This window comes from Jaculus jaculus, chromosome 8 (genome assembly GCF_020740685.1).
Source record: "Jaculus jaculus isolate mJacJac1 chromosome 8, mJacJac1.mat.Y.cur, whole genome shotgun sequence".
Taxonomy (NCBI): domain Eukaryota; kingdom Metazoa; phylum Chordata; class Mammalia; order Rodentia; family Dipodidae; genus Jaculus; species Jaculus jaculus.
Window position 1 is genome coordinate 70,842,310 of NC_059109.1, and position 70,507 is coordinate 70,912,816.

Sequence of the window (70,507 nt, forward strand, 5' to 3'; positions counted from 1 at the left end):
TGATAACACTTGTGTTTGCAATATAAGTATTATGCCATTAGTCTGGATTTAGACACTAGCATTCAAACTGATTGAGGAACTTATTCATGATTACCAATGCAGCAACTGAATTGGGACTTGAGTCCCAGTTTCATAAATTTTTATTTATTTATTTGAGAGAGAGAATGGGCATACCAGGGCCTCCAGTCACTGCAGAGGAACTCCAAACACATGTCCCACTTTGTGTATCTACCTTATATGGATCCTGGGGAATCGAACCTTGGTCTTTGCAGGCAAGTGCCTTAACCACTAAGCCATTTCTCCTGCCCTTGAATGCCAGTTTCTAAAGTTTCTAACTAACTCAATACACTTTCAGTTTTGTTTTTTGTTGTTGTTGTTTTGAGGTAATGAAGGAGACTCAGGAGATAGCTAGTTTCTTTTAGGCAGTTTCAGTTAGGGACAGGAGCCCAAAGAGAACCAGAAGATGCCACCCAGTCTTGGTAGGAATAGATCCAGATTTGTTCACAATAGCTGCAGTGCCCCCTGTTGCCCATAGTATGGCACACTACCTAGGTGAGCTGGCCTCTGGAGTCTGCCCTTTGAATCTTCCACACCTGAATCTGACCAAAGGGCACATTTTCAATCTGCTGTAAAGGCTTGTCTATGCTGCTTCCACCTCTCTGCCCTCACTCTGCCCTGTGATCTCTGCATGGATGTATGTAAGTCTGGTCACCTCCCCACCCCAGCCTGGCTGGGTGGGGGACTTCTGTTTGCCTTTGCTTCATTCTTTGGGGTAACTTCTCATTTTAATTACATGTATGGTTTTCCTCTAATCTCTGTGTGTAACACGAGTGTATTATATTTACACTCTAGATCTACCATTTGGGTATTTCCTCTAAACTCTGGGCCTGCTACCTGTGTAATTTCTCTAAGCTCAGGGCAACCATGGGTGTAACTCTCTTTATTACCCATTTCTCACTGCCTTGGCACTCTCTCTCTCCTATTCTCAAACCATCACCACTTACTCTTAACTGTCTTCCATGGGGAGGGAGGCTCAGGGCAAATGTTGTGCTTTCCACACGAGTGCATTTTTTTCTAAATCTCCTTACATAAACTCTTAAATTCTCTCTTCCATGTGCCTATGGCTCTGCTCCAGTCTTTCCCTACAGACCTCTATTTCTTTCTTTCTTTTTTTTTTTTTGGTTTTTCAAGGTAGGGTCTCACTCTAGCACAGGCTGACCTGGAATTCACTATGTAGTCTCAGGGTGGCCTTGAACTCATAGTAATCCTCCTACCTCTGCCTCCCAAGTGCTGGGATTAAAGGCGTGCGCCACCACGCCCGGCCTGACCTCTATTTCTTAAATGAACCTCATGAACCCTGCTGTATCTTCCACATGAGTGTGTGTTTCCTATCTTCCATGTACTTGTGACTCTGCTTGCAGACTTTTCCTAGACCCCCAATTTCCCTTAAATAAATTCCATAATTTATAATTTCTCCCTAAATAAACTCAATAATTCATAAATTATCCTTCTTAAGTCTGTTGTTATTAATTACTTTTTTAATTTATTTATTTGAGAGGGAGAGACAGAGAGAGAGAGAGAATGGTTGTGCCAGGGCCTCCAGACACTGTATATGATCTCCAGGACACATGTGCCACCTTGTGCATCTGACTTACATGGTTCCTGTGAAATGAACCTGAGTTCTTTGGCTTTGCAGGCAAACACCTTAACTGCTAAGCCATCTCTTCAGGCCTGTTTTTAATTAATTATTTGTTAAAAATAGGAAAAGGAGGGCTGGAGAGATTTCTTAGTGGTTAAGGCAGTTACCTGCAGAGCCAAAGGACTGAGGTTTGGTTCCTCAGGACCCACATAAGCCAGATGTACAAGGTGGTACAAGCACCTGGAATTCATTTGCAGTAGCTAAAGACCCTGATATGCCCATTTTCTCCCCCAGCCCACTCTGTCTGCTTCTTTTTCTCTCAAATAATACAATTAAATTAATTTAAAAAAATAGAGCAGGGCATGGTGATGTACACCCTTTAATCCCAGCACCCTGGAGACAGAGGTAGGAGGACCACTGTGAGTTTGAGGCCACCCTGAGACTACATAGTGAATTCCAGATCAATCTGGACCAGAGTGAAACCCTACTTCCAAAAACTAAAAAAAAAAAAAAAAAAAGAAAAAGAAAAGAAAGAAAGAAAGAAAGAAAAAAGAATATAGGGTACATAAGTTTGGAAGACCCCTATGGAAACTTCAAATCCTGCATCAGTAAGGTCTTACTCTAAATCTAAGCTGACCTAAATTCACTCTGTAGCCCATGCTGGCTTTGAACTCATGGTGATTATATCTCAGCCTTTCAACTTCTACAAAATAAGAAAAATGGCAAAATAAAATACATACCTTTCAATTACAACTCTTACTCTCATTGCCCCAACCAAAAGACATAGGTTTGCAGTATGGTTTAAAAAGCAGAATACCTCAATTTGTTGCCTCCAAGAACCTCACCTTTCTACAAAGGATGGACACTATCTTAGGGTGAAAAGTTGGAAGACAGTGTTTCAAACAAATGGGCCTTGAAAACAAGCAGTGGTCACTATCCTAATATCAGGGTAGACTTCAGACCAACATTAATTAGGAAAGATAAGGAAGGCCACTTTATATTGATGAAAGAAATACTCCAGCCTGGGCTAGAGTGAGACACTACCTTGGAAAACCAAAAAAAAAAAAAAAAAAAGAAAGAAAAGAAAAAAGAAATACTCCAACAGGAGGACATTACAATCCTAAACATATATGCACCCAACATGGGGGCTCCCAACTTCATCAAACAAACACTATTAGAACTAAGGTCACAGTGGTGGTGGGGGACTTTAACACCCCACTCTCATCAATTGACTAGTCATATCAGCAAAAAAATAAACAGAGGTGCATCTGGATTGATGCATGCGGTCATAGAACAACAATGAGGTCATATAACAAATGGACCTGACACATATCTACAGAACATTTCACCCAAATGCTGCAGAATATACATTCTTTCAGCAGCACATGGAACATTCTCTAAAATAGACCATATATTAGGACACAAAGCAAATCGTAACAAATACAGGAAAACTGAAATAATTCCTTGCATTGTGTCTGATCACAATGGAATTAAACTGCAAATCAATAGCAAGAAAAGCTGTACAGCATACATAAAATCATGGAAACTAAACAATACACTATTAAATGGTGAATGAGTCAATGAAAAAAATCAAGAGGAAAAAAAATTCATAGCATCAAATGATAATGAGAATACAACATACCCAAACTTCTGGGACACAATGAAGGCTGTCCTAAGAGGGAAATGTGTAGCTTTAAGTGCCTATATCAAAAATGTACCATGGTTGCAAGTAAACAACTTAATGCTTCACTTAAGGCCTTGGAAAAAGAAGAACAAGGCAAACCAAAAATTAGCAGATGAGAAGAAATAATAAAGATTAGGGCATAAATTAATGAAATTAATGAATGATAGAAACAAAAAAAAATCCAAAGAATCAATGAAACAAAGAGTTGGTTCTTTGAAAGGATAAACAAGATTGATAACCCCTTAGCAAATCTGACCAAAAGAAAGAGAGAAGAGACACAAATTAATAAAAGTAGAGATGAAAAAGGCATCACATCACAGAGAAATTTAAAAAATCATAGGCACATACTATAAGAACATATATGCCACTGTTTGAAAGTCACAAAAAAATGGATGATTTCCTTCATGAGCCCTAGGGGTGTAATGTCTGCTGTTGTCTGGCTAGATATATATACTATGCTTATCAAACTGTCCAGTAAGCACTTCTGTTAATGTTCACACCCTTATATTAATGCTACTGTCACTTTTGGTAGAGAATCTTCTCTTTTTAGATGGCAGTGACCTTGGAATGACTCAGAAGGCATCATGGTGCTGGAAAGAAGTGACTGGAGGGGCTGGAGAGATGGCTTAGCGGTTAAGCGCTTGCCTATGAAGCCTAAGGACCCCGGTTCGAGGCTTGGTTCCCCAGGTCCCACGTTAGCCAGATGCACAAGGGGGCGCACGCATCTGGAGTTCGTTTGCAGAGGCTGGAAGCCCTGGTGCGCCCATTCTCTCTCTCTCTCCCTCTCTGTCTTTCTCTCTGTGTCTGTCGCTCTCAAATAAATAAATTAAAAAAAAAAAAGAAGTGACTGGAGTTCTCAGTTCTGTAATATCTCTATCACACCTTCCAAAGCTCAGTGTCTAATACAGAATAGGTGGCAGAAAGAATGTAAGAGCCAAAGGAAGGGCAGGACTCCATACAACATGCTCCTTTCAGACACAAGATGGCCTGGATATCCATGGCCTCACAGTGCCTGACACTACCTGCATAAGACCATCATGACATCAAAAGTAAAAGAGAGACTGATTGAGATGGGGAGGGGGTATGAATGGAGTTTCAAAGGGGAAAGTCGGGGGAGGGAGGGTATTACCATTGGGTATTTTTTATAATCATAGAAGTTGTTAATAAAATAAAATATCTAAGAGGATATTAAAAAATGGATGGGGGGCTGGAGAGATGGCTTAGCAGTTAAGATGCTTGCCTACAAAGGCAAAGGATCAAAGTTTGATTCCCCAGGACCCACATAAGCCAGATGCACAAGGGGGTACACGCATCTGGAGTATGTTTGCAGTGGCTGAAGGCCCTGGTGCACCCATTCTCTCTCTCTCTCTCTCTCTCTCTCTGCCTCCCTCATTTATCTGCCTCTTTCTCTCTCTCAAATAAATAAATAAAAGTAAAAATACTTTTTTTAAAAAAAAAATGGATGGTTTCCTTGATTTATAGAACCTATCAAAATTAGATCAAGATGAGATTAACCACTTAAATAGACCTATAACAAGTATAGAGATACAAGCAGTTACTATAAACTCTCCCAACTGGAAAAAGTCCAGGCCCAGATGGATTCACTGGTGGATTTTACTAGACCTTTATGGAATAACTAACACCAATGCTTCTCAATTTTTTCCATAAAATAGAAAAGCAAGGAATCCTAACAAACTCCCTCTATGAAGCCAGCATCATCCTAATATCAAAACCAGACAAATATAGAACAAAAAAAGAAAACTATAGACACATCTTCCTCATGAATATAGATTCAAAAATTCAGAACAAAATATTGGCAAACAGAATATAATATATCAGAAAGATCATTCACCCTGACCAAGCAGGCTTTATCCTAGAGATGCAGGGATGGTTCAACATATGCAAATTAATAAATGTAATACATTATATAAATGGACTGAAGGACAAAAGTCAAATGATCATCTCACTAGATGCAGAAAAAGCAATTGAAAAAATCCAACATCCCTTCATGATAAAAGTCCTACAGAGACTGGGAATAGAAGGAACATATCTCAAAATAATAAAGGCTATTTGTGACAAACCTACAGCCAACATAATACTAAATAGAGAAAAACTTGAAGTTTTTCCACTAAAATTAGGAGCAAGACAAGGGTGATCACTGTCACCACTTTTATTTCACATAGTACTGGAAGTCTTAACCATAGCAATAAGGCAAGAGACACACATAAAAGAGATACAAATTGGAAAAGGAGAGATCAAATTACCACTATTCACAGATAATATGATTCTATACATAAAAGACCCTAAAGACTCTATGAGCAAACTGTTAGAGCTGATAAACACATATAGCCATGTAGCAGGATACAAAATAAACACAGAAATCAGTAGCCTTCCTATATGCTAACAACAAACACACAGAGGATGAAATCAGAGAATTACCCCCATTCACAATTGCATCAATGAATAAATAAATAAAATAAACTACCTTGGAATAAACCTAACCAGGGAAGTGAAGGATCTCTACAATGAAAACTTTAAAACACTCAAGCGAGAAATTGCAGAAGACACTAGGGAATGGAAAGATATCACTTGTTCTTGGATTGGAAGAATCAATATTGTGAAAACAGCAGTCTTACCAAAAGCAATCTACACATTTAATGCAATCCCCATTAAAATTCCAATGGCAGGGCTGGAGAGATGGCTTAGTGGTTGAGCGCTTGCTTGTGAAGCCTAAGAACCCTGGTTCGAGGCTCGATTCCTCAGGACCCACGTTAGCCAGATGCACAAGGGGGCGCACGCATCTGGAGTTCGTTTGCAGTGGCTGGAGGCCCTGGTGCGCCCATTCTCTCTCTCTCTCTCTCTCTACCTATCTATCTGCCTTTCTCTCTCTGTCTGTCACTCAAATAAATTAATAAAAATGAACAAAAAAATTTAAACAATTCCAATGGCTTTCTTCACAGAAACAGAAAAACAATCCAAAAATTAATTTGGAAGCATAAAAAATCCTTGAATCTAAAACAGTTTTGAGCAACAAAAATAAGGACGGCAGTATCACCATACCTTATTTTAACCTATATTACAGAGCCATAGTAGCAAAAGCAAACATGTATATCAATGAACAGAATAGAGGACCCAGATGTAAGTCCAGGTAGCTATAGCCACCTGATCTTTGACAAAAATGCCAAAAATACTCACTGGAGAGAAGACAGCCTCTTCAGCAAATGGTGCTGGAAAAACTGAACTTGTACCTGTAGAAGGATGAAAATAGACATTATCTCTCTCCATGCACAAAAATTAAGTCCAAGTGGATCAAAGACCTTAACATTAAACCTGAAACTTTAAGACTGCTAGAGGAAAAAGTAGGGAAAACCCTTCAACATATTGGTCTTGGCAACGACTTTCTGAATATAACCCCAATTGCATGGAAATAAAACCACAGATAAACCCCTGAGACCTCATGAAATCTCAAAGCTTTTGTACAGCAAAAAACACTGTGAATGGAGCAAAGAGGCAACCTATATAATGGGAGAAAATCGTTGTTGTACATCTGACAGAGGATTAATATTTAGGATATACAAAGAACTCAAAAAACAAAACAATATGAAATCAAACAACCCAATTAAAAATGGACTATGTCACTAAATAGAGAATTCTCAAAAGAAGAAATACAGATGACATATAAACATCTTTTATTTTTTTTTCTTTTTCTTTAATTTTGATTGGCATTTTCCATGATTATAAAAAAATATCCCATGGTAATTCCCTCCCTCCCCACCCCACACTTTCCCCTTTGAAATTCCATTCTCCATCATATTACCTCCCCATCACAATCATTGTACTTACATATGTAAACATCTTTTAAAAAAACATTCTAGGACTGCAGAGATTGCTTAGCAGTTAAACACTTGCCTGTGAAGCCTGAGGACGCCAGTTCAAGGCCTGATTCCCCAGAACCCACGTTAGCCAAATGCACAAGGGGGTGCACATGCCTGGAGTTTGTTTGCAGTGGCTGGAGGCCCTGGCACACCCATTTTCTATCTCCCTCTTTCTTTGTCTACTGCTCTAAGATAAATAAATAAAAATAAACCAAAAAAAAAAAAAAGTTCTACAACGATAGCCATCAGGGAAATGCAGATTAAAACTACATTGCGATTCCATCTCACTCCTGTCAGATTGGCGACCATCATGAAAACAAATGACCATAAATGCTGGCAAGGATGTGGAAAAAGAGGAACCCTTTTACACTGTTGGTAGGAATGCAATCTGGTCCATCCATTGTGGAAATCAGTGTGGAGGTTCTTGAAACAGTTAAAAATAGATTTACCATACGATCCAGCTATACCTCTCCTAGGCATATATCCTAAGACTTGTTTTACTACCTTAGAGATACTTGTTCTACTGTTTATTGCCACTCTACTCACCATAGCTAGAAAATGGAACCGGGCTAGATGTCCCTCAACTGATTTGTGGACAATGAAGGTGTGGCACATTTACACAATGGAGTTCTACTCAGCAGTAAAGGAAAATGAAATTATTAAATTTGCAGGAAAATGGGTGGATCTGGAAAGGATTGTACTTAGTGGGGTAACCCAGCCCTGAAAGACAAATAGCACATGTTATCTCTCATATGTGGATTCTAGCTATTAAGGATTGGACGTCTATGTGATTAGGAATAAAACTCACTAGCAGAGGCCAGTAAGTTACAAAGGGGATATAAAAAGAATAGAAATGGCCTGGTATGGTAGCATATGCCTTTAATCCCTTCACTTGCGAGGCAGAGATTGGAGGATTGCCATGAGTTCAAGGCCACCCTGAGACTACAGAGTGAATTCCAGGTCAGCCTGGGCTAGAGTGAGACCCTATCTCAGAAAGCGCCCCCCCCAAAAAAAAAGGAGAGATAGAAAGGGAGAGAGGGGGACCTTAATAGAATTGTATTGTATATATGTAAGTAGAATAACAGATTAATGAGGATGAAAAGGTCTAAGTGAGGTAAAGGGAAGAGATTGAGTAAAGGAAAGGTGGAGGGATGTCTAATCAAAATCTAAGAGGATATAAATAAGTCATATAAAATATTACTTTTTTGAACAATGGAACACTCAGAGGCCATAGATTATTACTAGAAAATCTTCAGTGCCAGGGATGGGATACCTTCCAGTGAGTTGTTGGTCAGGGAGGTTGCTGATACCCCCAAAATATTAGGCTATTGCCAAGGCCCTTGGTTTTCCCACTAGGAATAGATGGTAAGACCCTATTGATGAAAACTCCACATAAATGGGCTGCAAGGTCACTGAGAAATCATGCTGGAGCTGAGCTGAAAACCTCTTCCATGTAGGCCAGCTGACAGAAAGCTGGAAAAAGCTATGCTGCATGCAGTTCATTGGGAGAGAGAAATCACCAGTGAAAATACCCAACAATGGATATGATATTGCAAGCCTTATAATTGGCCAGCCAGGCCAAATGAGCCAATGGGTGCAATAGTATGTCTGTCATGGTGGAAACCAACTGCCCTCCAGTTGGACTGGAGGCCCGCTCCATGAGGGGAAACACATCCCTGATACTGAAAACTTAAAACAGGGGTAGTCATGAGCCCTAGGGGTATAACATCTGCTGATGTCTGGATAAGTGTATATACTATGCTTATCAAACTGCCCAGGAAGCACTTCTCTTAATAATTATACCCTTATATTAATGCTACTCTCACTTTGGGTAGAGAATTTTCTCTTTTCAGATGGCAGTGACCTTGAGATGACTCAGAAGGTATCATAGTGCTGGAAAGAAGTGACTGGTGTACTGAGTAACATCTCGATCACACCTTCCAAGGCTCAAGTTCTAATGCAGAAGAGGTGGCGGAAAGAATGTAAGAGCCAAAGGAAGAGTAGGACTCCTTACAACGTGCTCCGTCAAGACCTGGATACCCATGACTTCGTAGTGCCTGGCACTACCTACACAAGACCATCATAAGAGGAGGAAAAGATCATGACATCAAAATAAAAGAGAGACTGATTGAGATGGGAAGGGGATATGATGGAGAATGGAATTTCAAAGGGGAAAGTTGGGGGAGGAGGGTATTACCATGGGTATTTTTTATAATCATGGAAAATGTTAATAAAAATTGAGGAAAAAAATTGGGACACTCCAGGTTCGGTGAAAGACTCAGTCTCAGGGAAATGAGGTGGAGGAATTCTAGAGGAGGTGGAAGAGTGACAGAGGAGGAAACCTGACTTCTTTCTCTGGTCTCCAAACATACGTACGGATGTCACATCCATTTGCACACAAACATAAATATAGCACATGCACACACACACACACTTCACACTCACAACACACACCAAAAAGTAAGCTTTTATATTTTCTTCCCCTGATTACATAATCTCTAAAAGTTCTCTGATCCACAATTCTATTGAATAATCTTTCTGTGCAGTTTTTTTTCTTGTCTTTCTTTCCTTCCTTCTTTGTTTCTTTCTTTGTTTCTTTCTTTGTTTCTTTGTTTCTTTCTTTCTTTCTTTTTCTTTTTTTGAGGCAAGCCCAACAATGGCCCCCGCCTTTTTTTTTTTTTTTTTTAATATGAGAGGGAGAGAGACAGAATTGGTGTGTCAAGGCCTTCGGCCACTGCAATCGAGCTCCAGATGTGTTTCCCCCCTTGTGCACATGTGTGCACATTGTGGGCTTGTGTCACTGTGCATCTGGCTTAGGTGGGACCTGGATTGTCAAACATGAGTCCTTACGCTCTGCAGGCAAGTACCTTAACCACAAAGCTATCTCTCCAGCCTGAGTTTTTCATTCTGTAGACAGACATTGTTCTGCTGCAGCACAGACCACATTTTCTAACTCTTGCTATCAGCTCAATCGGGACAGATCCACAAAGCAGGATTCGTCCTACTGCTGCCTCTGGATTAGAGCAGGAAGAAAATTCTGCTTCTGAGACCAGGAAAGGAGACATTTTTAGAGTTTTCAAACCAGTCAGCTCCTGCAGAAAGATGATGGAGAATGAAGATGGCCACAGATCGTTCATTCAGTGAGAAGTGGGGGCATTGTGACACAGGGAGAGTAATTTCAGGATAACAGTGGAAATGGAAGCAAATTTACAGGGAGTTTTATGTTGAATGACTTTTTTTTTTTTTTTTTTTTTTTTGGTTTTTCGAGGTAGGGTCTCACTCTAGCTCAGGGTGACCTGGAATTCACTATGGTGTCTCAGGGTGGCCTCGAACTCACAGCGATCCTCCTACCTCTGCCTCCCAAGTGCTGGGATTAAAGGCGTGCGCCACCACGCCCGGCTGTTGAATGACTTTTTAAAAACATTTAATCAATTTATTTATTTGATAGAGAAAGAGGAAGAGAGAGAGAGAATGGGCGTGCCAGGGCCTCCAGCCACTACAAACTGAACTGCAGATGTGTGTGCCCCCTTGTGCAACTGGCTAACATGGGTCCTGGGGAATCGAGCTTAGGTCCTTTGGTTTTGCAGACAAACACCTTAACTGCTAAGGCATTCCTCCAGCCCTTGAATGTTTATAGTACAGACACTCGGACAAGAATGATTTAATCATATGAAGCCTTTATTTAATTTTCCAGGTATTGTCTCACTATAGCCCAGGCTGTCCTGGAATTTACTATGTAGTTTCATGGTGCTCTCAAACTTACTGCAATCCTCCTACCTCTGCCTCCTGAGTGCTGGGATTAAAGGCATGTGTCACCATGTCTGGCTAAGCCCACCCTTATGTACAAATCATAGAGGAAACTGCCACAGAAAATGGTTACCCATCCAGCTTCCTTCTTCAATCTTCTCTTTTCTCCTATATAACTTCCTACTCCTTTCTCATGTTCATGTTCAACTATATTCCTTGCCCATCTTAAACTTAAATATAAAGCTTGGTACAATTATGCTTACCTACAATTCCAACACTTAGAATAGACATGAGGTTCAGGAGTTCAAGGCCAACCTGAGCTACATAAGACCCTTCTTTAAAAAAAACATTTTTTGGCAGGCATGGTGGCACACGCCTTTAATCCCAGCACTCGGGAGGCAGAGATAGGTGGACTGCCGTGAGTTTGAGGCCACCCTGAGACTACATAGTGAATTCCAGGTCAGCCTGGACTAGAGCAAGACCCTATCTCGAAAAACCAAAAAAAAAAAAACCCAACCAACTTTTTTTTTGAGGTAGGGTCTCACTCTAGCCAGGACTGACCTGGAACACACCATGAAGCCCCATAATGGCTTCAAACTCATAGTGATCCTCCTATCTGTGCCTCCTGAGTACTGAGCTTAAAGGTATGCACTACCATGTCTAGGCTCAAAAAAAAAAAAAAAAAAAACCTTTTATTTGAGATAGAGAAGAGAGAATGGGCATATCAGGACCTCTTGCCACTGAAAAAGAACTTCAGAGGCATGTGCCACTTTGTGCATTTGGCTTTACATGAGCACTGGGGAACTGAACCCAAGCTCTGCAAACAAGCACCTTTAGCTGCTGGGCCATCTCTTTAGCCCCTCAAAAAAACTTTTTAAAAGCTAGAAGTGGTGGCACGTACCTTTAATCCTAGCACTTGGGAGTCAGAGGTAGGATTGTCATGAGTTTGAGGCCAGCCAGATACTACACAGTGAATTCCAGGTCATCCTGTGCTAGAGAGAGACCCTACCTCAAAAAAATAAAATAAAATAAATATTCAGCTGGGTGTGGTGGCACATGCCTTTTATCCCAGCACTCAGGAAGCAAAGGTAGGAGGATTGAAGTGAGTTTGAGGCCAGTCTGAGACTACATAGTGAATTCCAGGCCAGCTTGGGCTAGAGTGAGATCCTACCTTGAAAAACAAACAAACAACAAAAAAAGCCAGGCATGGTGGTACATGCCTTTAATCCCAGCACTGGGGGAGGGGGGCGAGGGGAATGCAGAGGTAGGAGGATCACTGTGAGTTTGAGGCCACACTGAGATTACATAATGAATTCCAGGTCAGCCTGGGCTAGAGTGAGACTCTACCTCAAAAAAAAATTTTTTTTAAGGACTGGAGATGGGGGCCAGGTGTGGTGGCGCATGCCTTTAATCCTAGCACTTGGAGGCAGAGGTAGGAGGATTACTGTGAGTTCAAGGCCACTCTTAAACTACATAGTGAATTCCAGGTCAGCCTGGGCTAGAGTGAAACCCTACCTCAAGAAACCAAACATAAAATAAAAGGGCTGGAGATGTAGTTAAGTTTGTAAAGTGCTTGCCTAGCATGCATAAAGCCCTAAATCCAATCCCTAAAACAAACAAAGAAACAAACAAAAAATACAAGGGCAAAGGGACTGACTAGAACAGACTGCTTTTCTAAGTCTTCTCTCAGCCACATGCTCCCATCCCCCAAACTCCTATCCCTTCCTTGGTAGCTCACACTCTGTCATGTTTCTACCCCTGATCCCTCAAAAGAGATACCTGACTGCATTCTTCCTATCTCCTTAGATCTTATATCATCTATTTTGCACATGGATATCTCCCTCCTTGGCTTCTGTCCTCCTCATCTTTAACTCCTCTGCCACAGGAACACTTTCCACTTCTGCTTCTTGGCCCTACTAGACCTGTCAGTTATCTCCAGATCTTGCACTGGCCAGGCCCTGATGGAAACAGCTCACCTCCTCTTCCTTTTCTTTTTCTGCCCCCCCCCCCCACTTTTTTTAAAGATAGACCTTATTTAAATGTAGGTTGCCGTCAAACTGCTATGTAGTTGAGGATGGCCTTAAAGTATGCTAGGATTACAGGTATGCACAACCATGCTCAGCCCTGGTGGAATTTCTGCCTCAAATAAAAACCAAAAGGCTCAGGCTGGAGAGATGGCTTAGCGGTTAAGCGCTCGCCTGTGAAGCCTAAGGACGCTGGTTCGAGGCTCGGTTCCCCAGGTCCCACGTTAGCCAGATGCACAAGGGAGCGCACACGTCTGGAGTTTGTTTGCAGAGGCTGGAAGCCCTGGCGCGCCCATTCTCTCTCTCTCTCCCTCTACCTGTCTTTCTCTCTGTGTCTGTCGCTCTCAAATAAATAAATAAATTAATTAATTAAAAAAATAAATACCAGTATTTGTGATTTCCCTCTAAATAAATTTAATAATTCATAATTTATTAAAAAAAAAAACCAAAAGGCTCTCTCTCAAAGGTAGCCTAGAGAACCTAAAAGATTACCTCAAAAAGAGTACTGACAGGAGAACTTAGGCATCCAAGGGACGGGAGAGTAAAAGGAGCAAGAGTTAGGAAAGAAAGGGGCTGTAAAATTCCTTCCTCATTTGTCTGTGGATTACAATCACTTTTTCCACCTGCCCTTCCTGACCCCCATGCTTTGGCTACTGTTTCTTTTTGCTTTGTTGCATTTTGTGTATATGGTGTGTATGTGTGGGAACACATGCATGTGTGTGAGTGCATGTAGAGACCAGAAGTTGACACTGGGTATTGTTCTTGATAGTTCTTGACCTTGTTTACTGAGACAAGGTCTTTCAGTGAAGCCAGAACTCACCTGTTCAGCTAGTCTACCTAGCTAGCTTGCCCAGAGAATGTGCCTATCTCAACCCTTTTAATATTGGCATTACAGCTGGTTGCTATGCTTACAGTATTTATGTGAGGGGTGGGAACCCCAACTCAGGTCCTCATGCTTACAAGGTAAGTACTTTAGTGACCTGGCACTTTGTTGTTTTGGTAATATGTCATTGAACTATGGCCTTATGCAAGCTAAGTAAGCACTCTACCAAGGTGCTCCACCTCTAACCCCCAACCAAACACACTTCTCCCATCAAGAATCCCTAAGTGGCCAGGCGTGGTGGTGCACGCCTTTAATTCCAGCACTCAAGAGGCAGAGGTAGGAGGATTGCTATGAGTTTGAGGCCACCCTGAGACTACATAGTTAATTCCAGATCAGCCTGGACCAGAGTGAGATCCTACCTTGAAAAAAAAAAAGGGGGGGGGGGAGGGGTGCTAGAGAGATTGTTCAGTGGTTAAAAGGTACTTGTTTGCAAAGCCTAAGGATCTGAGTTTGATTCCCCAGTACCCACATCAAGCCAGATGCACAAGGTGATGCATGTGTCTGGAATTCATTTGCAGTGGCACACCCATTCTCTCTGCCTCTTTCTCACTCTCTAAATAAATAAAATGTTTTTTAAATTGTATATATATTTCCTAAGCCTGATGGAGTTCTTCCCAATTGCCTTATTCAGTTGTCTGTCTTTTCCACAAGGCCAGTTCTGAAACCATCTTTCCTTAGTAGAAATCATATATACTTAAGTAGTTTATGAGCTGTAAGGCATGTGTGAGAATAAAATACTATGAAGCATAAAGTCTTCTCTTGGGATGTAGTTCAGCTGGTGGAGTGTTTGCCTAGCATGCAGGAAGCCCTGGATTTGATCCCCAGAACCACCTAAGAGAGTCATGGTAGCACATGCCTGTAATTCTAACACTGGAGACAGGAGGAACCAGAAGTTCAGAGTCATCCTTGATACACAGCAAGTTGTAGCCAGGTGCAGTAGTGCATGTAATCCCAGCATACTTGGAATGCTGAGGCACGAGGACAAATTTGAGGTCAGCTTGAGCTACATACTGAGTTCAAGGCCAGCCAGGGCTACATGTAAGACTTTCTCTCAAAAACAAAACAAGGGGCTAGAGAGTTGGTTCAGCAGTTAAAGGTGCTTGCTTAAAAACCCAACAACCCAGGTTCAGTCCTCCAATAGCCATGTAAAGACAGATGCACACAGTGGTGCATGCATCTGGAGTTCATTTGCAGTAGCAGGAAAACCTAGTACATCCATATAGACTATCTGCCTGCCTGTTTCTCTATCTCAAATAAATAAACAAAAAATTAAAAAAAAATTAAAAGCAAGTAGCAGAATAAAACATTTTTGTCCTCTCATAATCTCTGCCTTTTTATCATGGCAGTTCTTACCTCTTCCTTCCCCATACACTACTGATCCCTTCATCCAGCAGGTTTGCTTTGGTTCAGAGTAGGGACACAGTAGACAGTGTCAGGATGCAGGCAGGCATCTCAGCCCGAGGCCGTGGTAGAGTTCCCAGGCAGAGCCAGCGGCCCAGGCCAGGGCAGTAGGCATGAATAAGGTGGGAAATGGCATAAGTACGATGGCTGTAGCCGCCCAACACTATTAGCTCCCCCTGTAGCACAGCACCTGCAGCCCCCACATGGGGGGAGGGCAGGGGTGCCAGGTGAATCCAGCTATCAGTCTTTGGTTCATAAGTCTCAAAGCTCAACAGGTCTCCAGTTTCACCTACCCCACCTGCCACATACAACCGCCCACCCAGAGCAGCCATCACATGACCAGCTCGAGGTATCCCCATTGGGCTCAAAAGTGTCCCAGGTTTCTCAAGTTTGGGGTCATAGTGCAGCAGTGAATTCAAGTATTGACCAGTCCCGGTACAGCCACCACTCATGTATAATCGTCCCTCCAGGATTGCAGCCGCGTGGGCAAAGCATGGTTCTGGAAGCGCAGGCGCTGGCCTAAGAGAGAAGAAAACACAAGGTTGGTGATTAAGACCGTTTGATTTTGTTTGTTTGTTTGTTTGTTTGTTTTTTGAGGTAGGGTCTCACTCTGGCCCAGACTGACCTGGAACTCACTATAGAGTCTCAGGGTGGCCTTGAACTCACCACGATCCTCCTACCTCTGCCTCCCCATGCTGGGATTAAAGGCGTGCACCACCACGCCCGACTTCGATTTTTTTTTTTTTTTAAACACAGAGTCTTGCTACATAAGGCTAGGCTGGCCTGGAACTTGAGATTGTCCTGCCTCAGCCTCCTAAGTGCGGGATTACAACAGATGTGTACCATCATGCCTGGCAGCAATTTTCCTATCTCATATCTAGTTTCTCCCTGATGCTCCTTGCCTGCTTACCTCCAGACATTCAGCTCAGGGTTATAGGTCTCCACAGAGTTAAGGGCAATGCCATTGTCTCTTCCACCCAAGGCATAAAGTTGTCCATCCAATGCCACTAGAGGGAAGAAGCTCCGAGCCTGGCACAGAGGTGCCATCTCCTCCCAGTCTTCTTGACTGGGCTTCCACCTGGACACAGTGGGATGAAAGATGTAGAGTGACTCTGAGAGTCTAGGTCTGGCTGAATCAGCAATTTTTCTCACCTGCGGGCCACGCCCTGCCCATACCTGAGAGTTGAAGCCAGAGTGTTGGCGTGGCTATAGAAGTCCTGTCCTCCGCACACATAGAGTTCACTTCCCGCTATGCTCGCAGCCCCGTGCCGGAAGCGCCCTGGGGCAGGCAGGGCGGGCAGCCTGCCCCACTCCACAGTTCGTACCAGGCCCATGCCACAGCGGAAGGCCCGCGCCCACCACACTTTTCGAGATGGTTGTCTTCGAGCCATGTCCGGTCTGAGTCCATCCCCACCAATTACCACGAGGGCGTGATCAGGCTCCCTCCACCTCTCTTGACCTGGAACCTCCGCTTCCACCATTAGCTGGTGTAGCAGGGTTGGGGGCAGAGGTGGGGGCAGCCCTGCTGCTCGCACTTTCCGAAGCTCCCTGGTAGACATGCGGCCAAAACGCACACATTGCAGCAGGGCTTTGGCCTCTGATTCTTCGGTCTCAGGGTTGGCAGCTAGCCAACACCGCGCAGCCATGAAGGCCTCAAACTCTTCCAGTACGTGGAGGTCATCACTGCAGAGCAGCTCAGCCAGGCAGGCAGCTGGCAAGGAGGGGAAAGTGGGGCACAACGCCACAGCAGGCAAGTGGGTGAGGAGGTAGTGACGGACTTTGCTCAAGAGTTTTTCCAGCCCAGGGGCTTCAGCCATGGGGAACAGGGCCAGGCAAAGGGCAGGACTGAGGCTTTGTAGCAAGGCTCTCTGACACAAATCCAGGCAGGAAGAGCTTTGGTACTGCATAGCAGCCTGGATGGCTCTTAGCAGTCCTGGCCATCTGGCCTGTACAACTCCAGAGTAGGCAAAAGAAACAAGGAGTTGCAGGTCCTGGGTAGAGATGGTACGCAGAGACACCTTTGTACCCTGGGACTCCTTCATGCCACTCAGGAGCATGGCCCCAAAGAACTCGCTGCCACAGGCCAGTGCTACTCGATGCACTGCAGGAGAGAAGCAGAGGACCCAGAGTGTTGAAAGGCTTCTAGGAATGATCCTGACTCTTAACCTCAACTTTGGTTCAACCACACAAGGCTGTAGGCCAAACACGGTGTGCACTGGGATACCGTGGTGTGCTTGCAGCTTTCAAGACTGGGGTTGTAGTCCAGTGGTAGAGCATTTGCCTAGCACACACAAAGTCTGGGTTCCATCCCCAGCACTGCAATAAATAAATAAGTAAATAAATAAAAAGCAGACTTAATCCATCCTCCCACCAAGATTCTGATCTAATAGATCTGCTCAGAGCCCCTAGAGATTTGCATGCTAACATTTTTTTAGCAGAACAAAAGGGGTCTTTATTAAATACATACATGGTCAGTGGTGTCTAAATTTCCTTACATCACAGCTGAGCAGAGTTCTGCAGGAAGCGCGAGGACCACTGGATTTACTGTTGCCACAAGACAGCAGTGAGTGGAGCCATGATGTAGTGTACACTATTTACATACGCAGTGGCCCCACTGATATGCCAACATTTTTGAGTACCCTGTATTATTCTCATGTTAGTGGTTGAAAGACAGATTTCTTAGGGCTAGGTCAGTTAGAAAAATAGCCTTAATGGAGCACATTGAGAAAACAGATATGTCTTGTGAGTCTGTTGTTTGTTTTTTTTTCGAGGTAGGGTCTCACACTAGTTCAGTCTGACCTGAAACTCAAGGCAGTCTGCCTACCTCTGCTGCTCCAGTGCTGGGACTAAAGGCGTGCACCACCACACCTGGCTCATAATATGTTGGTTTTTGAGAGAGCATCTCACTGTATAGCCCAGGTTGGTCTCAAATTTCTAGGAAACCTCTTGCTACAGTTCTCTCGGTGCTGGAATTATAGGCATATACCTACTTTTTAAAAATTTTTTTTTTTTTTTTTTTGAGGGAGGGTCTTGCTCTAGCCCAGGCTGACATGGAATTCACTATGTAGTCTCAGCATGGCCTCAAATTCACAGCGATCCTCCTACCTCTGCCTTCTGAGTGCTGGGATTCAAGGTGTGTGCCACCATGCCTGGCTTCCTCTCTTCTTTTGTTTGTTTTTAGAAGACAGTAACTCACACTGTGTCCTACATTGTCCTGGAGCTCTGTTAACCAATCTGGTCTTGAACTCTTGGCAATCATCCTGCCTCTTGAATGTTGAAATTACAGGCTTGAAGCCACTACCACCACACCAGACTTGATTTCTTCATTAATAAAATATGTGGTCTGAACTAGATAATCTCTAAACTAATCACTTGTAACTTTAAATTTTTATGGGCCACATTATGACACCATTTTCCAGGTCATGCGTGTCCTGGTGTGCACAGGAGGCAGTGAGTGCATGGCTTGCTGGCAAGTGGGTCTGCACCTGAGGACAATGGTTCCTAACCACCTCACTACCTTTCAATGACAATTAAAGGAGATATCATGTCTAAAAAATCTTGGTACCTTATACCTCACTAAATATTAGGGTCGGTGTAAAATTTAACTGATTCAACTCGACATAGCTTTTTGGTGATGAACAAGAGTTAAATTCAAAGTGCCATAGCCTGCCAGCCTTAAGATTCTTGCAAAACAGTACCACACAGACCTTAGCTGCAGAACTTGTAAATGGCCACAGTGTCAAACACACTTGGGTGAAAGGACACATTGGACATTTCCCACCTAGTTGCTGCCTTTTACCGGGGGGAAAAAAAAGTTACTTAATTTTATTAATTGAATAGAAGATGCCAAGAAGGACCTTTGGCTAATCTGTTTGAGTTAATCACTTTCTGCCCGTTCAACTGCCATAGTCTGTGCTCTTAGCTCCAGCCAGCTGGCTGGAAATTCCAGTTACTGGGCAGGAAAAAAACACCCGGTGACTGAACGGTCAGTTCAAGTCTATCGGGGCTAGGAAAACAACTCAACTGCGCATGCGCTGGATCAACACCAAGGTGAGACTACCGCGGGAGCAGCAGCAAAACTTTTATGGAAGGCTAGGGAAGTGGCGTGGTAGTAAGGAATGCCTGGGTTCGATCCCCCGCGCGGCAAGACAAACACAAGCCCTTGGTGGTGGGCATGAAGCCACCAGCCGCCGGCATACACCGTTCTGAAATTGCCCCGAGGCCCTCACCCCGCAGTCGGTAGCCCTGCGCCTCCAGCTCCAGGTCACACCCGACGCCCTCTCGGAAGAGCAGCTCGATGCGGCGCAGACTCTCCCGCAGCTCCTCGGCAGGGCTGGGCTTCTCTCCCCCCGCGCCGGCGAGCCCCGAGCGCCTCCGCTGCGCGGCGGCCTGGACCCGGGGCGCGCCGAGCGCCTCGGCGGCCGCCAGCGCCTCGTCCAGCGCCGCGGGGCCCAGCGCGCCCTCGTAGGCGAAGCTCAGCGCGGCCTCCCAGCCTCGCGGGGGCACGTCGAGGCGGAGGCAGGGCCGCGGGCCCCCGGCGCTCGGCAGCCTGCTGCGGAAGAGGCTGCTGACCGCGGCCAGGATGACCCGGTGCACGCCGTACACGCGCCCCGCCACGGACACCTCCTCATCGAGCAGCAGCCTCTGCTCCCTCAGCCGCCGAGCCTCGGCGAAGAACCGGCCGGGATGCTCCTCGCTGCGCAGCACCCTGGGCTCCGCCGCGTCGGGACCCGCATCCTCCTCCTCCTTCTCCCGGGACAAAGCTGGAAAGGGCAGGTGTGATGAGGCCGAGGGGCTGGGGCCAGGCTCTTCCACGGGAAAGTGTAGTAAACCGGGGTCTTCCCCTGGAGGCCCGAGACCGTCGTTCTGGACCGGAGGGGAGACACGCTCCAAGTCCGAGGGTCGACGTGCCATCCAGAAGCTCGTCATTCGAGTTTGCAGGATTGTTGTCGGTGACCGGGCAAGAGAGGTGGTCTTAGCTGTACCCACACAAGCCAGATCTGTCCCGAAGTCATAGAATCTTAACTCCCTCTGCGTTCGGACCTCATACTTCCAATCCAGAGCAACTGGAATACATAGACTATGCAACTGTGAGGTTTATCAGGTGCAAGGAAAGCGCGCCAGTGCGTGGAGACCTGCTGTCCAGGACCACTTCCTCCCTCCTGCCACTATCCTCTCAGTACCCCTGCGGAGACTCACTTGAATGCCGGCTCTGCTTGGGACTGCCTGCCTTGTGCAGAGAGAACTCACCCATATCCCAGGCAGTGTCCCCCCCCCCCCCCCCGTCTAATTATAGTTATCCTGAAGGGCTAAACCCTGGTCTCCCAGTGTTGGACGCTGACACCCAATCCTCTGAGCCACGTCCTGGGATGACTTCCCCCTTCCTTTCCACCTGGAGGTCACGAGGGGGTGCTGAGTGAGGGGAATTTGAAAGCCAAGGAGGATGTGGGCATCTCAGAGCCAGGCCAGAAGGGCGGTGTTCACCACAGCTGGCTGGTAGTGGTGCTGGGGTACGTGGAAAACAGGGAGGAGTCTGAAAAGTCCAATATACAGACATGGGCTCCTGAGAAGAGAGAAGCAAATATCATTCCAGGGCTTTGTTGGCTTTTCTGCCCATGATGCAGTTGGAGCCCTGGAGTGATAATTCTGCAAACAGCCTGCCCAGTCCAGTATAGCAAAGGAAGGGGGGTTATGGAAGGAGCAGTGATCAGTTACTTATCCTGATAGGTTTTCCTCTGTCCTGAAGGGAGATCTAGACACCCAACTCTGAGTCTTGAGAAGAATCTCTGGAGTCTAATCTGGACCACTAAGATGAGGGACAGTGGAGTCTCTGGTTGATTTCCCTGTGGTGGGGAACCAGATCTACCAGGGTTTTGCTAAGCAGCTCCAGTTCGTTTACAATATGGAAAAAGGATTAATGGAGGAGGGACCAAAAATTGCAGTGGGGGTGGGGGTGGGGGGTGGGGAGGGGGAAGATGGCTTAGCGGTTAAGGCGCTTGCCTGCAAAGCTAAACTACCTGGGTTTGATTCCTCAGGACCCACGTAAGCCAGCTGCACAAGGTGGTGCATGAGTCGATTTCGTTTGCAGTGGCTAGAATCCCTGGGGCACCCATTCTGTCTCTCTACCTGCCTCTTTCTCAAATAAAATTACATACACACATACATAAGGGGCAGGCATTTTAATCCCAGCACTTGGGAGGCAGAGGTAGGAGGATCGCGGATAGCCGTGAGTTCGAGGCCACCCTGAGAGTACATAGTGAATTCCAGGTCAGCCCCTCCTCACAGAGGAATCTGCTTTCTTTCCAAACTATTCTGAAATAAACTTGATTCTTTAAAGAAGAAGAAGAAGAAAAAAAAGGTTGACATTGGCTGGATAGGTCGACCAGACAAGCAAACCTAATGGTGGAAATACTGTCCCCAAGGTTCAAGTGAGAGGGCTGGTGAGATTGCTCAGTGGTAAAAGGCACTTGTTTACAAAGTCTGCTGGTCTGGTTCAACTCCCCAGTACCCATGTAAAGCCCAAAGTGGCACATGCATTTGAGTTCCTTTGCAGTGACAAGAGGCCCTGGCCTCTTTAGGAAAGAAGATTCAGCTGGAGAGATGGTGTAGTGATTAAGGCACTTGCCTGCGAAATCTTAAGGACCCAACTTCAATTCCCCAGTACCCATAAGCCTGACACACACAAGGTGTCACATGCATCTGGAATTGGGTTGCAGTGGCTGGAGTCCCTGGCACACCTAGTCTGTCTGCCTCTTATTATAATAATCAACCTTACAGTGCTTGGCTACCCACACAAGACCCTCATAAGGAAAAGATGATGACATAAGAAGAGAATGAGTGGGGGAGGGAATATGATGGAGGGTGGACTTGTGAAAGGGAAAGTGGGGGAGGGAATTCTGCTATATAGTCTATAATTATAGTAACTCATTTTATCTGCCTTTCTCTCAAGTATTTTTTAAGTTTTTTAAGTTTAAAAGACTCAGGTGAGTGGCTTTCAAGGGGTGGAGTGGGAAGGTGAGTTTGCCAGTATAGCATTCTTGTTGATTTCCTCTTACACTGGCTCACCTGGGGCAGTTATCCTGATGAGCCTAACTTGTGTGCCCCATACCACAGGTTGTTTTACTTTTTGGCAAAAGGGCGTCTTTTTCAGTTATTTGTTACTTTATTCTTTTGAGGCAGGGTCTCCCTATGTACATGCCCTGGCTGACTTTGAATTTGCAGCCATCTTCCTGCCTCTGCCTCCCAACTCCCTACAGCTAATATAGATGTATGCCTCCATACCTAACTGAAATGGGCTTTTTCCACTATGTAGCCCAGGTTGGCCTTGTATTTCAGATTCTCCTGCTTCAATGCTAGGACTGGCGTCCTTTGCCACCTGGATCCCAAATGGTTTGAATGAGAGGCAGCCTATGGTGGAAGGGGACATTGCGACCCGCTTCAGTACCCTCTCTCAGTGCACGTATTTCAGAGCACCCTCATGGCTTCCCCTCAGCAAGATGATGTGGCTAGCATCTTGAACTGCCACCAGGGCAAGAATACTGGACCTATGCCAACTCCATGATCCCAGGACAGCTCCAGAGCAATCAATCACCTCTGTATGTTTTGTGGCTCCACAGTAAGTCCCTGCAGGAAAGGAAGGGTGAACTCTGCTAGCAGGGTTGCTACATGCCCTACATTCAAGTCTTGAGACGACCCTCCCACCCCCGTAAGATATCCAGGTCTAATAGTCATCCTCCTGGCTGCAGACATGCTGTCTTGGGAGGGGGTCTTGATACTTGTCATATCTCTGCTGAGCCAAAGGACAGTGCAACTTCCACTTCTGCAGCCACACTGAGAAGAGATTTAGAGAATGCCCGGGCTTGGAATCACAAATGTTTTGAAGAGCTAGAAGAAAATTCATGATTAGATGCACAAAGAGTCCTTACAAGAAACCAGATCTCAGAATAGGAACGTTAAGGTCACTTTCAGAGGAGGCTGAGAATATATGAAGCTTGCAAATGGCTGCCCATCTCCAGAGTGCAAAGAATTTCAGGAGTTTGGTAGTGGGACTTAAAGGGGACAGAAAAGGATGAAGAGATACATGGTTACCAGTGGGTAAAGATGACAGGCTTGGCAGTTCAGGCCTTTTTGCGGCAATATATACAAGAAAAGGGCTTGATGACTTTAGTTTAGGTGATGTGGTAGGAGAGAAGTTTATCTAGTCCTCTCAAGCGAGAGGACATGTTTGTAGAGTATGCAAGGGGACATGTGTAGAGGGGCACTTTTACTCCCCAGTTACAAATCAGACATGTCCCTGGGCTATTTTGCGGGAAACATCTATTTCAAAGAATTCAATAATGAGTTGAACTCTATACCAAAACACTGTTAGTTATGGTAATACTAATGTTAATGAGATGGTAGGAGAGCACCTATTTTTCTTATGCTTTGTCTATGTTGAAGCCTCCAAGACAATCTGCACCATCAGCTAAGGCACTGCATGGGAACATGCCTGCATATCTACTGACCCCCCCATTAGTAAAAAATTACCCAATGCTAATGCTGTATTGATGATGAAAAGCAGTCCCATTACCAACATACAAAAATCAAAAATATTTATTGCTGCATTATCCTGAGGTTCCACAGGGACCTCAAACCTTATGTAGAATCCACAGACTTGGCAGGAGAAAGAGGGTTCCATGCACTGCCAAATCTCCACATAAGGAGAATAAGGCACAGGTCCTTTAAGTTCCACTTAGGGAACTGCTGCAATCCTGCTGATCTTGCTAGTCCCTCCATGTGACTTCTACTTCATCTGTCCGATACCTGTGGAAAAATAAGAAAAATTTGGAGGAGGATCATCCTTTAGCATTGTTCTCTCCTTTTTTCCCTCTGAGATAACATCTTGCTATAAAGCTCAAGCTGGACTCAAGATTCTCCTGCCTTAGCCTCCCAAGGGACTGTAAGTGTATATCACGCCCAGCTCTTAGCATGTCCTATTCTCTACCCTCTGTTCTCAAACATTCTTACCTGCTGGTTACTGGCCCATCTCCTACTCCTATCTGTCCTCTCCCAGGAGTGAATCACTCACCTCTGGGTAATCCCAGATTCACTGAGGGGAGTCCTGTGTCCAGCCTGAAACATCTCCCAGCCAGCTTGGGCTATCATGGCTCCATTGTCAATACAGAACCTGGGAAAGAAAAGAGATAATGAGGCATGGAGAGATGGCTTAGTGGTTAAAGCACTTGCCTTCAAAGCCAAAGGACCCATGTAAGCCAGATGCACAAAGTGGCACAAGCATCTGCAGCTTGTTTGCAGTGGCTTGAAGGCCCTGGCACATCCATTTTATCTGCACTTGGAAGACAGAGGTAGGAGGATCGCCATGAGTTTGAGGCCACCCTGAGACTATATAGTGAATTCCAAGTCAGCCTGGACTAGAGTGAGACCCTACAGTGAAAACCCAAAAGGGGTGGGGACACACACACACAGAATGAGAATGAAACTTGTGATCTAAGGACAGAAAAAAAATTCATAATAATGGGAAGACAAGAAACCAAGAAAGTGAGGAACTTTACCTCTCGTCTGTTGCATAAAGCTGGGCTCCACGTTCCTGGCACATAGTCCCCATCATCTCTTGCAGCCTCATGTTACCTGCAAGGACATAAAGAACAGAGGGAGCTTAGTTTTGGCCATCTGTCCATCAATTAGTTGTAAACTGAGGACATGTTAGTAGGGGACTAGGAGGCAAGTTTGGGAAGCATAGGACAAGAGATGAAACTTAATTCCTCTAAAACTTTTGACTATTTAGAGTATCCAAAGGAAGTTGCACAATGTCAAGGCAAGGAAAAAGGAACATTGTTCAATGATACATACAACCCACTCCTCCCACAATGAGGGCCTCCTGGGAACCACAATGCGCCATGGCTCGTTCTGTGATCTCCACCAGCATTGCAAACACGGTTTCCTGTAGAAGACACACACAGTGGAAACATCAGAGGAGCATCCCATCTTATCACACTATATAAAGCTCCTCCAGATGTGGCGGCACACACCTTTAATCTCAGCACTTGGGAGGCAGAGTTAGGAGAATCACTGTGAGTTCAAGGTCACCTTGAGACTACATAGTGAAATCCAGGTTAGCCTGAGCTAAAGTGAGACCATACCTCAACAAACCAAACCAAACCAAACCAACTCCTCCAGCCTCAACCTTCCACACCAGCCTTTCCCTTCATTACCTGCAAAGAGAAACAAAGATCCTCAGGAGTACAGTCACCCGTGGCCAGCATTCGCTGGGCCATGTCCTATGATGACAAGAGAAACACACCAAACATGAACAGTGCTTTGAATACGGGAGGAAAGCAAAAATGGCTTACCCTACAGAGATTACTTACTTCATCACAACTCAAGTTATCAGCACATCCCATATCACACACCACTGCCCTTCACTGTCACCCAGCTACAAGGAAGGCAGCATTCTTCTTCTTCTTCTTTTTTTTTTTGGTTTTTTGAGGTAGGGTCTCACTCTGGCCCAGACTGACCTGGAATTCACTATGGAGTCTCAGGGTGGCCTTGAACTCATGGCAATCCTCCTACCTCTGCCTCCCGAGTGCTGGGATTAAAGGCGTGCGCCACCATGCCCAGCTTAAAGGCAGCATTCTTTACCATTCAATTGTTAAGCTGCAAGTGATAGCTCACATCTATAATCTCAGGGCTCAGGACACTGAGGTAGGAGGATGGCAGTAAGTTCAAGCTAACCTGGGCCCTTGCTTCAAAATAAAAGATTCTTCTCTTTCCCTTTTTTTCCCAAGTAAGGTCTCATTGTAGCCCAGGCTGACCTGGAATTCCTATGTAGTTCCAGGCTGGCCTCAAACTCACAGTGATTCTTCTACTTCTGCCTCTTGAGTTCTAGTATTCAAGGCATGTGCTCCCAAGCCGGACCTCCTTCACTTTTTTTTTGGGGGGGGGATTGTCTCATGTAGCTCAGGCTGGCCTCCAACTCTTGATCCTCCTGCATCTACCTACCAAGTGCTGAGATTTCAGGTATGTTACACTACTCTATCAGGCTCGCCTTTCTTTCTGTTTATCTGTTTTCACTGTATTAGAAACTGAGCTCCATGTAGGGAAAGATTTCTATTTGTTCCATATTATCTAGAACAATGCCTGGCACACAGAAAATATATAGCAAGTGTTTGCTAAATTAATATATTGAGCATCTGATATAGGTGAATGCTATGCACAGGAAGTATAAGGGTGAGTAAAGCAATATATTGTTTAAAAAAAGCACAAAAGTGTTTCTTTCTTGTCTCCTTACCATTCACACTCACCTCAATGAAAGAAAGAATCCCTGAGAATGAAACATCCATCCCCTTTACAGTATATGGGAGCTCAATGAGTTTCGTACCTCTATGGAGAAATAAGTAAAGGCACTAAACCTATAGTCAGCTGTTGTACAGCCTCTGAAGCCCCCAAAGCTTTCTTCAACTTTATGTCCTCTTACCGCTTTGCCATCTGCTCAATGTTGTAGCCTGGACTTGGGTCATTGGAAATCTAACAGAAGAAGAAAGTACAGACAATCATGGAACTAAACATAATGCAAAATATAGAAATACATTCTTGTACATATATATGGTAATTATTCTATGATGCCTCCCCACATAAGGCGAAAAAAAGTAATCAAGACATTTTTTGAGCTGGAAAGATACCTTTGTGGTTAAGGCACTTGCCTGCGCAGTAAAAGGACCCAGGTTCAATCCCCCAGGACCTACATAAAGCCAGATGCACAAGGTGGCACATGCATCTGGAGTTCATTTGCAGTGGCTAGAGGTCCTGGTATGCCCATTTTCTCTCTTTCAATTAAATAAATAAAATTTTTAACCAGGTGTGGTGATGCACACCTTTAATCCCAGCACTCAGGAGGCAGAGGTTGGAGGATCGTTGTGAGTTTGAGGCCAGCCTGAGACTATATAGGGAATTCCAAGTCAGCCTGGGCTAGAGTGAAACCCTACCTCGAAAAACCAAAATAAATAAATAAAAACTAAGGGGCTGGAGAAATGGCTTAGTGGCTAAGGTGTTTGCCTGTCAAGCCTAAGGATCCAGGTTCAATTCCCCAGTAACCACATAAGCCAGATGCACAAGGTGGTACAAGTGTCTGGAGTTTGTTTGCAGTAGCTAGAGGTGTGCCTATTCTTTATTTGCTGCTTCTTTTCTCTCCCTCCCTCCTGCCTTCTATCTCAAATAAATACATAAAATACTTAAGGTTAAAAAAAAAAAACACAAAAAACTTTTAACCAGGTATGGTGGCACATGACTTTAATCCTAGCACTTAGGAGACAGAGGAGGAGGATCATTGGACTATGTAGTGAATTCCAGGTCAGCCTGGGCTAAAAGGAGACCTTACCTCAAAAAGACAAAACCATACAATATTTAAAAAGACACTTTTTTCTTTTCAAATTTTTATTATTAACAACTTCCATGATTATAAAAAGCATCCCATGGTAATACCCTCCCTCCCCTCACTTCCCCTTTGAAACTCTGTTCTCCATCATATCCCCTCCCCATCTCAATCAGTCTCTCTTTTATTTTGATGTCATGATTTTTTCCTCCTATTATGATGGTCTTGTGTAGGTAGTGTCAGGCACTGTGAGGTCATGGATATCCAGGCCATTTTGTATAAAAAGACATTTTTATAGAATTGTGTTCACATTTGCACAAATAGTAGATACATACACATGCATCTTGTGCTGACACTTAAAAAATGGCAGAGAATAAATTTAAGTATGCAGGAAGCCAAAGACATATTACTACTTCCCCCTTTCATTTCTATGGCTTCCCAGAAATTCACCCACATCTTCTGTTCCTTTGCACATCTTCTGTTCCTTTGCTGTCTCAAGGGCCTACCTTGAGCACTCGAGCAAAACGATCCAGACAATTACCAACAGCAATATCAATGGTTTCCCCAAAGATGCGGTACCGATGTTCCGAGTAGGCTATCACCTGAGGATGAAGATGTCCATGAAACCTCACATTATAAAGAGGAGTATGTGGCTTTGGGGAAGAAAGCAATACAATATAAATAACATAAATGCAGGTACTAGACATTCCAGTAAGAAAAAAAAAGGGGGGGGGGAAGCTGGACGTTGTGGCTCACACAAATTAAAAACTGGTGAGGCTGAAGCAGGAGGACCGCCACAGGCTGGAAGTCAACCTGGGACCAGCCCAGATTGTATAGCAAGACCTTCACTCAAAACAATGAAACCAGGGGGCTGGAGAGCTGGCTCAGTGGTTAAGGTACTTGTTTTCATAGCCTAACAAGCCACCAAGCTACGTTCAATTCCCCAGCACCCACATAAAGGCAGATGCACAAAAGTGGCACATGCATCTGGAGTTTGTTTGTAGCAGCCGGAGGCCCTGGCATGCCCATTCTCTTTCTCATTCCCTCTCTCTGCTTGTAAATAAATAAATAAAACCAAGGGGCTGGAGAAATGGTTCGTCATTTAAAGGTGTTTGCTTGCAAAGCCCGATGGCCTGGGTTCAATTCCCCCTTAACACATTAAGCCAGATGCACAAAGTAGCACGTGCATGTGGAGTTCATTTGCAGGGACAAGCAGTGCTCACATTGCCAGCACATACATGAAAACTGAATGATGCAGAGGAGTTTAACAAAGCTCCTTTCAAGAATGACACACATTCGTGATGCATTCCTTATTTTAGTAGAACCTAAAACAAACAACAAACAAGCAAAAAACCCAAAAGCAAAGGCAGCTGGGTGCAGTAACCTATGTAGACTTTCCAATAAAAAGCAGAAAAAAAGGGAAGCAAACATGGTTGTATAGGCCTGTAGTCCCAGCACTCAGGAGAAGGCAGGAAGACTGCAAATACAGGGCAAGCTTGGACTACCACAGTGAGACCTTTCCTCAAAAGCAAAAAGCAGGGCTGAAGAGATGGCTTAGCCATTAAGGCATTTGCCTGCAAAGTCAAAGGACCCAGGTTTGATTCCCCAGGACCCACATAAGCCAGATGTACAAGGTGGAGGATGTATCTGGAGCTCAGGCTGAAGGCCCTGGCGTGTGTGCCTGTTCTTTCTCTCTCTCTCTGTTTCTTCTCTTTCAAATAAGTAAGCAAAATATTAAAAAGAAAAAAAGCAAAAAGCAGCTGTGTGTGTGTGGGGGGGGGGGCACCTGCCTTTACTCCCAGCACTAGGAGGCTGAGGTAGGAGGATCTCTGTGAGTTTAAGGCCAGCCTGAGGCTACAAAGTGAATTCCAAGTCAGCATGGGTTAGAATGAGACCCTGCCTCTAACAGCAAAAAAAAAAAAAAAAAAAAAAAAAAGAAAGAAATGGTGCAGGTTTGGACTGGGGAGATGGCTCAGTGGTTAAAGGCACTTGCTTTCAAAGCCTGTCAGTCCAGGGTTCAATTCCCAGTACTCACATAAAACCAGATGCACAAAGTGGCACATGCATCTTGTGTTTGTTTGCAGTGGCAAAAGACCCTGGGCCCATGCACGTATATGAAAGAAATTGTACAGTTTGTAATCTCAGCTGTTCCGGAGAAGGCAGGAGAAAGCACAAGTTTGAGAGCATCATATATGAGACTCCGACTTAAAAAAAAAAAGGGGGGGAGATGGGTGTGGTGGAGTATGCCTTTAGTCCCAGCACTTGGGAGGCAGAGATAGGATTCCCTTGCCATGAGCTTGAGGCTACCCTCCTGAGGCTACGTAGTGAATTCCAGGTCAGCCTGGGCTAGAGCAAGACCCTATCCTGAAAAACAAAAACAAGCAAGCAAATTATTTATTTAATTATTTGTTGGGGGGGGATAGAGAATGGGTGCACCAGGGCCTCTAGCCACTGCAAATGAACTCCAGACACATGTGCCACCTTGTGAATCTGGCTTTACAGGGGTACTGGGGATTTGAACCTGGGTCCTTAGGTTTTACAGGCAAGCACCTTGGCTGCTAAGCCATTTCTCCAGCCCAGAAGTATTTTTTGAGTTTTGGTTTGAGAAGAAGCCTATATACTCTGAGGATTCCCCGGGTAGATCCTAATCTACATATCATGGCAGATGAAAACGGTCAGTCATTTCAAATACATTTTTCTAGCTCATATGTTTCTGATATATCCCCGAGGCAGGCTTATTTGTGTGTACTACTAAGAAACAAACTTGTCCACAGAGACAAGGAAGAGTCTTCTAGGTTATTCCACAAGTGCAGGTGCTGGGAAACAAGGTCCAGTTGAAGGACTTCAAGATCTCACAGGGCTAGACAGATGGTCCTTTCTTCATTTCCAATTACAAGAGAGTACATCTTCTTCTTCCTTTTATTGGCATTTTGAGACAGGGTCTTACTCTACAGCTCAGGCTGGCCTTAAACTCATGGTAATCCTCTTACTTCGGTAGTGCTGGGATTACAGATGTATATCACTACACCTAAGTCTGAAGATTTTTTATTTATTTTTATTTTCATTTATCTATTTGAGTGTGACAGAGGGAGAAAGAGGGGGGAAAAAAGAGAGAGAGAGAGAGAGAGAGAGAGAGGGGGAGGGAGAGAATGAGAATATGGGCACACCAGGGCCTCCAGCCACTGCAAACAAACTCCAGGCACATGCACCCCCTTGTGCATCTGGCTAATGGGGGTCCTGGGGAATCGAACTGGGATCCTTGGGCTTCACAGGCAATCATTTAACCACTAAACCATCTCTCCAGCCCCTGATGAATTATTTTGAAAACTTGTAAAATAATGGAACTTTCAAAAAAGAAAAGGTGGGGGCTGGAGAGATGGCTCAGTGGTTAAGGCCTTGACCTGCAAAACCTAACAACCCAGGTTCAGTTCCCTAGTACCCCCATAAAGTCATATGCACAAAGTGGTGCACATTTCTGGAGTTCCTTTGTAGTGGTATATTCATTCTCTGTGTGTGTGTCTTTTCTCTGCCTCTATTTACAAATATATAAATAAATAAATAAATAAATAATTTTTTAAAAAAGAAAAAAATGACATTATTTTGAAGGCTTCAATCCATTTTCTTTCCTTTTTAAAATTGGAAATTCCTAACCTTTATCATCAGATGTATAAAACTAACATTCTAATTCTCCTGCCAAAATCTACAACTTTATAAACTCTGTTACACATTTTTCTAAAATATCATAGGTCCACATGCACCCACCTTTGGCCCCTGCAGCTCCTACAACTCACAAAGAACAAGAAGTTGCTGGAAAATGCCTCAAAAATGAAGCTGTTAGAGAAAAAAAATACTCTTAAGTACCTGAGTATTTCCTCCACTGACATACAACACAGTTGGGCTAGTGGCTCCAGTGATAAGGCGGCCCATTTCAATATGGCCTATACAATGGTTCACACCTAGCAATGGCTTATTCCACAGCTGGGCCACAGTCCGAGCAACAACAGCTACAGAAGCCAATGGGGCTCCCATGCCAGGACCTAGGAGGGCACAAATGGAAGTTAGAATCCTAGAGATTAGAACAGCTAAAGGAAGTAGAAGATCTGGGAGTGCACAGCGGAGTGGTGGTGGGAGAGACCAAATGGACACTATTTTAATACAGCCCTTCCTGCCATACCTTTGGTATAAGCAATGCAGTCAACATCCTGGGAGGTTACTCCAGCTTCCGTTAGTGCTTCTTGCAGTAGGTCTAGGATAACAGCTCGGTGGTGCCTGGCAGTATCGGCTGGAAGAAATCCTAGGAGATGCATACAGATCACATCAAAGGTAAATAGCAGTTTGTTTTTTTTTAAAAAAAAAAGACTGAGGTTTTAGTAATGTAGCAAAAGATTTTCAGACATCTGTTTTCCAAACTCCTAGGCTTTCCTTTGTCTTTCTCCCTTCCACCCTCCTCTCTTTCTTTTACTTCTTCACTCTCCCTGTTCTATTTTTGAGACAAGGCAATGTAACCCCATTTGGCCTTAAACTCACCATCTTTCTGCCTCAGCCTCCCAAGTACTGAGATTACATCACACTCAGCTTTCTTTCTAATCTCTACAGGGCTATTTAGATTTCAGAAATGCCCTTGTTCACATCCAACTCCTACATATTCAATTCAAGGTTGAAGAGAGGGCTCAGCAGTTAATGTGCTTGCCTACAAAGTGTAACAACCAGGGTTTGATTCCTCAGTACCCATATTAAATCCAGATGCACAATGGTACATGCATGTGTAGTTCATTTGCAGCAGCTGACGGCTCTAGTGAGTCCATTCTCTCTGTTTTCAAATAAATACTTTTTTTAGGGATGGCTTAGGGGTTAAGGTGTTTGCCTGCAAAGCCAAAGGACCCAGGTTCGATTCCCCAGGACCCACGTTAGCCAGATGCACAAGGGGGCACATGCATCTGAAGTTCATTTGCAGTGGCTGGAGGCCCTAGCGTGCCCATTCTCTCTGTCTCTCTCTCTCTCCTTCCCTTCCTCCCTCCCTCTTTCTCTGTCAAATAAATAAATAAAAATAAAATATTTTTAAAAAATAATTTTTTTAAAGACAAAAATAAATCAAAAAAAGACTCAATTCAAGAGCTATATACCACAGTTTTGGGTGATTTTCCCTATGAACTAAAAAAATCCCATATATAGTTTAACATTGTTGTACTGAACACATAATTATAGTATGAGAGTTGGGGAGATGGCTCAGTGGGTAAAAGGCTCGCAGTGTAAACATAAGGATTAGAGGTTGAATCCTCAGCTCTCACATAAATGCTGGACAGTATGGGTCCACAGCCTGGGAGATAAACATTAATACCAAGAATCCCCTGTTCCTCTTGGATTATTCCTCACAGCTGGCTCTTTCATATGGACCATAAAGAACACTGTCACTATCACAAAGCTTCTACAGGCACTCTATGTATATTCTCTTCAGCAGCAAATCAAATGACGGGTGATTTAAACAATTCTCTTTCAAGGTCTCAGTTGCTGAACGAAAAGCCAGTCACTTCTGACTACTAAGCTAGAAATACTTCTATTCACTTCTTTTTAGTCATTCTAAAATATTTTCAGGGGCTGGAGAGATGGCTTCGCAGTTAAGACGCTTACCTGCGAAGCCTAAGGACCCAGGTTCCATTTGCTTAAACTCACATAAGCCAGATGCACAAGGTGGCACATGCATCTGGAGTTCGTTTGCAGTGGCTGGAGGCCCTGGCATGCCCATTCTATCTGCATCTTTCTTCCTCTCAAATAAAATATAAAAAGTATTTTAAAATATTTTCAGGGCTGGAAAGATGGTTAAGTCTGTAATGCCTGAAGAACCGGATTTGATTCCCCTGTACCCACATAAAGCCAGATGCACAAAGTGGTACATGGGTCTGGAGTTCGTCTACAGTGGCTAGAGGCCCCGACGCACTCGATATCTTTGCAAATAAATAAAAATTAAAATATCTTCAGTCTATCGTTAGGATATTATTTATCATGCTGAAGTGTTAAAACACGTTATGCCCAACTACAGGACACCTCCATAACACCTACTTAAGAATGCTTTAGCACTTTAAAGGAGTTCAATAAAACACCAACGGATCCAGGTCCGAGTGCCTGTGGCCCTTCTGCTAATCATCATCCTTTTAACCCTGACGGTCCAAACACATTTCAAAAATGTCGAGGGGAGGTCAGGCGAGGTTGAGCAAGGCTGCAACCCCAACGCAAGGGAAGCAGGAGGAGGTGATGAAGAGCTCGAGGGTGGATGCAAAAAACAAAGCTGTAAACCGAGTGCACGCGTCCAAGCCCTTCTTCCCCAAGTGGAGACCAGAAAGCAGCGCGGCGCAGCGCAGGCAAGCTGGCCGCACTCACTCACCGGTGCCCGGGGGCGTGACGTAGGTGCGCCGCGGGTTGGCCAGGACCTCGCCATCCCTCACCACTCCGACGCCAATCTTGTTCGCGCTGCCTTCAAAGCCCAGTACGGCGGGCATAGTGGAGCGAGGCTGAGCACGCCGGGCCCAGGCAGCCGCAGAGCCGAGCAAGTCCTCGCCGGCCCGGGTCCCGAGCGGCGCTGGAAGGGGGCCCCGCGCCCCGCCGCCGCCTTCCCCACTGCCGGAGGCTCCGGCCGGCCTGCGCGCCTCACGGGCTCAGCCTTTTCCCGGCCTCTTCCCTCGTTCCCCGCACTGGGCTCTTCGGCTAGGGTCGCAGGGCAAGTGGTGACACCGGCACAGCCACGAACAGCCCGAGCTCGGAGCGTGGGGACCTTCAGGGACCCAAAGAGGTACGAAAGGAGGGCGCTTGTCCGTCACGTGGTAGCCACGCCAACCAATCACCCGCATCCCTCGGCACGTGAGGGCGACCTCGGGTCACGTGACCACCGCAGCTACCCACGTGGGGACAAGGTGGCGAGCTCCATTCTTTGTCTGGCGGTGAGGAGGAACTGGGTCGTGATTCCCACAGGTCAGGTGAGATTGCGGCGATGCCGGCACTGAGGTCCTGGCATGCACGGGTGCAGGTCTTTCCTTCCTTTCCGGGGTCCAGACGCTCCGAAGTCATATAGCGGGGGAGGGGGAGCTGCAGGGTTTCTGGCCCACGGAACGTAGAGCGTGGAATGTAAGGCGGCAGGGCGCGTGGGACCGGCAGTCTCCCGCTCCCTGAACTTCATGATTGCTTTGCGTACGCAGGCAGCGCGGAAGCATCTTGCTTCGTTGGGCCGCGTGGTCCCGGTGCGAAGAGTTTTCGTGACAGGCATGCCAAAGCGTGGGAAAAGGGGAGCGGTGGCCGAAGATGGAGGAGAGCCCAAAACCCGTAAGAGTGGAATGAGCTCCTAGGCACAAGCCTTTGGGCACTGTGGGCGGGGCGGGTGGTAAACACGGACCTAGTTACCATCCTGACAAGTTTGGAACAGGAGAGATTCTCCGTGGATCCACAGCTAATTCTCGGCCAAGGTTTCAAACCTTTTCCCACTGTTGGCTACTCATCTTATAGAGCCAGAAGCCAAGAAGAGTAGGGCAGGAGCAAAGAAAAACGAAAAAGAGGCAGCCGGCGAGGGCCCAGTCTTGTATGAGGACCCACCAGACCAGAAAACTTCACCTAGTGGCAAATCTGCCACACTCAAAATCTGTTCCTGGAATGTGGATGGGCTTCGAGCCTGGATTAAGAAGAAAGGTCTAGATGTGAGTAGAATTCGGGGAGTGCAGAAGATGGTTTTTTTTTGTTGTTTTTTTTTTTGTCTTTTGAGGTAGGGTCTCACTGTAGCCCAGGCTGACCTGGAATTCACTATGAAGTCTCAGGGTGGCCTCGAACTCATGGCAATCCTCCTACCTCTGCCTCCCAAGTGCTGGGATTAAAGGCGTGCGCCACCACGCCTGGCTAGTACTTGATAGTGAGTGAGCTTCAGAATTGTCACCTTGCCCCATTTCAGACCCTAAGATGTTTTCTTTTGTCTGTAGCTTTGTTCGTTTGTTTTGGTTTTTCGAGGTCTCACTCTGGCCCAGGCTGATCTGGAATTCACGTTTTTTCAGGGTGGCTTGGAACTCATGGCGAGCCTCCTACCTCTGCCTCCTAAGTGCTGGGATTAAAGGCGTGTGCCACCAAACCCGCAATCTTGCCGAAATGTCTATTGCTTTCATTCCGTTGCAGTTGTCTGCCTGCATGCCCTTTTCTCCCTAACCCCAGAATGTTGCAGAAACCTCTTTTCTATTGACTTCTTGTTTTCGCATACATATTCTCTATCTCAGTTAATTACTCAAATCTGAGCTGGCTACCTGCTGCCTATAGTCCTCAGAACGTCATGTGAGATCATTTGCCTCCCTTGTGAATCATAGGACTTATAATTGACCTTGTGCACAAGTGCTGTCATGTGCACAGTGTTTAGCTTATAAGATCTTAAAGTTATCTGACGAATTGGTAACTTCCACCTTTTCCTTCAGTGGGTAAAGGAAGAAGCCCCTGATATATTCTGCCTCCAAGAGACCAAATGTTCAGAGAACAAACTCCCAGCAGAACTTCAAGAACTGACTGGCCTCTCTCATCAGTACTGGTCAGCTCCTTCAGACAAGGAAGGATACAGTGGTGTGGGACTACTTTCCCGGCAGTGCCCACTCAAAGTTTCTTATGGCATTGGTAAGACCCTGTTGGTTCTTAATGTCTGAATTCTTCTCAGTTAATTCTCAACTCATGCCCTCAGTGTTTTATTCCTGTGTTCTGTGCTTTGTATTTTTTTAATGCTGTTTTAACCATTTCTGTAGGTGAGGAAGAGCATGATCAAGAAGGCCGAGTGATTGTGGCTGAATTTGATTCGTTTGTGCTGGTAACAGCCTATGTACCTAATGCAGGCCGGGGTCTGGTAAGACTGGAGTACCGCCAACGCTGGGATGAGGCCTTTCGCAAGTTTCTGAAGGGTTTGGCGGCTCACAAACCCCTTGTGCTATGTGGGGACCTCAATGTGGCTCACGAAGAAATTGACCTTCGTAACCCCAAAGGGAACAAAAAGAATGCTGGTTTCACTGCCCAGGAGCGTCAAGGCTTTGGGGAACTGCTGCAGGATGTGCCACTGGCTGACAGCTTTAGGCACCTCTACCCCAATACTGCCTATGCATATACGTTTTGGACTTACATGATGAATGCTCGGTCTAAAAATGTTGGTTGGCGCCTTGATTACTTTTTGCTATCCCATTCTCTCTTACCTGCATTGTGTGACAGCAAGATTCGTTCCAAGGCTCTTGGCAGTGATCACTGTCCTATCACTCTGTACTTAGCACTGTGACACCCTGAATTACTGAGACTAGGAACGCCCCCTACACACCACTAAATCTTTGAATAGCTTTCTAGAGAGATCCAAACTGTTCCTCTCCTATAAAAATACAAAATCTTCAACCAGATTTCCTTTAGTTCAAGGCTTCTGTTTTATACTCTTTACCCTCTTTGTAAAACTTAGGCAAAACTGATGACTTTCTTTGAATATCAAAGTAAAAATAAAAGGTCATAGTTCAGCTTTGTTGTCTCCATCCTTTCACACACCACCACTGAAAAAGGTTATAGTAGTGACTATTTATTTACAAGCACAAGATGAGTTCCCTAACCTCCCTCAAGACACAGCAACCCTACCCAGCCCAGTTTAGTACTGCAACTGGAGGTAAGGAAGGTTGGAAGAAGGAATGAAGGGACATATAGCACTAGGGGAACATACCCCACATTAAATAGTTATATATACATCAGTACTATAGTTCTGTACAGAGCAGCGACTGACTCTACCCACAGGGCTCGGAATGTGGGGAGAGGAGACTAAGGGTACTGAGGCCAGAGTCAGCCCCTGATGAAGTGCAATAGCAGCAGCAAGGTCCTAATGGTGCACAGGGGGAGGAGGACCCCTGTCCCTAGGGTTACCCATCCCCACCCTGCCCTGGAATGTGTAAGGGACAGAAATGGTTCTCCAGGAGCATATCAGGACAAGGCTAGAACCATCTTGGGGAACCATGTTTAGAGGTGATGTTTTACCTACTTCACCCTAAACATAGCAACCCTTGCAGGAAAGCAGCCAGCCAGCAGTGGTCATAACTACCTTCACCCTAGGTGAAGGGCTGGTTCCTTCCTACTTCCCAGGGAAAAGGAAGGCAGTTGCTTGGCTTTGCTGTTGAAGCCTAAGGAGACTTTTACCCCAGCTCCCTTTTTAGTGTCATGGTGGCCACCAGGGAGGGGCTAGGCACAGTCTGGATCCAGGGGCTCAGGAGTAGTTCTGGACAGGGTGGCTGACCTTCATACAGGCCCAATACAGGGCCCGGCCCAAACACAACACAGCCAACAGAATGACAAATGCCCAGGCTGCATAGATACCTCCATATCGTCGTGCATACTTCCAGGTACCAAACTGACAGATAAAGAAAGAAAAGATGAAGTTACTTTTGATGTCTCTCTACTGTCTAGAAGCCTCAGAAGTGATTACAGGACTTAAAACTTTAGTTTTTACGGGGTGTAGTAGCACATGCCTTTAATCTCAGTACTTGGGAGGCAGAGGTAGGAGGATCGCCAAGAGTTTGAGGCCACCCTGAGACTACATAGTAAATTCCAGGACAGCCTGAGCAAGAGTGAGACCCTACTTCGGAAAAACGAAAACAAAAAGCCCACAACTTCAATCCTTGTTCTCTCTACACTGTAAACACTTTTGGGAACTTTTCTAGATAGGTGGTTTAGCGCCCTTCCTTAGGCAATGAAGTGCTCTTCCTTGCCCAGATCTCTGTTACTATCTTAAGACTGGCAAGTGAACCAGGATTCCTAACAGCAACTCAATTCAAGCTACTTCATGGTCCTGACATCCAAAAAGGGCAGCTGATTTTACTTTCAGAACTGTTCACCAGTCACCTTCAATTTTATACCCTAAAATACCTTCCCTCCTCACCCCAAGATTTACTTTTCCCCCCTTGTGGATATGTACTTATTCTGGTACCATTTATTGAAAAGACTCCAATGTCCTGAATAGCACTGCATCTCTGTTGTAATTAAGTGATGATATATGCATAGGTCTGTATCTGCCCAATTCTGTACTGAGGGTCTATCATACTGAGGATGACCCTGTACTTCTAATCCTCCTGCTTCCAACTCCCAAGTGCTAGGATTATAGATGTGTGCCAATACACCAGGTGTACATGGTGCTGGGGAGTAAACCCAGGGCCTTGAGGCAGTGTTTCATGTAGCCCAGGCTGGCTTCTAACCTATTAAGTAGTCAAAGATCAGGCTAGAGAGATGCCTAAGTGGTTACAGGCACTTGGTTGCAAAGTCATACAGCTGATTCTTCAGTAACCACATAAAGCCAGATGCACAAAGTGGCAAGAGAACTTGACACACACACACACACACACACACACACACACACACACACACACACACACACAGATTACAAAGTTTTTTTCAAAGAAAGTTTTTTTTAAAAGAACTCAAGGATGTTCTTGGGTTTCTGGCCCTCCTACTCCCACCTCCTGATGTTGGGACTGTAGTAATGTGCCCCCACACCCAGTGTAAGTACCCAAGAATTTGAGTGTGCTAGGAGAGTACTCTATGAATTGAGTATACTCCCAGCCCCATACCCTTCCCCCCCTTTTTTGAGATAGGGTCTCCCTCTAGTCTGTTCTAAACTGGCACTCACTTTGTAATCCCAGGCTTGCCTCAAACTCAGTGATCCTTCTACTTCTGCCTCCCAGTGCTGGAATTAAAGCATATATCACCATGTCTTTTTTCTTTTCTTTTTTTTTTTTTTTTTGAGGTAGGTCTGTCTCACTCTAGCTCAGGCTGACCAGGAATTCACTCTGTAGTCTCAGGGTCGCCTTGAACTCATGGCGATCCTATCTCTGTGCTGGGATTAAAGGTGTGCATCACCATGCCGTTTTTTTTTTTTTTTTTTTTTTTCCCCAACAAGGTCTTACTATAACCTAGGCTGGTCTAGAACTCCTTACCTCCTGCCTCTGCTTTTGGGCTGTAAACACACATACTACACTACTTAGACCCACTCTTCGATCATTTTTCAGGGTACCAATTTTCCAAGTGTTAGCTTGTAATGAGGCTGAGGAATGAAAGGAAATTCATCAAAGTTACTCACAGCAAGGCCAGTGGCAGTTATTGCCAAGAGTAAACCAAGCAGAAAACAGCAGATACATCTCTTCCGAGGATATCTGCGTCCAATAGATGACCTGTAGGGACCCAAACAGATATTGACACTTGGAATAACCCTACTGTTTTTATTCTACATATAATCCAATCACCAGTGCAGTCCCTAATCACTTACACTTTCCTGCAGTGAGGACAGCGTGCCAAAGTCCGGTCTGTGAATTCTGTCCACTATGAAGAAAGAAAAGGAACTGTACAAAAAAGGTCCTCCTCAATGAGAACTTTCAGGGAGGGGGAGAAATGTGTCCCTACAGGACACACATTTTCAGGATTCATTAAGATTTCTAGCCCCCACACCCTTCCAGGGTTTCCAATATCTCTCCTTACCAGAAAACTATTTTTGCAATGTCCACAGATGACCCTGACACCCATTGGCTGTGGTTCTGGACTCAGAGGTCCTGGGTGCACAGGTCCCAGGTTGATGATTCTTTTGCTATACAAAAGAAAAAGACTTATTTTTAAAAAGTTCGTAATTCTTGTCAGGAATCATGGCACATCTGTAATACCACCAAGGCAGGAGAATCAGGAATTCTCAGTTCACCCTCAGTTACACAGCAAGTTCCAAAACACCATGGACTACATGAGACCCTCTCTCAAAAACTGCCACAAACCAACACCCCCCAATGTTCTTAATTTTAGGAATCTCCACAGAATCTCTGAGGTAAACACTACTTAACTTCAGGTCTCCAGTTTCCCCTTTTCTCAAGATAATTCATCCAGCCCCGAAGGCTCTCTATTGTCTAAATACCAAGATTTCTCACTTTATTTTTAATTTTTTTATTTTTATTTATTTATTTGAGAGCAACAGAGAGAGAAAAAAGGAGATAGGATGGGAAAGAGAGAGAGAGAGAATGGGCACGCCAGGGCCTCCAGACACTGCAAACGAAGTCCAGATGCATGCGCCCCCTTGTGCATTTGGCTAACGTGGGTCCTGAGGAATCGAGCCTCCAACTGGGGCTTCACAGGCAAGCACTTATCCGCTAAGCCATCTCTCCAGACCCATTTTATTTTTCTATAAGCATTCAGTTTTGGGGCTGGAGAGATGGCTTAGTGGTTAAGGTGCTTGCCTGCAAAGCCAAAGGATGCAGGTTTGACTCCCCAGGACCCACATAAGCCAGATGCACAGGGGACGCACACATCTGGAGTTTGTTTGCAGTGGCTGGAGGCCTGGGCACATCCATTCTCTCTTTCTCTCTCTACCTGCCTATTTCTGTACCTCTCTCTCAAATAAATAAAATATTTTAAAAAATTATTCAGTTTTTTTGTTGTTGTCTTCTGAGACAGGGTCTCTCACAGCACATGCTATGCTTGAACTCATTATGTAGCTGGGACTTGGCCTTTAGCTCCCCATCCTCCTTACCTCTACCTCCTAAATACTGGAATTACAGAGGAACACCACCATGCCCAATTTCATCCCTTTTTGGCTTCTCAATTTTGTCTACATGCGGCCTTCCCTACATGCCTCTTACCAGTAGGGCCTTGGGCAGGCAATCCGCTGGGAAGTCACTTTGCAGATAAGGAGACAGTTACAGGGGCATCGAACATATTTCTTCCCTGGGGGTGCATTCTTGATTGGCTAGAGAGCATGGAATACATCAGCAAGAAACCTGTAATCCTAATCCCTTCCATTTTTCTCCAAGATCACTTTTAGAAGAGATTACAAAGTACTACCCAGAAAGGAGTAAAGAGAGGAGATATGCAAATGTAGCTAGGCATGGTGATTCATGCCTGCACTCAGGAGTCTGAGGCACAAATGTATCGTTCCAGAATAGCCTGGGAGACAGTTAGCTCAAAACTAACAACAACAATAATCAACAACAACAACAACAAAAAACTCCTCTCTGTTAATGAGAACTACACTCAGGATCTAGGTTAGAAGGGAGAAGAATGCTGGGCATTAGCTTTGATGAATGGCTGGGAGAAAATGGCAGTTTGGTTCCTGGAACTGAAACTGGGTTTCAAGTAAAGCTCTTGGACAGGGTCTAGGGTCAGAAAGAGGAAGCATGAAATAGGGCCTATTTTGTAGATAGGTGTAACTCACAGTGGCTTCATTGCAGACACCACATTTGACTACGTGCTGATGCATCTTGCCTTCCACATTGATCAGAGATTGACAGACTCGGCAGGGAATCATGGGGGGACTTCCACTCTCCGGGCTAGTCAGGGGTGAGTAGGGGGGCGGGTCATCCCCAGGCAACACTGCTGGATGCCCCTCAGGGAACGGAGGAAATGCTGAAGAGGAAGCAGATAAAAAGGATCACTTGCAGATATTCCCAACTGATGCTCCACGGAGGTAGGGAACTCTGGGGTCTTATACCCTTGTGACTAAGCTCTACCGGCTTCTTCTACTGGGCGCTCGGATCAGCTTCCCCAGACCCTACCTCGTTCACAGGCTCCCGTCGTGAGGGCCAAGAGAAGGAAGCCTCGCCCGATGACAGGTGCAACAGTCCTGCACTGGGAGCCCGGGCCCCGCCTCCGCCCTGGGCCCCGCCCCCTCACCGCTTCTCCGCGTACCCCGGGGACACCTGCACCCCGCCACGGCTTACCCTGGGGCGGGGCATGTTTACCCGCTCCATACGGTGGTGCGGAGGGGGTCAGGCCTCCCCCGGGCCCAGCCCCACTACCGCCCGGCCCTACTAAACCGTTGCCGCCAGCGCCACTGTCGATGGGCTCGGACAGGAGAGGAGAACGCTCTCCATCGGCCGCCATGGCCGCCGCCACCTCCCGCTTGGGTCAGCGATTCAGGTCCCTTCGCCGAGGCCGCCGCCGCCGCCGCCGTCACCGCCTCCCGAGCCGCCGCCACCGCCGCTACCGGGTGTCCAAGGCGCCTGCGCGCCCTGCTCCCCCGCCCAGCCGGTGACCCGCCTCGCCCCGTTCGGAGCCGCGCTCGTGATAGGTTAACCCGGTCCTCGCCTGGCTGTCATTCGTGGACTGCGAGCAGGTCCCGGTCTGGGAAGGCGGCTCCTCTTTTCCATTGGGAGGCGGCGCGCTGACGTCATCGTCACATGACCTGCCGGAGCGGCTGAGCTTGCAGAAACTGCCCGTCACTCGGAGTTCTGCCAGCCATTGGAAGCGAGGCTCATCGCGCTACCCCGAGCAGATGGGGCGGGGCGCCGCGCAGGTCACGTGTCCCGGAAGCCCTGCGCACAGTGCGTGAAGTGTCACTGGTCGTTGGTGCGAATGCCTCACTAAAAGACTTCCTCGCTTCATAAGGGGCTCCCTACTGGCTGGTGGCATTCTGTGATCCTTGCGGCGCTATGCTGTTGGCCCAAATTTAGCGGCAGAACGTGAGGATCAGGCCTAAACATTTTTGAGAGGGCGGGGCTTGCTGGTGCACGCCTTTGATCCCAGCACTTGGGAAGCAGGGGTAGGTAAAAGGATCACCATGAGTTCGAGGACAACCTGAGACGACATAAGGAATTTCAGGTCAGCCTGAGCTAGAGTGAGACCCTACCTCATAAAAACAAAACAAGCAAAATAAAAACCGTGATGTAGCGCTGTTCTGAGCAACGGGCGGTGGGCGTGGCAGCGGAGGCCACGCTGGGCCGCGTTAGTAATTCCTACAACCACCTTCAAAAAGCCAGAGCACTTGTCCAGCATGCGTGATCAGTAGCCAGAGTGACAGCAGTATCTGCAATCCGGTACTTAGGACCCAGGCTGAGCGGCTTTGATATATATATATATATTTTGGAGAGCTTTGTAAAAAAGTTTATTGACAGTTTTCATAGATAAACATAATGTATTTTAATTATAATTCCTTCCCCATTATCTTCATTTGTCCCTCTCCCCCATGCCCCTTCCACTGAACCCCTCTTCTTTCCAACCCATCTCCCTTCGGCTTTCATGTCTTTTTCTCCCCTCCTCCACTATCCATGACAGAATGTCAGTGGGCCCAGGTCTTGTAACTACAGCCCTTGCGAGGTCATAAATGCAATGGCCATTTTCTGCCTGGAAGATTCCAGAGCACCCCTCCCCGTCACCCCTCCCCGTCCTGTGGTTCTTACATTCTTTCACTTCTCCAAGGTTTCCTGAGCCTTGGTGGGTATGAGAGAGACGTCTCATTTAATACTGAGCAACCAGCAGTCACTTATTCTCAGCACTGTGACAAGTTTTGAGTCTCCCAGTAATCACCACCAACTGCAAAAACAAGCTTCTCTGATCAAAAGGTGAGAGCAACATTAATCTATGGGCATAAACATGGGTATTTAGGGAACAATTTGATGGGCCCAACATATCTATTTAGCCAAAATGTAGTAGCAGCTTCCCTCCCAGGGCCTCAGACCTTCAGGGGGACTCAATAATAAAAAGCATTCTGAACACAATTCAAGCATCAGTACTGTCCACCAGTAATATTTCTACATGTAAACACGAGGCCTGGCAGACTGTACTACAAACGCTTGTGTTCATTTTTAACAAAGACCAGGCAACAACTTTGATAGGAAATAAAACCTAACATGCATGTTTTTCATCACCTCTCTGCTAAGGAGAGAAAGTAACTGATTCTTTGGTCACAGTGACATTCTGGCTTTCTACCCCTGAGAAGGACTGGCACATGCTAATGGGGAACAGTGTGATAAAACAGAATGGCATTAATCAGGCTACTGTGTTCCACTGCCTAACTTTTCCTTCCTCCTTAAATAAAGGAGCAGAACAAGTCAGTCACTGTCTCCTTCCCTTTATCTGAAAGCCTGGGCATTTCTGGCAGACTGATGCAAAAGCACCACCAAAATGGCTCTTGTAAAGAGGGCAGAATGACAGGTGCAGACAGGTTCTCGTGTCTACAAGACACTTGAATGTATGTATTTAAGATAGCCTAAGAAAGGACTCTACGTAAACCCGAATCTGGAGATCTAAAAGACAGGCCCCACCCTCAGGAACACCAAATGTGTTTAGAGGTTTGGCCCAAGCTCCACCTGTCCTGCGCCCTCAGGCAACAAGTAACCAGGAGGCAACAGATCATCAGCTGGTGACATCAGCACATATCCTTCTTAGCATCCTTCTCTCCCCCCCCATCTTCCACCCCCCCCCCAGATATTTTAAAAAGTGAGAAACACATCTACCTGGAACCATGTGGTCTCTAAGAGACTTGTTTCCCAGAGCAAGCAGGGTGCTGACAAGCTCCACAAAGCATCAACAAGCCTTGTTTGGTTTCTTTCCAAAGGGCTAAGAGTCAAGTCAGAGGACATTAAAATGCTCTTGACCTGAGTAGTGGACCTGAACAACCAGACCTGTCTTACCAAGCAGACCTTAGGGCCACAGATACCCATGGATGCTGCTCAGGGTGGATACATGATCGTGTTCTGAGCCCAAAATTGTAATCAACCTTCTGCTCTTGTTGCATTTGTATGTGGTGTATGCCCATGATGTGCCCATGCAGGACGCAGGGCACTTGTCTGCAGTGGGGTGTGCTCACCTGCAGTGGCCAGAGAGGAACGCCAGACGTCCTGCCCCGTCGCTCAGCCACCTGCTCTAGAGCCGGAGTCTCCCTCACTGGTCCTGGGGCTTGCCAACTTTTACTTTGTTTGTTCATTTGTGTTGCATGTGCCAGCGACTGTCTGGTCTCTGTTCATCTAGGCTTGCAGATGTGCGTGATCACACACAGCTGTTTATGTGGGCTCTGGGGATCGACCTCAAGTGCTCTCTCAGGCCCTCATGCTTGCACAGGAAGTGCTCCTAACTGCTGAGCCATCTCTCCAGCCCCAGCGGTCTGCCTTCTCTTAACCCTGTGCTACCCTGGGTGACTTCTGTGAAGGTATCAATGGGGCAGGCACAAAGCTCTCTAGGCCTCAACTTCCTCACAGGGAGAGCGGCTGGCCGTGGTATTGACCACAGAAGATCCACACGAGACAACGCAAGCACAGCTCCGAGCTAGGCCAGCGCGGTGTGCCGTCAGCACTTCTCAGACAGAGGCGGGTGGGGGGGCGGGGGGCAGGAGAGAAGAACAAAAAAGGAACCATACACTGTATTTAGACAGGATAATGGAGGATTTCTAAAAACCACCTCAGGCCACCTGGGAGCCTGGAGAAGAAAGCACAGTGCTGAGTCCAAGCTAGATGAGCAGCTCTGTCAGGCAGAGTAGCCAGGGCCTGCCTTCACTCCCAGCACTGGGGTGGCAGCAGTAGGAGGATTGCCGTGAGTTCAAGGCCACCCTGAGACTCCATAGTGAATTCCAGGTCAGCCTGGGCTAGAGTGAGACCCTACCTCGACCCCCTTCCCCAAAAAAAGCTGTAACTCTCTCATCCCTTGGCAGGACTTTAGTGGGGATTCCATCACCTCTTTAAGCAAAGCCACTGACACCTCTCGTGGAGTGGGTGCTGAGCGGCTTTGATTTAGAGACTGGCCAGGGCTATATTGGGAGACCATGTTTTACACACACACACGCACACGTGCGCCAAGGTAACAGGTACCAGGAAGAAACAGGTTAAAATATCAGCTACTGGAGTGCATTCCTAGGACACAGGAGACAGTGTCCAGGAGAGAGTGGGTTTAAGCTCAATGGTAGACTATGCGAGAAGCCCTGGCTTCCCTCTAAAGAAAAAAAAAAATACAAATAAAACTGTGTACTAGAAATTGGACCCAGGGCTCAGGCGCATATGCTGGGCCAGTGCTGTACCTCTTGGTGCAACATCCTAAGGTGTTTTGTTGTTGTTGTTTGTTTGTATTTTGAGACTAGGTCTTCCTAATTTGCCCAGGCTGGCTTGGAACTTACGATTCTGCCAAAATGTCCCAAGTAATAGGGATTACAGACGTTTGTCACTATATCTGGCTGTGAAATTATTTCTTTATAAATGTCTCCACCACTGGAAGGCAAATTATCTTTTTTTAAAATACATTTTATTTATTTGAGAGAGAGAATGGGTGTGCCAGGGCCTCCAGCCACTTTAAATGAAATCCAGATGCATGTTTCCCCTTGTGCATCTGGCTTACGTGGGTCCTGGAGAGTCGAACCGGGATCCTTTGGCTTTGCAGGCAAGCCTCTTAACTGCTAAGCCATTTCTCCAGCCCCCAAATTATCTTTTTATGAGTAACTCCATTATTGTGCCAGACTTTAAGAAAGCTGCTTCTCTTTTCCCCTCTGCATAGACTGTCAGCACCCAAAAATGTGTCCAAGTTTGGGAATTCTCACTGTTAAGCCATACTGCCTCCCCCACCTCTTGAATGAGGAATGTGAACTCCTGCCACCAACTGTGGCCCTGGCAGGTCTGGCACTCCAAGTCTACCCAAAGGAGTTCATCAGTTGGTCTAGGTAATTTGATCTCATACATTGGGGCTCAGGTATTCACCTTTCCTGGTATCAAATAGCATATGCCCCATGTGAGATCGCCCCTCCTGGAAAAGTTTTAAAACCACCACCTTCCCCTTACTGGGTGTTCCAAAGCCTCTTCCCTTTAATATTGGATACCTTCATTCTCACCTCTTTTCCTTAAATCCAAACTTACACACTGGAGGGAGAGCTCATGGATTTTCTGAGTTTTGGGTCCACCAAATGCTTAATTCACACGTATAAACATTTGTTGATTTAATTAGCCAATCAAATAACAAAGATCATCACCTTCGCAGGTCGTTAGACTGAAATTTAACTTCGTCTTTAGTCATGAGACTGCTAATGGAGGTTCTTCTTTTTGTTTTTGTTTTTGTTTTTGTTTTTCAAGGTAGGATCTTGCTCCAGCCCAGGCTGACCAGGAAGTCACTATGTAGTCTCAGGGTGGCCTCAAACTCATGGCCATCCTCTTACTTTTTGCCTCACAAGTGCTGGGATTGAAGGCATGCACCACCACACGCAGCTTGATTTTAGTTTTGAATCAGGGTCTGTCTCACTCTAGGTTGGCCTTAAATTCATGGTGTGACCCCTTTCCCCTACCCTCCCCCCTCCCACACACCCTTGCTGAACTTCAAGGCCTGGGAGAGCATGCCTGGCACTGGATCCTGGGTTTTAGACACAGTTTCCCCAGATCAGCTTTACCATCATTTAGGTCAAGTAAGAATCCCACTACTCTCCAACAAACACACACTTAAATAAGGAGCCAGGCATGGTGGCACACATGTTTAATTCCCAGTACTTGGGAAGCAGTTATAGGAGGATCGTTGTGAGTCTGAGGCCAGCCTGGGACTACAGAGTTTCAGGTCAACCCTAACCCTACCTCAGGAAAAAAGAAAAAAATAACAAGGAACCTTTGGATGAATGGAAGAATGGGAAAGGGGTTATTGCTTTGCAGAGAGACAGGCCAATCTGTTGCTCTCTTCTGTTTTTGGCAGATAGATTCTCAAGCATTTGTCCTGGGATTGGAACAGGTTTTGTTATTTACATCCTGCTTATACATAAAACTACTAAACTGTCCTTTCATCATATTTCCATTCCCATTAAAGTTATATTTGATGATCATGTAAATCTGGTTCTACCTAAAATGTGAAGAATAGCATATAGCTTACCTAGCTTGCATCTTATTACGCCTTGGGTTTCATCCCCAGCATTGCAATGAGAAAGAACGGGGATAATTAGATGGCTCAGTGTTTAGAAGTTCTTGATTACAAAGCCTGATAGCTTGAGTTCTGTTCCCTAGTACTCATGTGCAGTACTCCTGTAAAGCCAGACACACAAAGTGGCACATAAGCCCAGTACATTTGCAGTAGTGGGAGGCCCTGGTACACCCAGACTCTCTTGCTCTAAAATAAATAAATATAAGGAAGTTAAAAAAGAAAGATGAAGGAAGGAAAAATAGGGGAAAAGGGGCGGGGCTGGAGAGATGGCTTAGTAGGTTAGGTGCTTGCCTGCAAACCCTAAAGACCCAGGTTAAATTCCCTAGTACTTATATAAGCCAGATGCACAAGGTAGAAAATGTGAAATTTGTCTGCAATGACCCTGGTACACCCATTCTTTCTCTCTCTGCTTCTGTCTCTCTCTCTCTCTCAAATAAATAAAATATTTTTTAAAAAGGTCAGCTTGAGCTAGAGTAGGACCCTACCTCGAAACAACAACAACAACAAAAAACAAGCAAAAAACAAAAATGTAAAGTGAAATGTTGGATGCTATATGACGGGCCTAAGTGGAATAGATGAGTAGATGACCCATTCATTTATTTTAATATCAATCAATCTTTCTACCTGTCTAGATGATGTTTTGTTATAAATATGTGTGATTAGGAATTAAATGAAGTAAATGTTAACCAATAGAAAAGATTTTCTTCTCCGATATATGTGTGAGGTATCGAACAAAAGGCGTGATGGATGAATCACTGAATATACATCCTTGTTTGTTGTTTTTTGAGACAGGATCTCTCTGAATGTTGTGATGGTAGCTGTTACTTATTCTCTAACTGGACTGATGGCTTATTAACTACAATTCTGTCTTCCCCTCAGTAACACTATGACCTGATAGTGGTCAGAAGTTATATGCCCAGCTGGGCATGCCTTTAATCTCAGCATTTGGGAGGAAGAGGAAGGAGGCTTTGTGTGAGTTTGAGGCCAGCCTGAGACTATATAGTGAATTCCAGATCAGCCTGGGCTAGAGCGAGACCCTACCTCAAAAGACTAAAAAATAAGTTACTGTGTGTATGTGTGTGTGCGTGCATGCAAATGAGTCAGGACTTCACAATGTAGCCCACATTGCTCTTGAATTCTTGGTGATTCTCTGCCTCACTATTCCTCGTGCTAGGATTGCAGGCATGTACCACCATGCCTGGTTAGATTTCAATGATGATGGAGGAAGTTGTAAAATATTGTAGCCATTTTCTTTTAAATCTTTTTTCCTCCCCTCCTCCCCTTTCCTTCCTTTGGCTATTCTCCCCCAAATCCCAGTGGTCATGTTTCTCAGTCTACACAGCCATCATTAGCTCCACAGATACTTGTTACTTATCTCCTCTTTCTAAAAGACACTTTGGGAAACATTCAGAATAGGGGAACATAGTAATCTAAATATGACAGCTTAAAATATCAACATTAGTTATCTTTTTAAAAATTTTTTTTTGTTGTTGTTTATTCTTATTTATTTGAGTGCAACAGAGAGAGAGAAAGAGGGAAATAGAGAGAGAGAGAGAGGGAGGGAGAGAATGGACACGCCAGGGCCTCCAACCACATATCTGGAGTTCATTTGCAGCTGCAAGAGGCCCTGGTATGCCCATTCTCTCTGTCTGTCTCCCTCAAGTAAATAAATAAATAAAATATTTTTTTAAATGAAAGATCTAACACTTATAATTACAGGTAAAGGATTAATGATTTTGTGTTTTCTTAAGAAATTTAAATGAATTATGCTAAAAAGTTAAGTCTTTTTACAATAACCATTTAGAACTTTGCTTAAAAAAAAAACAAAGCAGGGCTGAGAAGTTGGTTCAGTGGTTAAGGTGCTTACCTGCAAAGCCTAAGAACACAGATTAGATTCCCCAGTACCCACGTAAGCCAGATGCACGAGGTGGCACATGCATCTGGAGTTTGTTTTCAGTGGCTAGAGGCCCTGATGTGCCCATCCTCTCTCTCTCTCTCAAATAAATAAATAATATATATATTTTAAAGTTCACTTTAAAAACAAAACAAGAAACAAAAAGAAGCCAGGCATGGTGGTGCATGCCTTCCCAGCACTTGAGAGACTGAGATAGGAAGATTGCAGACCAGCCTGGACCAGAGTGAGACCCTATCTCAGAAAACAGAACAAAAACAAAACAAAACAAAAAACCCAAAACCCAAAACCAAGAACATTGACCTTATTTGGGTCTGCAGCTCAACCAAAAGCAGGATGGAAGTATGGCATTCCTGTTTTTATTTTGTGATTTTGTCTTTTTGCACTGGTTTTCCTGCTTACTTCTAAAGGTATGTGTTGTAGTCACCTTTGTGTTGCTGGCACAAAGTACCAACCAAAAGTAGCTGATGGGAGGCAAGGGCTTATTTTGGATTACAGAGTCTAGGGGAAGTTCCATGATGGCAGAGAAAACGATGACATGAGCAGAGGCTGGACATCACCTTATGGCCAACATCAGGTGGGCAACAGAGAGTATGTCAAACACTGGCAAGAGGAAGCAGGCTATCACACAATGTCCCCAACAATACACTGCCTCCAGAAGGATCAAATTCCCAAATTGCCATCAGCTAGGAATCAAGCATTCAGACCCCATGAGTTTATGAGGGAACATCATACTAATATAATATTAATATGCATATTAATTTCTTAGGAAGAACTAACAGCACATATTGGACATCCCGATCTTTGGAATCCTGAGCAAGGAGCCCAGTATCCCAGATGCAGGGTGTTATCTATTAGGGCAAGGCTGCATTCAGCAGCAGCAGTCCTATGTTGGTCCTGAAAATGAGTCATCCCCTCAGGCAAAATAGGACTTTTAGGATTATCTGGTAGAACCAGAATTGAGAGAGTCATGAATGAGCTAACATCCTTACCATGTATTTTGTTTTATTATTGTTTTTAAACATTTCTATTTATTTATTTACAAGTAAAGAGCAGGGAGAGAGAGATAGAGAGAATGGGTACACTAGGGCCTCTGTAAAAAGGTGAACTCCAGATGCATGTGCCACCATGTGCATATGACTTTATGTGGGTGCGTACTGGAGAATTTAACTATTTGTTTATTTAAATTTAAAGCTCATATTTGTACTACAAAGGTGGATCTGTGGCCACCAGATTCCTCTATTTGCTTATTTGCTTTTTCAATTTGGCCACATTGATTAAATCTCTTCAATCTGTTCCTAGTCTTTAATTATTACTATTATTATTTAAATTTATTTATTTATTTATTTGAGAGAGAGAATGGACATGCCAGGGCCTCTAGCCACTACAAATAAACTCCAGACACATGCACCACCTTGTACATCTGGCTTTTTGTGGGTTCTTTGGCTTTGCAAGCAAGCATGGTAACCACTAAGCTATCTCTCCAGCCCTAATTATTATTATTTTTTCTGTTTTTTCATGGTAGGGTTTTGCTCTAGCTCATGACCTAGAATTCACTATGTAGTCTCGGGGTGGCCTTGAATTCAAAATGAACCTCCTACCTTTGCCTCTCAAGTGTACATGTGCAGGTGAGTGTACCCTCATAAGTTATGAGTCAGTCTTCATATTTAATGTGCTAAACTTTGCTTCTATAATCTGTACTTGCTTGTCAACATCTCTTCGTTCTCTTTCTCTTTCCTTTCACTTTTGGTTTGCCGGCAAGCTGCATCTGTGGCTTTTGTATTTCTGAATGGGTCATGTGTCCCTAGTGGACACACTGTGTGGCTTTTGACCTTTAGGCTTGTGCTTCTCTCTCTCTTTCTGTCTCTCTGCTTGGGCCTGTGAAGGCAGGCCAGCTTTTTCTGCCATTATGGAACTTCCCCTGGATCTGTAAACTTCAATAAATATCCCTTCCTCCATAACTGTACCTGGTCTGGAAGTTTATCTCAGCGAACCTGAAGCTGTCTGATACAGAACTTGGTACTGAGAAGTGGACTGTGATAAACCTGACCATGCGGATGTTAATCTTTTAGAACCTTTGTTTTGGAGGAATAGGTATGGACTTGGTGCTTACAACTGAAGGTGTCTTCTGGAGTGGTAAGCCAAATTTTATGGACTATTTTAATGAAAGTCTAAAAATACTAAGTACAAACAGCATTGAACTTCGAGGCTTGGCTTATGAGCTTTCTAAGGGAAAGGAAAGACTGCAGAGGACTTTGTTGGAACTGGGCTACTGGCATAAGGGCTGGCTGCGTCCTGCTGCCCAGGCCCAGAGAGTTTAATCAAGGTTAAATTTATAATGGACTGATGTGCATATGTAGGAAAGAATTTTCAGGCTAAACCTAAATGCCATGACTAAAGTTAGAGATTTTTCAATTGTTTACAGACTCTTAAGGATACTCTAAAAGTTTTATATAGGGACATAGTCTTAATCTAAATTTATCTTACATTAGACACAGGTGATGCCTATGCTAGGTGGGTCACAAAGTCATAAGTACAGATGTAATTGGAGGCTTAACGAGGTTAAACATAGACAAGAGTCTATCACCTTGTGTTTTGCAAATGGGTAAATTTGCTATGTAAAAACAAACAACTTCAGAATAGGATAAGGAATGTCAGGATGCTTATCTCTCTGCTCTGTAATTTCATTTTGCTCTTGCTTTCCAACATATGCTACTTAAATTCATGGAAAGATGGACTCTGAAAAAATGGATAAAACCCCCTTTATCTCAGACCCCATACAAGTTTAAGCCATGTGTCCCCCAGATTCTGACTGGAGAGAAAATGGCCGATTGTCTCTGACAAGGAAAAAAACAAAAGTACAACATACAACTGTGGTTCTCTTCAGTTCTTCTCTTTTAAACACCTACAGTCACATCTGTTAGATAAAATTTCTCACTAAACAAAATGTTAAATAGGTCAACTGAGTCAAGGTATTTGACCAGGTTACAAACTCCTTACATCAGACTTACATAATGTGTATATCAGGAGAAGAGCCCCTTCATTAAAACATTTAATTGGATTAAATCTAATGTTTACCTGATGCCAAGGTTTTAATCAATGGAGAAACTGAGTCTTATGATAAGACCTCACTCATTAACAGGTCACTGATGCTAATTTGTTATGATTTAAGGGTTATAAAACTGGCAGCTTTAAGACTCTCTCAGTAAAGTAAATTAGGTCCCTCTTTTCATCAAGGTTTTAACTATTCTTTTTTTTTTTTTTTTCATTTGAAAGCAACATATACACAGAGAGAAAGAGGGAGAGAGGGAGGGAGAGAGAGAGAGAGAATGCCAGGGTCTCCAGCCACTGCAAACGAACTCCAGATGCATGCGCCCCCTTGTACATCTGGCTAACGTGGGACCTGGGGAACCGAGCCTCGAACCAGGGTCCTTAGGCTTCACAGGCAAGCGCTTAACAGCTAAGCCATCTCTCCAGTCCTTAACTATTCTTAAGATAAAGGCTCACATAGAAGTGGTTATTTTCCAAAGGTGAAGTACTCATACCTAAAGACATTGTAACTTTAAAAATAGCTTCTGGGGCTGGAGAGATGGCTTAGTGTTTTTTCTTTCAAAAAGATTTATCAATGGTTATATTAAAAATTAGCTAGCTGTTTTGGTTTTCAAAAAAAAAAAATTGTTAAGCTCTATGGTTCTGTTTCCAATGTTCTCTGGGTAATTTGTACCAACACAGGTATCTAAACTAATCAGAGGTATTTTCAAACACAGGTGCTAAGAATTTCTAGGTTAAATGAGTTAGTCTATAAATCAATTGGTAATGTTTTCAAGACTGATGACAGGTTCTGCCTGTGTTTATAAATGTTAAATATTTAAAATGTGAGATATTAATAAGTATTAGATATTTAAAATATAAGATATGTCTACTTTCTATGCCTTATATATAAGATTTATACTACCATAGTACAACTAAAATTTTAAAGATAGGATAATCAGACTCTCAAATCTCAATTACAAAAACAAAAGGAGGAATCCTTACCCCCACATGACCAACTAAAAAAAGGCATTATTCACCCTAAATATTTTAAATTTTTCTAAAGAAGATAAACAATTATCCCCTCTCCAAAAACATTGGTCCTCATCCATTACCTACAGTTCTATCTGGGTAAGATGGAGGGACCCATTGACTGGGGCCTGGAGAGGACCAGACCCGCTCCTCACAGCAGGGAGAGGGTTTGGATGTGTCTTCCCTCAACATGAAAAAAGATCCAGTTGGGTACCAGCAAGAGACCTAAAATATTTATCCCAACAAGAGGACACTGACAATCAGTTCTGCAGGGAGTGTCCCACCCCAGAGGAGTGTTCCTAAAATGGTCTTCACCCTGCTCTGGCTTTGCCTTCAATCTGGGCCTCCCCAGCTGCTTGCAATACAGTTGCCCATATGACCTTAAACAATTGCTCAGCCACCTTCCCCATCCCCGTCCAGCTTTTTCCAATGTTTCCTCTGGAACTTGCATTTGGGCCCTGCCTTCCCCTAATAATTCCAGTATAGATGTGGGATACATTCATCCTTCCTTCTGTACTTTTAACACAACTGAGCCCAGTGCTCAATGCTGCCCACCTTCTGGAATGGTTTATGGTTGTGAAGGCGGGATGGCCTATGACTCTCTGCCCACCAATTGGACAGGTCTTTGTGCCCCAGCCACCTTAATCCCAGATGTAGATATCATTCCTGAAAATGAGGCCCTCCCTATGCCATCTTTTGATTATATCGGAGGGAGACCTATCTCTACCAACAGTTAGATTCCCTGGCTGAGGTGATCCTACAAAACAGGGGGGGACTAGACCTACTAACAGCCGAAAAGGGAAGCATATGCTTGTTTTTTTTTATTTTATTTATTTATTTATTTATTTATTTATTTATTTATTTATTTTTGCATATGCTTGTTTTTATGCCAGTAAATTGGGAATCATCCAGGACAAGATTAAGAGGCTCCAGGAAGACTTGGAGAGGAGGTGGCGGGACCTCCAGGACAACCTGCTGTGGACAGGCTTACTTCTTACCCTACCTTCTCCCTCTACTTGGGCCCCGCCTTCTCCTTCTCCTTCTCCTCACTGTCTGCCTTGTGTAATTAATAAGATTACACAATTTATTCTCCAATGGCTAGAGGCAATAAAACTTCATCAGGTTGAAATACGTTATCATAGGCTCGCTACTTAGGAGTCAAGCACCACATATGACTGGCTGTCCTCATATGAGCATCCCTCCTCTGCCCTCCATCTGACCAGTGATGGGTAAGATCTCAGACAAGCTGGGACAACCTAAGACAGGTCATGGAGTGGATTCTCAACGAGCTGGATACATGGTACTCAGTGATGGGTAAGATCCCCAGAGGGGAACAACCTACGACAAGGGCCATGTTTTCCACCATGCTTATGAAAACAAAAGGGGGAGATATTGGGCCTTGAGAGGCCTGGACTGAGGCCTAGTGGAACTTCCTGAGCCTAGCTAAAGTTTGGCGACCTGTCTCTGGCCAGCTAGGACTCAGCAAGACGCCTAATGGCTTCTTGCCTGCTACTTCCATGTAGGAGTTGGAATTGTCATTTCAATAGTCACAGTTTACGATTGGCCCTTACCTCTCCCCCCATCCTAGAATACCTGCCTTTGTTCTCAACATTATATAGGCAACTGCTTGTAACAATAAAGTGAGTTCCTCCTTCGACAAGACTCCCGACTCGGTGTGGTTTTTCTCTGGTGACTAGGAGGTTCTGAGTGATCTGATGTTCACCCTCTTCCTCAACCCCTTGGGAGGAACCAGCAGGCCTGGTCCTTCCTCAGAACTACCTGCCGGGGGAGCCCGGCAACCTCAGCCTCTGGAATGCTGGTATTAAAGGCATGTGCCACCATGCCTGGCAAAGACAGATTTTTTTAAAAATTTTTATTAGCATTTTCCATGATTATAAAAAAATCCCATGGTAATTCCGCCCCCCCCCACCACGTTCCCCTTTGAAATTCCATTCTCCATCATATAGATTTTTTTTTTTTCCAAGGTTGGTCTCACTCTAGCTCAGGCTGACCTGGAATTCACTATGTAATCTCAGGGTGGCCTTGAACTCATGGTGATCCTCTTACCTCTGTCTCCCAAGTGCTGGAATTTAAGGCATGCATCACCACGCCCAGCTCAAAGATAGATTTCTTTAAAACTCAGAAGTTTAATAGATTTCATTCAGATATATTACTTTTAGATTTTTGTTTTGTTTTGTTTTTGATGTAATGTTTCACTCTAACTCAGGCTGACTTAGAACTCACTCTGTAGCCTAGGCTGGCCCCAAATTCACAGTGATTCTCCTACCTCTGCCTCTTGAGTGCTGGGATTAAAGTTGTGTGCCACCACACCCAGTTTGAGTTTTAAAATGGAAACTTTCAGCTAATCTGTTGTAGCATTAACAATCTTTAATCCAAAATCTGTACTTCTAAAGATGAGACTCATAAAGCAGAAGACCTTGAATCTCATAGGGTCAGGGTAGGGGATGGAAAGATGGCTCAGCAGTTAAACGGACTTGCTTGAAAAGCCTGCCATTATGAGTTTGATTCTCCAGTGCCTATGTAAAATTAAATCACAAAACAGTACAGGCATCTTCTGGAGTTCATGTGCAGTGGCAAGAGGCCCTGGTAGGCCCATTCTCTCCTTCTCTCTTAAACAAATCATTTTTAAAATTTATTTACTGAACAATATTTACTAAACAATATCTACTAAAAAATAAGGTTCATACAGTAAATTTTATAATTAATAAATAAGTTTCTAGAGAGATGCCTCAGTGGTTAAGGGTGCTTGCTTGCAATGCTTAATGGCCTGGGTTTGATTCTCCAGTACCTACATGTGGTACTTTGATTAATTCAGGTGCTCCCCAGCTCCCGATAAACTTAGGGTTTTTTCCCCCCTCTTTTGTTTTGTTTTTCAGGATAGGACCTCACACTAGCCTAGGCTGACCTAGAATTCACTATGTACTCTCAGGCTGGTCTCAAACTCATAGCGATCCTCCTACCTGGGCCTCCCAAAAGCTGGGATTAAAGGTATGTACCATCACACCCTACTAATTTACATATTCTGAATGCTAGGTCTCCAGCAGATGACAATTTTAGAAATGGAGCCTCCTGAAGACAGTGTATTGTTAGGGGTGGACTTAAGGGTGTTATAGCCACCTTCCCCTTGCCAGTGTTTACCACATTATTCTGCTACTGTTGCCACCTGATGTTGGTCAGGAGGCGATGACCTCTGCTCATGGAGCTTCCCTTGAGTCTGTAAGCCAAAATAAACCCTTTCCTCCCACAGGCTGCTCTTGGTCAGGTGTTTTCTGCTAGCAAAATGAAGCTGACTGCAACACCATGTAAAGCAGGATGCACAAGTGGCGCATGCATCCAGAGTTTATTTGCAGCAGCACAATGCCTTGGCACTCCCATTGTCTCTTCCTTTCTCATAAGTAAATACATTTTTTTAAAGGATCCAAAAGATAGAATCCTAAAAGAGCAGCTTGAAGGCTTGGAGGATGACTCGGTGGGTAGAAGTGCTTGCAATGCTAGCATCAGGACCAGAGTTCAATTCCCAGTACCCACATAAAAGGCTGGTGTTCTTTGTGCATGTGTGTGCACAGGACACACACATATGCGAGCACACACCAAAATAAATAAATTAAAACACTAGAAAAAAAAAACCTGAGCATGGTGGCACACACCTTTAGACCCAGTACTCAGGAGGCTGAGGTAGGAGGATCACTGTGAGTTTGAGAGTGAGTTCCAAGCCAGCCTGGGCTAGAGTGAAACACTACCTTGGAAAAAAAGAAAGAAAGAAAAGACCTAAGGGCTTTATCCCCTTTTGCATTTGAGCACTCTACACTTTCACCTCTTTCCTTCTCTTAATTTAATAAAGTCTCTCCAAACCTTAAAAATAACTAAATAGCCAGGCGTGGTGGTGCACACCTTTAATCCTAGCACTCGGGAGGCAGAGGTAGGAGGATCGCCATGAGTTTGAGACCACCCTGAGACTCCATAGTGAATTCCAGGTCAGCCTGAGCTAGAGTGAGACCCTACCTCGAAAAACAAAACAAAGCAAAAAAACAAACAAAAAACAAACAAACTAAAACAAAAACCTAAATAGAAAAATCCAGTGCTTGCTTTTGCGGCACATATACTAAAATAAAAAATCAGGCATGGTGGCTTTCACCTTTAATCCCAGCTCTTAAAAGGCTGAGGTAGGAGTACAAATATGAGTTTGAGGCCAGCCTGGGGCTATAGAGTGAGATCCTGGTCAAACTGGGCCAAAATGTAGACAGACACTTACTTGAACCCCTCCCCTCCCAAAAAAATCCAAACAAGGTTGGGGAGATGGCTCAATGATTAAAGATGCTTGCTTGCAAAGCCTGCCAGCTTGGGTTTCATTCCCTAGTACCCATGTAAAGCCAGACACAAAAATTGTACATGTGGCTGGAGTGCATTTGTAGGCGCAAGAAGTCCTACCATGCATGTGCATATACACTTGCAAGTAAATAAATGAAAAGTTTTATAGATAGACAGACAGACAGACACACAGACACACAGAAGACAGATAGGTGTGGCAACGTATGTCTTTAATCCCAGAACTCTGGAGGTAGAGATAGGAATGCCATGAGTTTAAAACTAGCCTGGGACTACAGAGTTCCTGCTTACCTGGGCTAGAGTGACACCCTACCTTGAAAACAAAACAGACAAACAAACAAAACCCTAACCAACTCAAAATAAACTAATAGTACACCTACCAAAATAACAGAGGGCCACCCTCCCCCCCACCATAAAAATAAATAAAACTACAAAAACTCACCAACATGTACTTGAAGAGGTAACACTGGATGTTTGGGCACAAGGAGCTATGATGGTTGCTATCCAGTGACTCTTCTGGTCAGTGGCTAGTCCTGGAGCTGTATGGGGCAGTCCTACACTTGGATGCCATAGTTGCCAATGCAGCAAAAACAGTATCAACAACAACAAACATTGTTCTCATCTCAAAGGGAATGAGAAAGAGTTTGTTTTAGAGCAAAATGTGAGTGACCAGCCCAGGAACACAGAAAATATGTTCCAAACAACAATTTCATGAAGTTTTTATAGCAACAGAACAAATAAAATCATAAATCAAAACACTTTACAAGTTGGGAGTGGTGGCTCACGCCTATAATTCCAGCACTTGGGAGGCTGAGATAGGACAATTGCCCTGAGTTTGAGGCTAGCCTGGGATATAGAGTGAGTTTCAGGTCAGCCTGGACTAGAGTAAGGCCCTGCCTCAAAAAACAAACAAACAAACAAACAAAAACACCTTTCAATATACTGATGGAAACATGAGGCAGGTAGTTACAGCAATACTAGGGGATTTCTGTTATACTCAGAGGCTGTCTGATGACATTCTTAGCTTCAGGGTTGACAGAAGTTAGAAGCCTGCTCATACATTTCAAAAGAGTTACCTAATCATTACAGGATACTAAGTAATACACAGTGGTAGAAGATAAATGGCTATTAAAGGGGCTTAGATAGTCCAAGGTAATTTGGCTCTGGCACTGTGACACTCTTAACTCCCCACAATCCCTGAAGTTCTAATCAGCCTTGTATGCTTCACACTTTAGCTTGCAGCATTATTATTTATTCATTTGTATGTGTGTGGGTGCACCAGGGTTTCTTGCTTTTGCATCCAGATGCCTGTTCAGCTTTATGTGGATCACTGAGGACTTGAACCCAGGCCAGCAGAATTTGGGAGCCTTTGTAAGAAGACTTTGCAAGTAAGCACCTTTAACTGTTGGCTATTTCCCCAACCCCCACATTTTTATATTACTGTGTATAAATAACTAGAAATTTAATTGAGATTAAATCAATAAGCAGAGAAATGCAAAAAACATTTAAAAAAAATTCTAGCTTGCTAACACTTAATAAAACATTTTTTGGCATGTGTTTGTACTATGTGTGGTGGGTGTGGCAAATATGTACTTCAGTGTGTGGATGAGCATGCCTGGCACTGTGTGCCCATGTGTGGAGGCCAGAGGAGAATACTGCCTGTTCTCCTCTATTGCTTCTCTGCTTGAAATAGAGTCTCTTACTGAATCCAAACCGGCCTTTTTTTTTTTTTTTTTTTTTTTTTCTGGTCAGATTGACCAGTAAACTTCTGTGGTCTATTTCTGCTCCCCACAGGGCTAGGGTTATGGGCTGTTTGCTAGGGTTGAACTCAGAGTGAACCATGCTTTCATGGCAAACACACTTACTTGCTAAGTCATCTCCCTAGTCCCTAACAGAGCAATTTTGTTTGTTTCTATTTCAGGTTTTTGAGATAGAGTCTCAAGTAGCCAAGAATGACCTTGAATTCCTGATCCTCCTCCTTGTAACAAGATGCTTAGCTTAACAAAGAACTTTCACATCTCCATATTACAGAATTGTCAGAGACATGGAAAGGGAAGGCAAAGCTGTCTTTATTTAAACTTGTGGGAAACTGACATTCTGTAAATTATAGTCATTTGAGCTAAGTGAGAGATTGAAGTGGGAATAATATAGAAGAGGTGGCTTAGTGGCTAAGGCAAAGTGAGAATAAAAGTCCAGGTCTTGGGCTGGAGGGATGGCTCAGTGGTTAAAGGCATTGCTTGCAAAGCCTGACAGCCTGACAGTGTCCAAATCCCCAGTACCCATGTAAAGCCAGATGTACAAATGGAGCACGTGTCTGGAGTTTGTAGTGGAAAGAAACCTTGGCATGCCCATACACACTCTCTCTCTCCTTGCAAAAAAAAAAATGTTCAAGTCTTTTTAGGCACTATGGAAATCACTGTGGAGGTTTCTCAAATAGCTAAAAATAGATCTACCATATGACCCAGCTATACCACTCCTGGGCATAGATCATAAGGAATTTAGACTTTTATTTATATTTATTTATTAAAAAATTTTTTTTGTTGATTTTTATTTATTTGAAAGCAACAGAGAGAGAAAGAGGCAAATAGAGAGAAATAGAGAGAATGGGTGCGCCAGAGCCTCCAGCCACTGCAAACGAACTCCAGACACGTGTGCCCCCTTGTGCATCTGGCTAACGTGGGTCTGGGGGAATTGAGCCTTGAACTGGGGTCCTTAGGCTTCACAGGCAAGTGCTTAACCACTAAGCCATCTCTCCACCCCAGGAATTTAGACTTTACTAGGAACTATTTACTCATCCATGTTTATTGCTGCTCTGTTCACAATAGCTAGGAACTGGAATCAGCCCAGATACCCGTCAACTGATGAACAGATCATGGAGATGTAGTACATTTACACAGCAGAATTTTATTCAGCACAAAGAAAAATGAGATTATGAAATTTGCAGGGAAATGGTTGGAGCTGGTAGATATCATACAAAGTGCGGTCACCCAGGCTCAGAAAGACCAAGAGAACATAGTCTCTCCCATATGAAGAGGTTAACTTTGAATTTTTAGATTTTTATCTAAGTTGGAATAAAAATCAGAAGTAGGGTTGGAGAGATTGCTCAGTAGTTAAAGTGCTTGCCTGCAAAGCCTGATGACTGGGTTCAATCCTCTAGTACCCATGAAAAGCTAGATGCACAAAATGGCACATGCATGTGGAGTCCTTTCGTGTCAGTTGGAGGCTCTGGTACACCTATTCTATTTCTGTGTCTGTCTCTTTTCTATCTCTCTCTGAAAATTGCAAGTAAATAAACAAAATATTTAAAAAAATATTATTAAAAAAATCAGGGGACTGGAGGGATGGCTTAGCAGTTAAGGCATTTGCTTACAAACTAAAGGACCTAGGTTCAATTCCCCAGGACCCATGTAAACCAGATGCACAAGGTGGCACATGTGTCTGGAGTTCGATTGCAGTGGATGGAGACCTTGGCATACCCCCATTCTCTCTCTCTCTCCCTCTTTCTCTCTATCAAATAAATAAAAATAAAATATATTAAATAAAAAAATCATTCAGGCATGGTGACACATGCCTTTAATCCCAGCCCTCGGGAGGCAGAGGTAGGAGGATCTCTGTGAGTTTGAGGCCACCCTGAGAATAGAGTGAATTTTAGGTTAGCTTGGGCTAGAGTGAGACCCTACCTTGGGCGGGGGGGAGTCAAAAGCTGGAGAGGTCATAGACCCTAGGGCTAAGCTCCTACTATTTGGCTAAATGGATATGTTGTGTCCATCAAATTATCCTCTTGTTTAAGCCCTAGGAGTATAACACCTGCTCTTGTCTGGCTAATGCATATATTATACTCACCAAAAAGCTCCGTAAGCACTTTTCTTTTCTTTCTTTCTTTCCTTTTTTTTTTTTAAAGGTAAGGTCTCACTCTAGCCATTCACCTATGTAGTCTCAGGCTGGCCTCAAACTCATAGCTATCCTCCTACCTCTGCCTTCCAAGTTCTGGGATTAGAGGCGTGCATCACCATACCTAGGGCCCTATGAGAGCTTAACATTCGTTCATACCCATATATTAATGCTACTTGCACTTTTGGTTAAAGAAGTTTCTCATTTCAGATGGTGGTAACCACTGGGATGACTCAAAGGCAACACAGTGCTTTGAAGAAGTGACAGAGGAGTGCTCAGCACTGAAACATCTCTATCATGCCTTCCAAGGCTCAGGGCCCATTGTGGAAGAGGTGGGGAAAGAATATGAGAGCCAAAGGAGGGGTGAGACTGCTTAAAATACAATCGCTCAGACACAAATTGGCTTTGATACCTATGACCTCTCAGTGCCTAGCACTACTTTCACAAGACCCTCATAATAGGAGGAAAAGATGATGACATCAAAATAAAAGAGAGACTAATTGAGAGAGGGAGGGGATATGGTATTTGGAACACTCTTAATATCAATGGCCTCAATGTCCCAGCCAAAAGACATAGGTTTGCAGTCTGTGATAAAAAGCAGAATCAAGGCTGGAGAAATGCCTTAGTGGTTAAGGCATTTGCCTGCAAAGCCAAAGGACCCATGTTCAATTTCCCAGAACACACATAAGCCAGATGCACAAGGGGCATATGCATCTGTAGTTCATTTGCAGTGGCTAGAGGCCCTGGCATGCCCATTTTCTCTCTCTCTCTCTGTCTGTCTGTGTGTGTGTGTGTGTCTTTCTTTTATCTCTATCTCTCCCTGCTCGACAATAAATAAATAATATTAAAAAACCAGGATCCTTCAATTTGTTACTTCCAAGAAACTCACCAGTCTACAAAGGTTGGACACTATCTTAGGGTGAAAGGTTGGAAAATTGTGTTTCAAGGAAATGGGCCTAGAAAACTACCAGTGAATGCTATCCAAATAGCTGACAAGGTAGACTTCAGACCAACATTAGTTAGGAAAGATAAGGAAGGTCACTTTATATTAATTAAAGGCACACTCAAACTGGAGAAAATTACAATCCTAAACATATATGTACCTAGCATGGAGGCTCCCAATACCCTTTTCTGTTTGTTTGTTTGTTTTTGAAGTAGGGTCTTACTCTGGTCCAGGCTCACCTGGAATTAACAATGTAATCTCAGGGTGACCTCAAACTCATGACAATCTTCCTACCTCTGCCTCCCAAGTGCTGCGATTAAAGGCACATGCCACCATGCTCAGCTGGGGCTCCCAATTTCATCAAACAAACATTATTAGAACTAAGGTCACAGATAACACCAAAAACAGTTGTAGTGGGTGACTTTAACATTCCACTGTCATCAATTGGCAGGTCACCCCAGCAAAAAATAAACAGAGGTGCATCTGGGTTAAATGAGGTCATAGAACAAATTGACCTAATAGATATCTACAGGACATTTCATCCAAATGCTGCAGAATACACATTCTTTTCAGCAGCACATGGAACATTCTCTAAAATAGACCATATGATAGGGTACAAAGCAAATCTTAACAAATACAGGAAAATTGAAATAATTCCTTCCACTCTATCTGATCACAGTGGGATCAAACTACAAATCAATAGCAAAGCCGGGCGTGGTGGCGCACGCCTTTAATCCCAGCTCTTGGGAGGCAGAGGTGGGAAGATTGTGAGTTCGAGGCCACCCTGAGACTCCATAGTGAATTCCAGGTCAGCCTGGACTACAGTGAGACCCTACCTCGAAAAACAAAAACAAAAACGAAAATAAACAAACAAAAAAAAAATCAATAGCAAGAAAAGCTATAGAGCATACAAAAACCCATGGAAACTAAACAATACACTCCTAAATGATGAATGGGTCAGTGTTGCGCCCCTCCCACCAGCAGGAAGAACGACAACAACAGGATTCTTCTCAAGCACACTTTATTGGGAGCTCCAAGCTGAAAGAGAGAAGGACCCCGACCCTACGGAGCGCCAAGCTTATATACTTGTGGTCATGTGGATGTGAAGCATCGTCTGATTGGCTTAAGTCTCATCGGACGACTTTGCATCACCCAATCGGGATAGGTGAGCAGCCATGTTAAGATAACGTCATATGCTCATGTGCAGACGATTAGGATACAAAAGCAGTAAACAAGCTGACGTAGCAAAGCCTGACGAAGCCAGCGCGGCTTCCCACAGTTCCCCCTTATAAAAATTGTTTGGGAGGCAGAGGTAGGAGGATTGCCATGAGTTCAAGGCCACCCTGAGACTACAGAGTTAATTCCAGGTCAGCCTGGACCAGAGTGAGACCCTACCTCGAAAAACCAAAAAAAAAAAAAAATTGTTTTGAACCTCAGGATACCTGATCCAGGACCAGCCCTCATGATGGCCAGTCCAATTGAGGGTAGAGCCCAAGACCAAAAGCCTGCTTAAGCACCTTCCCGAGTGCAATGGGAAAAATCCCTTCGGGGTGCAAAGGCTGCTCATGCAGGGATGTAAGCCTTCCAAGGTGCAATGACAACAAGGTCACTTGGTGTGCAAAGGCCTTACAGTAGGCAGGGTGGAACTAACCATCTCGCAGGCTCGCCAGCCACACTTGTGGAGATGCTCCTTGATCCAAAGCCATAAGTGCCTGAACAATCTTTACGCTATCCTGCTAACGTTGTCGTCTGATTCGACAGATAAGCCAGAGACAGAACACCATACCACACAGAAGGGCTGCTCCAAACATAGCCACCCCCACCCATTCCTTAAAGAAAGAAAATGCAGAAGATAGCCAAGAAGTAAAATCTCCCAAGGAGATTGGCTCCAGATGAGTTCCATTCAGCTGTGCAATCTGGAATAGTAACTTCCGAGATAACTTCTCTCCTTCAAGCGTCCAGTTTGCTGCCAAAAATTCAGCTAGCTTGCAACTCTGATTAAAAGAAGCAGTAAAATTAAATTGCAAAGGAGTAATACACATATGTTGATACTGGGAAACACAGCCAAGTTGTATTATTTTATATAATTCCTCTACTTGATTCTGCACCAGATCTACTCTTTGATTAACTAGATGAATACCAGCAAGAAGGTGCTTATTGATTGCTTCTTGTGTTTCTAGTGCTGCAGAAGTCTTTTCCACTATGTTATTAATAACTTCCACAGTTTGAGCCTGAGATGTCATGGCAAGAGCAGCAGTAGTTGCTGCTGCAGCTGAAATGACTATGGCTGAAATGATTGCTGCAGTAATACCAAAATCTCTTTTATGACAAATAAGTCCTACTAAAGGAAAGGTAGTTGGATCTGCCTCTACTGGAATGGGGACAAAAGTAGGTAATTTTACTATTAAAGCCAGATTGACACTGGCATTCCAGACTCTGCAAGACAACACGTGATATTCCTACAATCTATCGAAGAGATGTTAGTGCTAACATTCGCTGTTAGAAAAAAGAATGGAGCTTGTACACAATAAAAGAAGCATTTATCCCATAAGTTCTAGTGGCTTCTGCAAGATCCTTGAGCTCCTTATACCCTATAGGTTCATAGTATCTAACATGTGTATCATGAGTCTCAAAAACTGGATAAGCACTAGCCAGCTTTCTCCAAGTATCTGGTTTTATCAAACTACATCCGGATGAAGCACATGCCCTGGGCGGAAGTAGACCATCTTGTTGTTTACACCTCTTGCTCATAGAGGCATAAGCTGGCGGAGGAGCAAAGACACCATCTTTCTGGGTCTAGAACATTCCCGACCACACTTGGCCTCTACTTCCTCAAAATCCTGTTCTTCCTCTGGAGTTAATTCTTCTCCCTCAGATTCACTAGAACTTTCTATATATAAATTTACTAGTTCCATCAAATCTGGATGTAGCTTCGGACCTGAATTTGGCCCTCCCTTTTGCGTTTCACTTTTATTCTGTGCACTTTTATTCTGTTCTGTCTGAAACCTAGGTTCTCTTTTTATTTTAACCTTTTTTTGTTTTCCCCTTTTATCTTCTTCAGACTCTGACATGCTATCTTGATGTGCTAATATGCGTTGACCTTCCCTGATCACCTCTTCACAACGTTTGTCCTCCAAACATGATCTCACCAAACGCCATAAGGGCTGTGTACCTGCGTGCAACTTTCGTGTTTCTGCCTCACGGTCAATGTCCCTACCTAGCGGCTCCAAAAAGGTGGAGTGGTGGTGTCCCATTCTGCAACCTTATATACGTTTGAGATGATTAACTAACTTATGTATATCAGACTTACAGATCAGTTACCAGCCAAAACTTAGCATATAGCACATCCAGGGGAACTTACCAGTACCGCCGCTCCGTGTGTTGAGTTCTGAATCCTCCCTCGGAAGTATCCTCAGGGGTCCTCTCAATTGGCCATTTGTTGACAAGTCCTGGGTTTCGGCACCACTTGTTGCACCCCTCCCGCCAGCAGGAAGAACGACAACAACAGGATTCTTCTCAAGCACACTTTATTGGGAGCTCCAAGCTGAAAGAGAGAAGGACCCCGACCCTACGGAGCGCCAAGCTTATATACTTGTGGTCATGTGGATGTGAAGCGTCATCTGATTGGCTTAAGTCTCATCAGATGACTTTGCATCACCCAATTGGGATAGGTGAGCAGCCATGTTAGGATAATGTCATATGCTCATGTGCAGACGATTAAGATACAAAAGCAGTAAACAAGCTGACGTAGCAAAGCCTGACGAAGCCAGCACGGCTTCCCACAGGTCAGTGAGGAAATCAAGAAGGAAATAAAAATATTCATAGATCAAATGATAATGAGAACACAACATAGCAAAACCTTTGGGAACACAATGAAGGAAGTCCTAAGAAGGAAATGTATAGCTTTAAGTACCTATATAAGATATTAGACAGCTGGGCCTGGTGGTGCACACCTTTAATCCTAGTACTCAGGAGGCAGAGGTAGGAGGATCACCATGAGTTTGAGGCCATCCTGAGACTACATTGTGACTTCCAGGTCAGCCTGAGCTAGAGTGAGACCCTACATCAAAAATCAAAAAACAAAAGAAAGAAAGTAGAAAGGTCATAAGTAAACAACTTAAAGCTTCACCTTAAAGCCTTAAAAAAAGAAGAACAAGGCAAACTGAAAATCAGTAGATGGGAAGAAATAATAAAGATTTGGGCAGAAGTTAATGAACTAGAAACAAACAAACCAAACCAATCCAAACAATCAATGAAACGAAGAGTTGGGTCTTTGAAAGGATAAACAAGATTGATAAACCTTTAGCAAATTTGACTAAAAGAAAGAGAAAAGAGACACAAATTGATAAAATTAGAGATGAAAAAGGCACCATCACAACAGATACCAGAGAAATTTTAAAAAATCATAGGGACATACTATAAGAAAATATACTCCACTAAGTTTGAAAATCACAAAGAAATGGATAATTTCCTTGATTTATATGACTTACCAAAATTAATTCAAGATGAAACTAACCACTTAAATAGACTTATAACAAGTATGGAGATCCAAGAGGTTATATTAAAAAAAAAAAATCTCCCAACTAAAAAAAGTCCAGGCCCAGATGGATTCACTGGTAAATTTTACCAGACAGTCATGGGAAAATTAACACCAATGCTTCTTAAACTTTTCCATAAAATAGAAAAAGAAGGAACCCTACCAAACTCCTATGAAGCCAGTATCACCATGATACCAAAACCAGACAAAGATAGAACAAAAAAAAGATAATTATAGACCAATATCCTCATGAACATAGATGTACAAATTCTCAACAAAATATTGGCAAACAGAATATAAGAATATATCAGAAAAATCATTCATCCTGACCAAGTAGGCTTAATCTCAGAGATAGAAGGATGGTTCAACATACACAAATTGATCCATGTCATACATTATATAAATGGACTGAAGGACATAAATCACATGATCATCTCATAAGATTCAGAAAAAACATTTGACAAAAATCCAACATCCCTTCATGATAAAAGTCCTACAGAGACTGGGAATAGAAGGAACATATCTCAAAATAATAAAGGCTATTAATGACAAACTTACAGCCAACATAATAGTAACTGGAGAAAAACTTGAAGCTTTTCCACTAAAATCAGGAACAAGACAAGGATGTCCACTGTCCCCACTTTTATTTAGTATAGTACTGGATGTCTTGACCACAGCAGTAAGACAAGAAGCACGCATAAAAAGGGATACAAATTGGGAAGGAAGAGATAAAGTTCTTGTTATTTGTAGATGACGTGATTCTATACATATAGGACCCTAAAGATGCTACCAGCAAACTCTTAGAGCTGATAAACACCTATAGCCATGTAGCAGGATACAAAATAAACACCAGAAATCAGTAGCCTTCCTATATGCTAACAACAAACACACAGAGGATGAAGTCAGAGAATCACTTCCATTCACAATTGCATTAAATAAATAAATAAATAAATAAATAAATAAATAAAGTACCTTGAAATAAACCTAGCCAAGGAAGTAAAGGATCTCTACAATGAAAACTTTAAAACACTCAAACAAGAAATTGCAGAAGATACTAGGAAATGGAAAGACATTCCTTGTCCTTGGAATGGAAGTATTAATATTGTGAAAAATGTCAATATTACCTAAAGCAATCTACACATTTAATGTAATCTTCATCAAAATTCCAATGGCATTCTTCATGGAAATAGAAAAAACAATCCTAAAATTCACTTGGAAGCACAAAAAACCTTGCATATTACTATGCTTGATATTAACCTATGTTATAGAGCTATAGCAATAAAACAGCATGGCACTGGCACAAAAACAGACATGTATATCAATGGAACAGAACAGAGGACTCAGATGTAAGTTTGGATAGCTATAACCACCTGATCTTTGACAAAAATGCCTAAAATATTCATTTGAGAAAAGAGCCTCTTTGGCAAATGGTGCTGAGAAAACTGGATATGTATCTATAGAAGGATGAGAGGATATAGAAGGATCTCTCTCTGTGAACAAGAATTAAGTTCAAATGGATCAAAGACCTTAATATCAGACCTGAAACTCTGAAACTGCTAGATCAAAAATAGGGGAAACTCTTCAACATATTGGTCTTGGCAAAAGACTTTCTGAATATAACCCAATTGCCCAGGAAATAAAACCGCAGATCAGTTGCTGAGACCTCATGAAATTACAAAGTTTTTGTACAGTTAAAGACACTGTGAATAAAGAAAAGAGTCTACCTACAAAATGGGAGAAAAGGGCTGGAGAGATGGCTTAGCCATTAAGGCACTTGCCTGCAAAGCCAAAGAACCCTGGTTCTATTCCCCAGGACCCACGAAAGCCAGATGCACAAGGGGGCACATGTGTCTGGAGTTCGTTTGCAGCAGCTGGAGGTCCTAGCGTGCCAATTCTCTGTCTGTCTCTCTTCTCTCAAGCTCTCTCTCTGCTTGCAAATAAATAAACAATTAAAAAAAAAACAGAATGGAAGCCGGGCGTGGTGGCGCACGCCTTTAATCCCAGCACTCAGGAGGCAGAGATAGGAGGATCACCGTGAGTTCAAGGCCACCCTGAGACTACAGAGTTAATTCCAGGACAGCCTGGACCAGAATGAGACCTACCTCGAAAAACCAAAAAAAAAAAAAACAAAAAAAAAAACAAAAACAGAATGGGAGAAAATCTTTGCAAGCTATACACCTGATAGAGGATTAATATCTAGGATATACAAAGAACTCACAAAATGAAATAACAAGCAATCAAACAACCCTATTTAAAAGTGGGCTATGAAACTAAATAGTGAATTCTCAAATGAAGAATTACAGATGGCATATAAACATTTAAAAAAAATTATCTTTATCTCTAGTCATCAGGGAAATGCAGATTAACACTATGTTGAGATTCCATCTCACTCCTGTCAGATTGCCTAACGTCATGAAAACACATGACCATAAATGCTGGTAAGGATGTGGAAAAAGAGGAACCCTTCTGTATTGTTGGTGGGAATGTAGTCTGGTATAGCCATTATGGAAATCAGTATGGAGGTTCCTGAGACAGCTAAAAATAGATCTACCATA

General features: G+C 44.1%; 4 protein-coding genes across 7 annotated transcripts; 1 reads left to right on the forward strand and 3 right to left on the reverse strand.

Annotated features, from left to right (window-relative positions):
* Positions 1-15,235: 15,235 nt before the first annotated feature.
* Klhl33 (kelch like family member 33) lies at positions 15,236-20,198 on the reverse strand. Its single transcript, XM_045156874.1, is given in 5 exon segments — positions 15,236-15,273; positions 15,276-15,772; positions 16,164-16,331; positions 16,430-17,354; positions 19,483-20,198. Coding segments are annotated over 5 exon segments (2,328 nt in total). The 5' UTR covers positions 20,183-20,198.
* Positions 20,199-23,827: 3,629 nt separating this feature from the next.
* LOC101611539 (O-sialoglycoprotein endopeptidase) lies at positions 23,828-34,402 on the reverse strand. 2 transcript variants are annotated; one of them, XM_004670162.3, is made up of 11 exons: positions 34,000-34,397; positions 31,795-31,914; positions 31,482-31,657; positions 28,127-28,222; positions 26,727-26,776; positions 26,554-26,632; positions 25,465-25,530; positions 25,103-25,193; positions 24,805-24,880; positions 24,321-24,419; positions 23,828-24,055 (listed from the first exon to the last, which is right to left on the reverse strand). In XM_004670162.3, the coding sequence occupies exons 1-11, from the start codon at positions 34,112-34,114 to the stop codon at positions 24,016-24,018; spliced, it is 1,008 nt and encodes a 335-aa protein (XP_004670219.1). In that variant the 5' UTR covers positions 34,115-34,397; the 3' UTR covers positions 23,828-24,015. The 2 variants fall into 2 exon arrangements, with proteins under 2 accessions (XP_004670219.1, XP_045012095.1); XM_045156160.1 differs by lacking the exon at positions 25,465-25,530 and having other exon boundaries at positions 34,000-34,402.
* Apex1 (apurinic/apyrimidinic endodeoxyribonuclease 1) lies at positions 34,353-37,117 on the forward strand. 2 transcript variants are annotated; one of them, XM_045156161.1, is made up of 5 exons: positions 34,353-34,583; positions 34,808-34,931; positions 35,112-35,299; positions 36,056-36,248; positions 36,374-37,117. In XM_045156161.1, the coding sequence occupies exons 2-5, from the start codon at positions 34,874-34,876 to the stop codon at positions 36,889-36,891; spliced, it is 957 nt and encodes a 318-aa protein (XP_045012096.1). In that variant the 5' UTR covers positions 34,353-34,583; positions 34,808-34,873; the 3' UTR covers positions 36,892-37,117. The 2 variants fall into 2 exon arrangements, with proteins under 2 accessions (XP_045012096.1, XP_004670220.1); XM_004670163.2 differs by having other exon boundaries at positions 34,358-34,588.
* A 43-nt stretch (positions 37,118-37,160) lies between these two features.
* Pip4p1 (phosphatidylinositol-4,5-bisphosphate 4-phosphatase 1) lies at positions 37,161-42,544 on the reverse strand. Of its 2 annotated transcripts, none has more exons than XM_004670165.3 (7): positions 42,350-42,544; positions 41,824-42,014; positions 41,252-41,358; positions 40,110-40,215; positions 39,901-39,953; positions 39,715-39,805; positions 37,161-37,992 (listed from the first exon to the last, which is right to left on the reverse strand). In XM_004670165.3, the coding sequence occupies exons 1-7, from the start codon at positions 42,489-42,491 to the stop codon at positions 37,849-37,851; spliced, it is 834 nt and encodes a 277-aa protein (XP_004670222.2). In that variant the 5' UTR covers positions 42,492-42,544; the 3' UTR covers positions 37,161-37,848. The 2 variants fall into 2 exon arrangements, with proteins under 2 accessions (XP_004670222.2, XP_004670221.2); XM_004670164.3 differs by having other exon boundaries at positions 42,329-42,543.
* Positions 42,545-70,507: the final 27,963 nt, after the last annotated feature.

What these genes read in the sequence shown, in the direction of transcription:
- LOC101611539 (XM_004670162.3), bottom strand. Translation starts at nt 34,114, where the DNA reads ATGCCCGCCGTACTGGGCTTTGAAGGCAGCGCGAACAAGATTGGCGTC. An exon ending in GTTTTGCTCGAGTGCTCAAG is followed by an intron (nt 26,777 to 28,126) that starts GTAGGCCCTTGA and finishes TTCTTCTGTTAG; the next exon opens with ATTTCCAATGACCCAAGTCC. An exon ending in ATTGAGCAGATGGCAAAGCG is followed by an intron (nt 26,633 to 26,726) that starts GTAAGAGGACAT and finishes ATTTCTCCATAG; the next exon opens with AGGTACGAAACTCATTGAGC.
- Apex1 (XM_045156161.1), top strand. Translation starts at nt 34,874, where the DNA reads ATGCCAAAGCGTGGGAAAAGGGGAGCGGTGGCCGAAGATGGAGGAGAG. An exon ending in TGGAGGAGAGCCCAAAACCC is followed by an intron (nt 34,932 to 35,111) that starts GTAAGAGTGGAA and finishes CTCATCTTATAG; the next exon opens with AGCCAGAAGCCAAGAAGAGT. An exon ending in TTAAGAAGAAAGGTCTAGAT is followed by an intron (nt 35,300 to 36,055) that starts GTGAGTAGAATT and finishes CTTTTCCTTCAG; the next exon opens with TGGGTAAAGGAAGAAGCCCC.
- Pip4p1 (XM_004670164.3), bottom strand. Translation starts at nt 42,491, where the DNA reads ATGGCGGCCGATGGAGAGCGTTCTCCTCTCCTGTCCGAGCCCATCGAC. An exon ending in TGTCCTCACTGCAGGAAAGT is followed by an intron (nt 39,806 to 39,900) that starts GTAAGTGATTAG and finishes GGGTCCCTACAG; the next exon opens with GTCATCTATTGGACGCAGAT. An exon ending in TAACTGCCACTGGCCTTGCT is followed by an intron (nt 37,993 to 39,714) that starts GTGAGTAACTTT and finishes TTTATCTGTCAG; the next exon opens with TTTGGTACCTGGAAGTATGC.